Below are 72,089 nucleotides of genomic sequence, written 5' to 3'. Positions count from 1 at the left end.
GGTGACAGTTCTCTCTCACTGTGCATTTCCCACACTTTCCTAGAGCCCTCAGCTCAGTCTCCATCAGCAAGGACCTAGAGGCCCCTGAGTGGCCAACATCCTCAAAGTAGGTGTACACAGCACCAGTCTCTTCAGACTGATGATTTTCAACTTTATGATGGTGTGAGAACAATAGGCATTCTGCAGAAAGGATGGGATTCCACTCTTATGAAACTGGACACACAAGGATGATAAGCAGCAGCTCCCTGAACACTTTTACGGAAGGTAAAACCAGCCACTGCTGCAGGGGCTTCCTGGAGAATCTCGGTTATGAATTAAATCCTAGAGTTTTCCTCTCTCAGAAAACTTACTCTGATGTGTGAGAAACCCCCAGTTAAGTAGGGTTTAAACAAATTTTAAAAGAAGGAAATTTTATTTAAATCTCACCTCCTGCTTGCTTACCCCCCAGTATCTTACATGTCCTAGATAATGCCCTGTAATAACCAACTTGCCCAATGTACCTTTGTAGCCCTGAGGCAGACAGCATCATCATTTCCATTATTGTCAATCATGATTTTATTATCTGCCTCTTGTTCTGCACCAGGGGGGACCAGGCACTAGACTTTCCACCTGGGGTCAGCCATCTGCCCCCCACAGACTAAATCAGTCCACCCACAGACCACCATCTGCTTTGTAGGTAGTTTTATTGAAATGAGCACACACACACACACACACACACACACACACACACGGAGTTGTTTTGTGCCCACAATGATAAATTATTAAGAAAAAATGTTGGGATAAAATTACATAGACACTGTAATTCCAATTCTGTTTGAAATGCTTGATAAAAAGACTAGGAAGATACACTACAATATAAGCTATGATGACAAGAAAGAGGAGGGAGAAGAGAACAAAAAGAAGAGGATGAAGGGAATATATCAAAATGTTAAAATAACTTCTTCCTCATCTAACACAACAATCCTGTTATAACAATTATGCCTTCTATGGATGAAAAGGCAGAGTAATTGCCTCTGGAATGCAGAATTGTAGGTAGCTTGTTCCACTCTGTTACATCATTTTCTGTATCTCCTATAATTCCACCCCCTGTTCTTTAACCAGGAGGTGGGAAGCAAGATCCTAACAGAAAAATCCAAAGAAGTTTCCTGAGGCTTTAAATGAGCCCCTCTGCCCCAGGACACAGCCTGCCATCTGCCATGGCCTCTGGGGAAGGGCAGATGCAGATGGGCCCAAGGCTTCCCTGAGAGATCTGGTCTCTTGAAGGCCTAGAAAGACCATTCTGTGGCTCAGCTGGCTACAAATTTTGATTTAAAATCAGACTGGAATTAAAATTTTAAAACCTGAGCCATCTTGATTTATTAAAATTAATTTCCTTAAAAAAAAAAAAAACAACTGATCCAAGGCCACAGGCTGTGACTGCCTCTCAGAATAATTTGGAAACTTCCTGGTGTTGTCTCAGTCTTGCAGCCTCTATTTCTGCCTTATCTACTTCACTAGCTCAAGATCTCTTCATAAACCTGAGATTCTGACTTCTGTCTGAGTGTTTGCTGAATCTAATACCTCTTTTTTAAAAAAAAAAGAATTATTCCTTTATTTTAAGATTGTTATTTACTTTATTTATTTTACATAGAACAACTGGGTGTAAGCCAGAGGTATGGGAGTGAAAGGATTCACCAGAGACAGGGTGGGGAGCAGGACAGGCAGACCTACTGAAATACACTGCTGGGGGGAGCAGTGGGCAAGACAGGAGAGGTCTGCTGCACCATTGTGTGTCAGCTCCATGGCCAGGGATTGAACTCCTTGATAGCACTGAGACTTAACCCTTAGGTACCAGTAAGGCCCTGATCTAATACCTCTTTATGGCCAGAGCTCCCAAGATCCCATCCAAGCCAGTTAGTGACCCAGTCCTTGATTTCCACCTCACCCTGAAGCCCAGCTCCTCTCCCTGCTAGACCCCCAGCCACCTCTCACCTAGTCAGCTCTGGGCCCTGTCCTCACTGTCCTCAACACACACACACAACATTTTGTGTGAAAGTTGCAACCCAGAGGAGTCAGATTTATTTCTGGGGGTGACATCAGCAAGAGTTTAAGTGTCTCCTGGCTTCAGTGAACAGCACAGAACCAGCGCAGACAATTCAAGTGTTCTCTATTTTTACTCTTCCTATCTCTTTGCTCTTGCCTCTGCCTTTCTATTCACACCAAACTTTTCTGTTATCATAGAAGTCTCTGATTCTGAGCACGGTCAGACCCATCAACCAAACCTGAGCTGCTCCCAATGGGTCTTTAATCAAGTTTGGAGACTTGTGAAATCAGCAGAGGAAAGGTACACAGGAGCACTGCCCAGCTCCCTGTTCCCTGCTTCAAATTTTACCTTCCTCGACTGCAAATTCAGCCTAACCTTAGGTTTTTTAACAAATTTCATCCAGTGCAATTTGAGGCTCCTGGACTAATATAGACATCTGTATTCTAGTCTTGTAGCCAGTTTTACTCTGAATCTGCTAAGGGAATAGGAATGGCTCGTTACCAAGCTGTTGCCTTGAAACTGCAGAAAACCTTGATCCTCAGCCCGAGTTGCCAAGGCCAAGCCAACCTGGCGTCCTAGGGAAGAGAGGGGGGTTGTCCTACTGGAGGGCAGTGTCCTCAGGTACTATCTCAGGGGCAGTTGTGAGGTATGAAAGCATATGTAAAATGCCCTGATCTGGCACATGTTAGAACGGTAGACTTTGGGCGGGTCAGGCAGATCTCAGCAAGAAAGGAGGCTGAGTAGCTGATCTCAAGTCCACTAGCTGCTGGGGCTCTGCTCTGCCCTGCCACCTATCAGGCTCTGAGCTGAATTCTAAATTAGGTTGTGCTTAGTCAGGGGAGGACATCTGTGACTACAGTCGGGAGAGATGGGGTCAGACAAAGCCAGACTTCCTTCTCCTCTATAATAATCTGTATTCCCCAGAGAAACAGAACAAAGTGGATATTATACAGGGGCGCGGAGGGAGATGAGGAAAGGGCAGGAAGAGAGAGAGAGAGAGAGAGAGAGAGAGAGAGAGAGAGAGAGAGAGATAGGAGAGCAATATATTATAAGGAATTAGCTCAGACTACTTACAAGCCCCAAGATCTGCGGTTGGCAGTTTAGAAACCCAGAAAAGCCAAGGGTATAATTTCAGTATGATTCTGAGTCCAAAGGAGGAGAAGATCAATGTCCCAGCTCAAAGCCAATCAAAGAGAGAGAGAATTCTCTTACTACACCTTTTTTCTCTATTCAGACTGTTACAGGGCAGGGAGAGGGGCACCCCAGACCCCGCAAACCTGTCTGCTCTAAATAGGTTCTGTCATCTGCCACCTCAACACAAAAACATATGAGACTTTAATGAAAAGGAACTTTAATACAATTAGGAAACAATACAGGAAAGGCAAAGAATCTAGTTTCTAAGTCAAGCACCCAAAGTTACCCGTCCCCTCGTGGGTAAAAGTCCACCTAAGCAGAATTGGCCCAGAGCAAGGCCCCAAAGCCTTTCACAAGTCTAAAGCATCTTCCAGCAGGGACCCACAGAAAAGGGTCAGAAACAACCAGACAACTTTGAGAGGAAAAGAGAAAAATCAAAATCAAGATAAAAGCTGCCATTGTTAACCTCCCCACCGGTCTTTGACCCACATCTGTTTCAACCAGTCCACGACCAAAAGGCAAGCGCAGATTCTTTACATGTCTCTCTGCTCCAGGTGCCCCCTCCAGGACTCCTTCTGGTTCCCCATCCTACTTCATTCCTTTCCAATCTCTTCTGCAGCTTCCTCTTCTCCCTACTCAGCTCCACCCTCCTCTTGGGTGGTGCAGGAAACCCGGAACCTTCCCCCCTCCCCAGGGACCACCCTGTTACAAGACTGATCAATGAAGCCCATCCACTTTGGGAAGGGCAGTCTGCTTTACTCAGTAAACAGGTTCAAATGTTAATATCATATGGAAACATTTTCACCTACAGGCCCAGAAAAAATGTTTTACCAAATGTCTGGGCAGGTATGGCCCAATCAAGTTGACACATAAAATTAACCCATCATACCTTCATTGTGAAACAGGGTGGCCCCCAGAAAAATGGGAGGTTCCAGTTTCCCTGCCCCATCCAAAGGAGGGTGGAGCTGAGCAGGGAGGAAAAGAAGACTCAGGTAGGAAGGATGTAGGATGGAGAGCAAAAAGGAGACCTGGAGGAGGCACGTGGAACAGAGAAACATGAAGAAGCTACACTGGTTTCTTGGTCCTGGGCTGGTTGAAACAGATGTGGGTGAGAGACCTGTGGGGAGTTTAACAATGGCAGCTTTTATCTTGGTTTTGATTTTGCCCTTTTCCTCTCAGACTTGTCTGACTGTTTCTGACTCTTTTCTATGGGTCCCCACCAAAAGGCTGTGGCAGGCTTTCGGGCCTTGTTCTGGGACAATCCCATTTGAGTGGACTTTTACATATGAGGGGTAATTTTGGGTGCTTGATTTGGAAACTATATTCTTTGCCTTTCCTGTATTGTTTACTAATTGTATTAAAGTTCCTTTTCATTAAAGTCTCATATGTTTTTGTGTTGATGTGGCAGATGGCAGAACCTATTTAGAGCAGGCAGGTTTGTGGGTTCTGGGGTGTCCCTCTCCCTGTCCTGTAACAATTGGACCTCAATTTCCTCATTGTACAATGAGGCACTTGGACTTGGTGATCTTCAATTTTATTTCTGGCTCTGTGAACTCACCAGAGTGTCTAGTCCATTCTGTCATCAGAGTAACATTATCTAAAGGTATGTGTTGTAAGAAGCAAATTGGATAATACATATGAAAGTTCTCTGTAATATACTAAGATTAAATCTTCCTTTTCAAGATCGTTAAGTGTTCTTTATGAGTTTATTGTTGTAATTAACTGTCCTAATTATCATGCCCAGTCCCTGGCTGTTAATACTATACTCTGTCAGCTATATTTGTAACCAGTGTTTCACCCACCATTATCTTGTCAATGTGAAGATAATGTTCCCTGTTTTAAAATGCAGGGTTTTTTTAGACTCTGACAATGGAACTCCAGTAACCACAGTTACTAGAGAGAAAGTGGGGGTGGGGAGCTGGTAGGACAGGTAGAAGGGGGTGATTGGTTGGTGATAATGGTGACTTGACATTTCATGGTGGGTGTGGTGCAATTGTTAAGGTGAGAAACTGTACACCTGAAGCCTAGAGAATGTTGTAACTAATATTACCTCAAAAATTTTTAAATAAAATGTAGATTTCATTATTATTCAAGTATAGAGAGACCAACTCTTGAGATGACTGCCACAGCAAAAATAGTTTGTAGCTCACAGTTCCAAAGAGGAGGGAGGCACACCACGCCACACAGGGCCACAGGGGGAAGCACCATGAGGCAGAAGGAGCAAGGAGAAAATATGAGCAAAAAACTTGATAGTAGCTTTCCCAGACAGACACAAGCATGGCAGGGTAGGTAGGTTCAGGACTGACAAGTTAAAATTGTTTTCAGCAGGTTCTGGGCCATAAGGGGTGTCCTTTGTTGCCAGGTTTCTAGCCCTGGGATAATTAGGGTAGGAGGGCTGTCTCCCAAAGGAGAGAGCCTATTAACACAGATGGTTGGAGTGTGGTCTTGGATTGGTTGGTTTGCCAACAAAAGGCATGCCCCAGGAGAAGTGTTTGCTATCTTTAGGAATTTGCTAACCCCAGGCGATACAGCTCCTTCCATTGTCAGGAAGGTCACCAAAAGCATCAAAATAAAGACTATGCACTCTAATGCTTAAAACATCCTCTTACTAGATGTTATTCTTTATTATCACAGTTAATTCAATTGAAGCTGAGAGTTCACACTTAAGAGAGGTCTTTCTTTCTCTGTCTTTCACTGATTCACCCAATATCCATCTATTAGGTACCTACTGTTTACTGGGTACTATGTTAAGACCTGGGGTACAAAGAAAAAAAGCAGACATTCCTTTTCTTTAAGTGGGGTAACAAAATGAAACAAGTTTAGATGTCTGTGATAAATGTTATGATAGGGCCTCCCTGGTGGCGCAGCGGTTGAGCGCTGGGTTGCGAAGCTGCCCGCAGCCTCTGCAGCGCCAGTTCAATCCCCGGCTGCTCCCCGGCCACCGGAGGAGGGTCCCACATGGCGCGCAGACCTCTCCTGCCGCCCACTGCTCCCCTCAGCAGTGTACTTCGGTCCTTCTGCCTGCTCTGCTCCCTGCTCTGGCTCTGGTGAACTCTCTCACCCTCCCGTGCTTCTGACTGTACCCAGTGCTTGTATAAATAATAAATAAATAAATCTTTAAAAATAAATAAATAAATAAATAAATAAATAAATAAATAAATGTTATGATAGTAGGAAGTCCAAAATGTTCCACCACAGAAGAGACACCAAACACAGCCCCCCAAAATGTCTATTCCCCTCCCTTCCTTGCTCTCCAGCTTCATAGTGTAGGGTTTGGGAATAGAACCTCTGGGGAAAAAGAAAGTTAAAAAAATTCTCCTTGTCTTCTCCCAACAACTCCCCAAAGAAGATACTCTTGCAGCCTCCCCAGTGGTGCAGCGGTTGAGCGCTGGGTTGCGAAGCTGCCCGCAGCCTTTGCAGCGCCCGTTCGATGCCCAGCCACCGGGCGAGGGTCCCACATGGCGCAGCAAATCTCTACTGTCTCACCTGCTGCTCCTCTCAGCAGTGTATTTTGTCAGTCTGCCTGTTCTGTTCCCCGCTCTGGCTCTGGTGAATTCTCTCACCCTCCCGCGCTTCTGACTATACCCAGTGCTTGTATAAATAAATAAATAAATCTTTAAAAATAAAGTAAAAAAAAAAAAAAAGAAGATACCCTTGCATACAAACTTTGCACAAAATAAATTTTTCCTATCCATTCCAAAAACTGACCATAATAAGGAAATAATGCAAGAGAAGCAAAAGTCTATGTACAGAAAAATATCAATTATAGGGAGAAGAAAGCCAGAGGCAACATAAACATCTGAAATCACTGAGATTGAACAAAGAATAGCACATCTACCAAGGCACATTATGAAGCAAAAGGAATTACATAATTGTTCAGAAGGAGCACAGAGCCTGGAGTCAGAATTTCTATGTTCTGGTCTTTGGGCAAACTGATTAATGATTCCCAGTCTGAGTTTTCCTATCTGTAAAATGGGGCTAGTTAATAATAGTTGCTACCTCACTGTATTATTGTGGACATTAAATAAGATAATACAGGTTGGGCCTCCCCTGGTGGCGCAGCGGTTGAGTGCTGGGCTACGAGGCTGCCCGCAGCCTCTGCAGTGTCGGTTCGTTCGACCGTCCGCGAGGGTCCCACCAAAAAAAAAAAAAAAAAGATAATACAGGTAAAGCACTTAATATCTAGGTGTTGGCCATTATTGTTACCATTACTAATGAGAAGTCAATGAAAATAGTAAATTGGGTGAACTTAATAAAACATGGAAAATGTCCTTGTATAGTCTTAAGTGAGTATATATAATATTTAGTCAAATTCTGAACCAATGAGAAATATATATATGAAATATTTAAATAGTTGGCATGAGCACTGTTTTTGTGATTTATTTTATTCATATTGCAAATTTCTCTTGAACAAAAGTGAAAGGGGGGATACGAAAATAAGTTGAAACTGTAAGGGAAGTAATAGTGTGCTAAGAACTGGAAAAACATGAAAAATTATCAGTTCTGGGATTCATGTCTGTAGAGTTGATGAGCTTAAATTTGGGTAAAGACCTCTTTACTTCAGCACGGAAAATACTAACTCATCCCAATATTTAATAATAACTCTAATTCATTCAATACTTAGTACGAAGCAAGTTCCAAGATGCAGGTTAGTGACATTGGGACTACCAAGAAGTGGAAAATCAAGACATATCAGAAAGAAGGAATGGAATGCCACATATTAGATGTCGATACATGGGGTTATATGTAGGTATAGTATGTATGTGCATGTATAGTATTCACTCAAATATGCAAGAGTATGTACAATTATGCATAGATTTACTGTAAATACACATACAAAAAAATAAAGGATTGGAAAGGCTAATAGTTATTTTGGCGTTGGAAGATCCCAGATGATCTCCAGTTTTCTACAGCTCACATACGCATACAATCCTCTTAAATTTGGAGGAAGGAAACTTCAAAAGTGATTTATGTCTTCTTTTTTAAGCAAGGGATTATTAAAGAGAGCTAAGCCAGTAATGTCATAAATTCCCTAGTGCATGTGATTGTTGTGTCAAAAAGTCCTTGAGATGGGAGCTAAAAATAGAAAGAGCTGGGGGCTGAATTTGGGGAAGCATCTCATTCCAGAAGAGGGGGTGAGAGCAGGGAAAACAGGTTAAGCACAGGAATGGGGGAATGGGGTAACTTGGAGGGAGGGAAGGTTGTTCCTTAGGAGTAGGAGCTGCCCGGGGCAGAAGTGCTCATCTGAGACCCAGCTTGGAAATGCATTGTGGAGGCGGAGTGCTTCAGGAGTGGGAAAATGTTTTAAAGTTTCAGCGTAGGACCCGGGTTTAGTTTGATCCCCCATGTCTCTTTAGCCTTTTAAGCCAATGCTGCACTTTCAGAGCTAGGACCTAATTTCTAGTCCTGTGTAGCTTCACATGTCCACCCATTTCCTTCCCAAAGAACTCCATGTGCCCCAGGTATGTCCGGATTTGGATGCTTCTTGAACCAAAGAACTTTTCCATTGAAATTCTTTACAATCAAAAAATATACAGACTTAATCAAATAAAACTTAGCTATTCAAAAAAAGTATGTAGACTTCCTGTACTTCCAAACTGGACCGGCCTTTGGAAATAGCAGACTTTGACTTCATCTCTGGTTTCTTACTGCTCTGTGACCTTTAAGAGACATTGAGTAATTCCAACTTGATCTTCCTCTGCTGTCCCTAGCACAGCTCTCCTTCCAAGTGCCTGCAGTTTCTGAGAGTGTGTTTTGCCATCTGTGGTTCCCCAGGTTGCCTGATGTGGTTCCCTTACTACTTGATAGGCACCCTATCAAGGCTGAAAGGGCTGGACCTGTGTGATGGCGTCTGCTGCAGAACTTTCCTTTTCTTGAGAGATCCCATCCGTTTTTTTTTTTTGTTTTTTTTTTTTTATATATATATATATATAGAGGCACGTTTTCTTTCTTTCTTTCTTTCTTTCTTTGTTTTTGTTTATACATGCACTGGGTACAGTCAGAAGCGCGGGAGGGTGAGAGAATTCACCAGAGCCAGAGCGGGGAGCAGAGCAGGCAGAAGGACCGAAGTACACTGCTGAGGGGAGCAGCGGGCAGCAGGAGAGGTCTGCGCGCCATGTGGGACCCTCCTCTGGTGGCCGGGGAGCAGCCGGGGATCGAACCGGCGCCGCAGAGGCCGCGGGCAGCTTCGCAACCCAGCGCTCAACCGCTGCGCCACCGGGGAGGCCCCCCATCCGGTTTTTTAAGAAATCATCTCTCTTGATGCTAGAGCCTCAATCTCCAGCCAGAGGATTCTCACTTTGGGAAACTCACTGATGCTGTGCTCACTGCATGCACAATGTCTGAAGCATTTGCTTGGAACAGCTACCCCTCCTGATGCAGCTTCAGGGCAGTGTCCACACACTGATATTCAGGGGTCCCCTTAATTTGGGCTAGGTCATTATTCACTCCTCTACATAAGTGCAGCATTTTGATAGTCATGTCTTCTGCCTCCCTATAAAGATTTAGGATCTAAATATTTCGGTGTTGGGGGGGCAGTTGAAGATCTAAGCTCAAAATTCAGTTTTGTTACATCGTAACCATATATCCTTAATTAAATAACTTGATCTTTCTCAGTTTTCTCATCTATAAAATGAGGATAAAAATACCAACTTCATAGAATTATTATGACAATGAAATGAGGAAATATATATGAGATATATATTGTATTTATATATCTAAATATATATATGTGTGCATAGATAGATAGATAGATAGATAGATAGATAGATAGATAGATAGATAGATAGATAGATGTGAATGTGTGTATTTGTGTGTAGTGGCTGGGATGTAGTAAGTACTCAATAACCAAAATTATTGTTGTTGTTGTTAATGTCCCCTATCCCACTAGTTCTGTTTGCTCTATGCCTTGTCCTTTGCTTTAAAATAGGAGGGGGACCTCCCCTGGTGGCGCAGCGGTTGAGCGCTGGGCTGCAAAGCTGCCCGCAGCCTCTGCGGCGCTGGTTCGATCCCTGGCTGCTACCCAGCCACCAGAGAAGGGTCCCACATGGCGTGCAGACCTCTCCTGTCGCCCCGGCTGCTCCCCTCAGCAGTGTATTTCATCAGTCTGCCTGTTCTGTTCCCCGCTCTGGTGAATTCACTCACCCTCCCGCGATTCTGACTGTACCCAGTGCTTGCATAAATAAATAAATAAATCTTTAAAAAGTAAATAAAATAAAATAGGAGGGATAGGCCTTCCTGGTGGCGCGAGGGGTTAGGACGCAGCACTGTGAAACTACCCACAGTCACTGCAGCACAAGTTCGATCCCCGGCCAGGGAGGTGACCCACATAGCGCAGCAGACCTCTCCTGCCTCACCCGCTGCTCCCCTCAGCAGTGTATTTCAGTCATTCTGCCTGTTCTGTTCCCCACTCTGTCTCTGGTGAATCCTCTCACTTCCACCACACACACACCTCTGGCCTGTACCTCAGTTCTTGTGTGCATAAACAAATCTTTAAAAATATATATAAATAAATAAAATAAAATAGGAGGGATAAAGAATGAAAGAAAAGGAGGGTAAAAGAACATAAAATCTCTACTATATAGATTTGAAAAACAAAACTGAAGTAATGAAGTGATTTAAAAAACTGGAAGCCAAAGTCAGCCTTTCTGAACACTCAACCAGGGTCCTGTTCTCTAACCTATTTTCTCTTTCCCAATGGGCATTGATAAGATAACAGAAAGAAAGACTGCCACCAGATGTAGGAAAACAGTTTGCCTCTGCTCTTTAAATATCCGCACTCAAAGGCCATGGAACTGAGCTTAAGCCACGGTTGCCTCTGGGTTGCAGACCAAGGGAGTAGTAGCCAGGAGGGAGGGAGACATGTGCTTTTTTATTAAACTCTCGATCTTTTTTTAAAGTTATATATATATACATATATACACTTTTCAAGTATTTTTAGATGTCTTTAAAAATCCTTGTCTGACTAATGTGATCAAAATAAGTACCTGTGCTCACCGTTTTGCAATCTCCTTTGCTTCCAGCCCCAGATCTCTGTAAATGGCCTAGAAAACAGTGTGGCTTCCCAGGTCACCAGCACACAGGGACAGACACTTTCAACCCTGCTGTGACAGCATTGCAAACACATGCCTGACATACTTTGGAAAGCCTGCTGGTTCTATTAGTGGTACATGAAAGTTTTGCTCAGGCAGCGAATCTCTATATTTAGATGCTTTTCAGGATGAACTCTGCATGATCTTTGTCCTGAAAACTAGTACAGAATTGGAGGGCACCTTGCTTCTTATTTATTAATTCAAATGTCAGAGTTAATGTTTTGTAATGCAGAACTTTTGAAAAGTGCCATATTCAGGGAATATAAAAAACACATGAAGTATCTAAGATTTCTCCTTTAGAGTTCTCATAAGTGCTTGCTTCGGCAGCACATATACTAGAGTTCTCATAAAATTTTTACCTGGGTTCCATTTTCGCACTTATGATTGCAAAGCATTACCATATTATAGAACTACATCATAATAATACTTTGCAAACTAAAGTAAAATAAGAAAAACATGGCAAAAAATCTTACAATTTAGGAATTTAGTTCTCATATAACGTCAAGATGCTTAAGTGCCATCTTAATTAAAAAAAAGATACTTTGGCTAAATAAAGGAGTTTACGGAATGCTGAATTGAATAAACAACCAGCTCCTAATAAGCCCAGCCTCACCAGGAGATACAACATATACACACACACACACACATATATATATATTCAAGGTGTACAATTTGATTTGATATATTTATTATATAATGTGAAATGATTACATAGCTAATTAACATATCTATCATCTTAGTTACATTTTCTTACTTTTTTTTTGATATGGTAACAACATTTAAGATTTACCCTCCTAGCAAATTTCAAGTACATAAGATTGTTAACTATTACCACACTATTGTACATAGATCTTCAATGCGTATTCACCTAGCATACCTGAAACTTTGTACCCTTTAATCAACAACTCCCCATTTTCCCTACCGGCTAAGGACTGCCTTTCTACTCTCAGATTTCATAGGTTCAACTTGTTTTAGACTCCACATATAAATGAGATCATGCAATATATGTCTTTTTGCCTCTGGCTTATTTCACTTACCATAATGTCCACCAGATTCATCCATGTTGGTTTCACTTATATGTAGAATATAGAGAAACCAAACAAAAGGTCAGGAAAAAAAAAACAATAAAAAAAAAAAACGATAAAGCTTGCAAGTTGACCCATAGATCTGACACACACAGCAGGGGAGGAGGAAGAAGAGTTAAGATTGGGAAGGGAAGAGTACAAGGAGCTATGGTGAGTGGGAGAACTATAGGGACTACACCTGAGTAAAGAAATCAAATTCTGTCCAAAAATTAATAACGATGTAAGAAAATAAACATAAAAAATAAATTTAAAAAATTATGATTGTATGAAATTAAAGCTTATAAATACTTAAGTATGGGGTGGGCAGGGAACAGACTTATCCATGTTGTTGCAAGTGGCAGGTTTCCTTCTTTCTTCTGAAGCTCTCTGTGTATCCAGACGTCTGACTCTCCCTGGCTGTGTATTCAGAAGGGAAGGTTTGTGCGGCCCCACTTCCACCCCAACCCAGAGAGTCGCCCTGCAACACCCTGACTGTTCTAGTTGGGACCAATTCTCCAAGGTACACCCATAGCACCTTTTCACAAGACTTGATGCAAAACCCTCTCAGGTATGAACACACATAAAAAGTGTTTTCTTCTGCTCATGGCATCTGGTCACAAGTTTAGGCTGACTTTTAAAATGAGCATATTTCCACTTTTAGCACTGTTCAGCGATCTATCCACAGATGGCTGAGAACCCATCCAGGATTCCTAGGACAGACTTCTGAACAGTCAGGACAGGAATAATTTACAATAAAACTTTAAGACATCGGGTTTCTTCTGAGACTCCAGGGGCCAGTTGAACTGTCACTACCAGGGAAGTAATTAAGGAGGAAGAGAGGGAGGTGGAGTCAGATGTACTTGGGCAGAAGAATGAAGGAGAAAGGCAGGAATCCCAGTGCAGGGAAGATGCAAGTGCATCCTTGGAATTGGAGCCGGGGCTCACGGCGGTGATGACTTATCCCCTTTATCGGCATCTAGCGTGGCAGGTTTGGTCACAAACAGGATCCTGAGGCCACCTCATTGACTTCAATCTGTCTGCAGGACAATTTCAGGAACCAAGCAAATATTGCAACCACCACCACCTTCCCCAGCCCACCTGGCAGGAGATGGAATGCTTGCCTCTAGTTTCAGTTGTGAGGAAGGACACCATGTGGCAGTCTGCAGATCACGGAAAGCTCAGGGAGGAAAAGGGATAGCTCAGCTTCCAGGTGGCAAAGACTCACCTCTTTGCCTAGAGCTCACAATGGAAAAGCTTCCAGTCATGTCTTTCCTTGTTGAGTGCTAATGTGACTATGTTTGACCCCAAGCTTCCACTGGTGGGCGTGGGAGTGGGGCCCCCAAAGGGGATTTCAAGCTTTTCCTATTAACTACGCAGTGAGGGAGGGTTGCACCTCTGCAACCAAAGGCTTCAGAGGCGAGTCACATTTAACTTCACCAGAGAAGGAGGGAGGGTGGACTTCTAGTGGAGAGGCTTGGGTGCCATGAGCAAATAGCGCATTGTGTTTGCCCTTCCCTTCACTCAGCACTCTAAGGGGTTATTGTGTAACAGACTTGCTGAGGTGTCAGTAAGTGTGTGGAGGAAAACTGGGTGTGGGCGGGGTGGCTAGAGAAATTTGTTATTCATGATATTCTCTCTCTCCTAAAGAATGGATCTCTCTTGTTTGAAAGTTGATGAGTGTGAAAATGCAAATTAAAGAACGAGAATGAGGAGGGGTTTGTCTGGAAGGAAAGTGGTTGAGATCACCGGAAGGTAGAAAACCCGAGCTTATGGTTGAAAAGAGAGGGTGTCTGGTGGGAATAAAGGAGTAGCTGGTACCAAGGGAGCAGCTGATCGGAGGGAGCAGAGATGTTTAAAATGTTTATGAAGTGTTGCGGTGTGAGGTGCCATTTGATTCTTTGTGGAACCCTCAGTAAAATCTCCATTTATTAGTGCTTCACCAGTGAGATTTATTTCAAGAGAGGAGCTCAAAGTGCTGGGTCCAGAGCTAATCAAGGGACCCAGCTGCATTCAGGAACTTGGTATAAACTTACAGCAAGTGTCACAGTCTAAAGGATGTAGGAGTTGTGCACTGTTTCACAGCAGGTGAGGGAGAGGGTGAGACTCAGAGAAGGCCTCCACAAAAGGTGGCTCCAAAGACGGGGCATTAAAGGATGAACAACATTTCTACTGCAATGGAGACCAAGAGACTTCAAGTGTGGGAAACCAAGTGGGGGAGGCAGGGAAGTCTAAAAGCGGTATTCAGGAAGTGATGATTTACTACATCCTCACCACTGTCTGCATGGGGGAAGGAAGCAAGCTAGAAATAAAAGAATGACTGGAGGAACTATAGATATGTGGCTATCTTCAAACCTTGAGGGCTCTGGAGAGGAGGACAAGGATGCCATGAGGTATTTGCAAGAAGACAGAATATGGCACTAAATACTATATTCCCCAAAAGGAGAGGAGATAGGTCTCAAAACCCTCTGGCTCCTCCCCTACCACTCCAGGTATCTGCCTCCTCCAAATACCAGGCTCACCTGGATTGGAAACATTCCAAAAAAACAAATCACATTAGTGTTTACTCTTACCTGATTTTGCAACCTCATCACACTGAACCCAACCGTTCTGCTTCTATTCCAGTTCCAGATGAGGAAAAGCCTGCAACCTGACCATGAGCACTGACTTGCGGAATAGATGTAATGCCCAGGGCCCTCCACCAGTATAGAAACCACCCATATCCTGGCTGCCTGAGGTGCTCCCACATCCACCAGTTGGCCTCTGTCTGTATGCCAGGGCTGCCTGTGATGCGGGTCTCCCCACCTCCCTTCCTCTCTCAGAGTTGTGACTGATCATCTTGCATCCAAGAGAGTCTGAAGACCTCATCATGTGGTCAGGTCCAAGTATATCCCAGGAGTTCTTTGGCATTTTCCCCCCTAAGGTTCCCTTAACTTTAAGTGGCAGAGAGGATTCCATCAGTTAGCAGATAGATGTTGAGTACCTACTATCTGTACTATGATACAAAATGAGTAAGATATCAGGGCTCTCAGGGGGGACTTCATTGGAAAAGACCTGCAAATAAACATGGACAATTAGTGTCATAACAGCTAAGGAGGTAAGGCTGGGCTGCTGTGGGAAGACAGAGGGGAGATCCCTAGCCCACAGAGCAATGGAGAAGCAGGGAGGGCTCCCCAGGAGAGAGGATGCATAAGCTAACTCCTGGAAGGAAGAGCAAGAGCTAGCTTAATGAATGGGTTGAAGGGAAAGAGGATCCTTAAAAGGCATAGGGAGAGTATGATACCATGGGAATAATGTGGGCAGGGGGAGAGAGAGAGGGAGGGTAGGGATGGAGAAAATATTGAGAGTCATTTGGGGAAGTGTGGGCAGTTCATTGAGGCCACTTAGTTGTCTGCCTACTGCAGGGGGAGGAAGGAGGTCATACATATTCTATTTGACTCAGCATTTAATAACAAATACATAGTCTTAACAACAAATATTTAATGATTTAACCGAAAGCTATGATGTTGGAAAGTCGGGGGACAGTGACTGACAGCTTCCTTTATAGGAAATAGCCATCCACACATTATATGGAAATGTAGATGAATATACCAGATATCTTAAATAATTAAAAGTGGTTACTTCTGAAGAATCAGGATGGGGAAGGGTGGGAGCTAGGACTGCCGCTTCACTACTAATCTTGTAATATTTAACTTTGAAATAAACCTTTGGAAATTTTATTTGTGTCTATATTAACATAAATTAAAATATTTTTCATTAAATGTGAACCCCAGTTTCCCCACTTAATAACTGAGTGAGTAGGGGTCAACCCTTTGTCCTGTCTGTGGCTTAGTTTCTTAACCTACAAAATGGGGTAATAAAGCCTATCTTGTTGGGTTGTTATGAGAATTAAAAGGTTAAGTAAAATGATTGACACTGAGTCTGGAATTTAACAGGAACTCAATAAATGGCAATATTTTCATTTTTAAATTTAATTTAACAATCTCTCTCTCCAGGCCAGTCCCATCCCTACTGTGCCCCCTGTGCCTATTACGGCCCCGCCTTCCCTTCAGGCCATCCACTAAGCTAACTTTTGCTCTTTCTTCCAGGGGTCCTATTATTTAATAAAGACATGACTGTATTCATAAAGCACAGAAGAGAGAGAAGTTATAATTCTGGTGTCAGAAAGCAAAAACCAGTTAAAAGTTTCACAATCAGGAGATACACATCTCTCTAAAAAAACATTTGCAACAACAAAACGCTTCCTTTGAGGGCTCTCTATCTTGGAAAATAGGGATTTGAGACAACTTTGTTCCATTTGCACATACCTTTGAAACAAAAAAAAAGCTAACCTAGGATTCGGCATAAGATACACGAGAAAGGTGGCTTCTCTGCGCGGTTTAGCGACCACCCCTCAAGCCCTCGATTGCATATCAAAAGATCTCTAAACATCATTCCACGCTGCAAGGTTGTGCGCATTCACGGTAATGTGCTTTTGCCTTGGGACGTGGCAACAAGCGAGTCGGGTTTCTCGTGGGCTCCAAATAAAGAGGGTGCATTTCATCAACCTGTCTCTACCTCAAACTAAGTGTTTCCGAATCAGCAGACCCTGGACCGGCTCTGGTCCTGCTCCGCGCCCGACACCCGTCCGCAGCTGTACTACTCTTGGGGTCCCGGCGGCGCCCCGGGAGTGGGAACTACAGCTCCCAGGGCGCCCCAGGGCGGAGGGCGCCCACTCGGATTGGCCAGTGGTGGGTGACGCTCAGTGTTTTGGCCGGGACGGTCACATGTTTCCTTTGTTGTGAGCTGCGGCAGCGGCTGGAGCCCGGGGAGACGCCGGCGCTGCAGAGTGCGCTGCGCCGCGGGCCGCAGAGGGACCGAGCGGGCCGCCGCTGCTGGCCGCGTCCAGCCCTCGCCGCGAGGTACCCGGGGGTGGCAGCTCGGGCCCAGCCGAAAGGCGAGGAGCCGGCCGGAGCCGAGGGCGGGGGGGCGGCCGAGTTCCTGAGCGCCGGGGTGTCTGCGGGAGGGGGGCCAGCGGCGATCGGCCTCTCGGGACAAAACGAGGGGTCGGCGGAGAGATTGCGCCTGGGGCTGCAGGGCCCCTGTCGGAGGCGGGGGGCCTCCCGGCGCCCCTCGGCGGTCTGCACCCCCGCTGGGTGGCGGCAGCCCTGGAGGGAGGGCGCCCCCGCCTCCTGGCACGACCGCCCCGGAACCCTGGCGCTGCCGGCGCGCCCCGCCCGGGCGGGTTGGGAGGGGGTGGCCGCAGGGTGGGGGGAGCAGGTGCGAGTCCCCCGCCGCCTCGGGGGTGGGAGCCGCTGCGGGCGGGCGGGGTGGGGTGGGGTGGGGTGTGGAGATGGTGCCTGCGCGCTGGCGGCGGGCTCGGAAAGGGCGCTGCTCTCTTCGTACTCGGAAGCGCAGCCTGCGAGCGCCTCGAACCAAAAGCCTTCCCGTTTTGTGGGGGCGAACGTTGGTCCAATCGGGAAGGACGGACGGGGTCAAGGTAGGGTCCCCGGGCTGTGGGCCAGAGGAGCCCCATTAAAGCGATTGCGAAATGTCCCCGGCGCCGTCACCTGACCGCTACCCCGCCCCCACCCCCCGCGAGCCTTTGTTTACCGCGGAGCGCAGCGGGGCGCGCGCCGGGAACCGGGCCCCGGAGCTTGCGTCCCCGGGGAGGGGCGGGCGGGGGCGGGGGCCCGGGCCCGACCTCCCACTTCCTAGCACTCCGGGACTCCATTTCTTAATTTAGGTCCTCCTGCCGCCGCCCCCAAGTTCTGGACACTCGGGGCGAAGACTTAACCCGGCGGCGATTGGGCGCCTGAGGCGGCCGCGGGCGGGACGGCCGGGCGGGTCCCGAGCGCACATTGGCGAGCCTGGTCGTGAGGGGGACCTGCCCGCGGCGCTTCCCCGCCCCGCTGAAGGTGACCTGGAGGACGCGCGGGGGCGCGCGCCTTCGCGCCTGGCCGCGGCGGCCCGAGGGGAGCCGGCGGCGCGCTCCTGCCCCGAAGGGCCCGGGCTGCAGGCCCCGCGCTGCCCGCTGCCCCTCCGGAGGCGCCGCGCTGCGGGGCGGGCCTGGACCCGCCCTCCGGGGACGGGAAAATCAGGCCCCGTCACGGTGTCGCCTTCTCTGCGCGCACGTTGGGAAGGAAATCCTTCGGCGAATTCGCTGCGCCGGCTCTGTAAATAAACAAGGTTTAAATAGCTAAGTATGGGCCTTAACACCACATTTTACGGTGCTTTGCAGTCATCCTTGAGGCGGAGGCTAGTCACTTCCTTGTAGAGAATTTTAATGATTAATCGCTTGCTTTGTTGAGCGGCTTTTTAAAAGTCACACTTAGTATTCGACACTTAAGAGTGCTCACCCCCCGCTGAAACTGATGCGAAATGGATTTAAAATCTGCTTCTTTTCAATGAGGTTAAAGAATGAGAATTATGAGTTCCTAAGTTAAAGGTTTTCTATTTTCCTTGTTTGGGGAATTATAGTTCATTCTTCTATGTATTTATCCCCAGGCTAATTCAAAATCCGTGAGTGGGTTGCAAATGTTGCAAATGTTTTTTTTTTTTTTTTTAAGATTTATTTATTTATGCAAGAACCGGGGTACAGGCCAGAGGCTCGGGAGGGTGAGAGGATTCACCAGAGACAGAGCAGGGAGCAGAACAGGCAGACCAACGAAATACACTGCTGAGGGGAGCAGTGGGCGAGACAGGAGAGGTCTGCCTCGCCATGTGAGTCTCGTCCTGACCAGCCGGGAATCGAACCCGCGCTGCAAAGGCTGCGGACAGCTTCACAGTGCGGCGCTCAACCGCCTACGCCACCAAGGAGGCCCTCAAATGTGTTGTTTTAAACTTCTAAACTGAGAAGGTAGTAATAAAATGTACAAAAATCATTTTGCCTTAGAGCGTTGAAGATGCATTTTTTCTCATTTTAACAGATTTTCTTTTCCTGTAAATCAGTAGTTCACCCAAGACTTAGTGCGTTTCTGTAAGCAGAAAATTGAGCTCCCTGGATGAAGCAGAAATTGAACAAGAACAGTGCCTTTTTGGTTGTGCATTTATTCTTTATTATTGTTATTATTCATTTGCCATTTACATGTCTATATAACTTAGGGGTTAATTTTTACTCCTGATATATACACAAGCTTCGCTCATCCTCCACCAAAGGCATTATCCCAGTCCTTCCCCACTTCCCTCCTTCCCCTTTTCTCTGGTAACCAATGTATTCTTTACAGTTTAAGAATCATTTTTTGCTGTGCTTTGCCAGTGTTAAGTTTTTTGGTTATATTCCACAAATAAGTGAAACCATCCCATATCTGTATTTCACTTTTTCACTTATTTCAGTTAGCATAATCGCCTCAAGGTCCATTCATTCTTTCCCCAAAGGCACTATTTCATTTTTTTTTTATTAGGTGAACAGTACTCTAATATTATTCAGTATTATGAGCTTATATTCCAATACTTTTCCACTCATACTGAGTATATATTACAAGCTATGCACTCTTTTTAAAATTCTAGTGGAGATGACTACACCCAGAAGGAGCAATTTCTGTGATCCTGAACTGCCTCCTCATTTGTGCATTGAGGGCATTTAATATCTCTAAGTACAAAATGCAAACCCCTAACTTTAAAAAAAACAAAAAATGAAATCACTCAAAAGCCTGCTGATTCATGACAAAGCCTGCAACTTAATCTCTGTAAACAAAAGGAAGAAATAATATTCTGAGCTAAGGATGATTATCAGCTTTAATTTAAACTTTCCTGGCTTTTGTCCTAGCTGCTAAAGCCTTAATGCTTTTTCAAATACCTTTGTCTTAACTTCCTTGTTTTTCTACCATTTCATTAAAACCCAAAGCTCAAACCTATGAAAAATAAATACTATTTATTAAATAAGTGGCTGCAGTTATTTTTGTGTATACTTTTATCTACAAATTTGGGACATCTATTTCAATAAATAGGTGTGAACTATGCAGTGATAAATGTAAATAAAATATCCTCATAAGTATACATATGAAAAATACATTTTGTATGCATTTATTTCCCTTGTGACTGTAACATGAGTATGTGGCTTAAAGAGTATGTGGCTACTTGGCAACTGTTCATTATTTACTTATTTATGTCTGTTGTACTTTTATATTAGAAAAAAATTATTACTGAAGTACCATTGTTCTGCATCCTTGTTAATATTTTGACAGTATAGAATTTCTCCCCTTGGGTGTGGTCACCATGCCTCTCCCACCACCAAAGCATCCATAGCTCTCCACCATAGTCTATTGTGCTCTCCCCTGCCCCTTCCTCTGTACTATTGGATGCCTTAAATCTATGGTCTGCTTTCAGGTGTTATTTTTAAAGTTTTTCTTTGTCTGACCCTTTGTTTAATTTCTCTTATTTTGCACACATAGGTGACACCATCTGGTATTTATCTTTTTTCGTTCTGGCTTATTTCACTTAACATAATCCTCCCTCCATGTTAATCACAAAAAATGGCATGATTGCTGAGAAGATTCGTGTGTGTGTGTGTGTGTGTGTGTGTGTACACATACCACATCGTCTTGATCTACTTATCTGCCTTGGGATATTTAGGTTGTTTCCATAATGTAGCTATTATAGGTAGTACTGCATTTAACATAGGAGTGCACACTTCCTTTTGAATTAGTGTTTTTGTATTCTTTGGGAAGATTCCGAAGAGTGGAATTGCTGTATTATATATGGCAGATCTGTTTTTAGTCTTTTGAAAAATTTCCACACTGCTTCCCATAGCGGCTGGACCAGTCTATATTCCCACCAACAGTATTAAGAGGGTTCTTTTTTTTCCACCCTTTCGCTAACACCTATTTCTGGGGGGGGGAGTTTGGGGTTTTTGTTTGTTTGTTTGTTTGTGGGACCCTCGCCAGCGGCCGGGGATCGAACCAGCACTGCAGAGGCTGCTCAACCGCTGAGCCACCAGGGGAGGCCGTTTGTTTCTTTTTAAACTGTGGGCCACTCTTATTGCTGTGAAGTGGTATCTCTTGTGGCTTTGATTTGCATTTCCCTTATAATAAGTAATGATCATTTTTTCATGAACCTCTCGGCCATCTGTCTTCTTTGGAGAAGAGCCTATTTAGCTCTTCTGCCCATTTTTATTGGGTTGTTTATTTCTGCTTGAGTTGTATGAGCTCTCTGTAGGGGTTCTGTGTCGGTCCCTTGTCAAATATATGGTGCGCAAATATTTTCTCCCAGGGAGTAGGGTGTCTCTTCATTTTGGTTAGTGTCTCTTTTGCTGTACAGAAGCTTCTCATTTTTATGTAGCCCCGGGTGTTTATATACTCCTTTGTTTTCCTTGCTAATGAGGATGAATCTATAAAAATATTTGTGAAATTTATATCATGGAGTATTTTGCCTATGTTTTTCTTACATGTATTTTATGGTTTCAGGTCTTATGTCCATGTCTTTTATACATTTCAAGTTGGTTTTTGTGTATGGTGTGAGATAGTGGTCTAGTTTCATTCTTTTGCATGTGGCAACACCATTTATTGAAGAAGCTTTCCTTGTTCCTGTGTATGTTCTTCACTCCTTTGTCATAAATTGGCTATCCATGTATGTGTGGCCTTATTTCTGTGCTCGCTCTCAATTCTATTCCATTGGTCTGTGTGTATGTTTTGTTCCCGTACTATGCTGTTTTAATTTTTATAGCTTTATAGTACAGTTTGAAGCCTGGAAGCATAATACTACCATTTTCTCCCTTAATGAGTAGAGCATTGTCTAATCAGGGTCTTCTGTGTTTTCATATGAATTTCAGTAATATTTGTTCCATTTCTTTGAAGAATGCCATTGAGATTTTTTTATTGAATCTGTAAATTGCTTTGGGTAGGATGACCATTTTGACAGTGGAAAACTGTTGGCATTTTAAAATCCTTATTCTTTCTTTTAAGAATTTTTTTTTTTAATAAAGAGTTTATCACTGCCTAAATTCATCACCCAAACACTGTAGTTTTTTGGCATTTGGTATATTTTAAAGGATACTAAATTGATGTTTAAAAGTAATTAGCCTTTACTTCTTATTGAATGTTTTCTAAGTTATTTCTGAAAATAAGTTGTCACCACTAAGATAAATAAAAATTACTTACTATGAAGTGCTTTTATACATAGAGAAATCATCTAAAATATTGGACAAGTAACTGAGTACCAGATAGTGTCCTTGCAGATATAACTAATTCTTAAGAGAACCAAAACCAGTTTTGCTAACAGAAAAACAACTATTTTATAAACCTATAGGTTTTGCAATTTAAAAATAAAAGAGTATTCAGTATCTAAAAGAAAAATGTTGCCAGCATAAAACCAAATGTTACTAAGTTTGCATGTTAAGTCTGGAGAAAAGCATGAAGTAGATTCAATAGGGCAATTTGATGCCAGGTGTGATGTCTGGTGACTAACAATTCTATTTTCTTCCTTGGGTGTTGGGAACTAATAGTAACAAAAAATTTCAAGAGAGTGGAAACATTGAGTGGATAATTGAGATTTTTTTTGTTGTTCTTGACTTCAGAGAAGATAGTATTCCTTTTAGTTATTGAGCACACTGCTTAAGCACTCCTAAGTTTCTCATCATCAGATATTTCTTATTTCTCTCTCATTATTCAAGGTCATCATGTACTGATCATATGCAGCTCTAGTGAATATGGGATAGTACTATCATTAGTTGCTATAATTCTAGACAAAATAATTAAACTTCTTAGCTAACTTCTAATATCTTATGTTGGGTAAATATTTTCTTGGTGATTCCATTGAAAAATTAGAAATATTGAAAATGCAGTTTAAAGATTAGACTTTACATACTACATTTGTAAAACTACCATCAGAAAACACTACTCCAAGAGTAAAGCTTTAAATTGAAAATTCAGGAGTGCAAATTTATAACATTTGAAATTATAAGTAGAATGGTACCATTAAAACTTTGAAGAATATGCCTAGATGAATTGCCTTGTCTTTCTGATTCTTAAGCTATAATTCTAGACCAGATTAGTTAAGAGTTTGCCGCATTTGTATTCTGCTAGAAACACTGAGAAAATGAATCTATTTTAGTATGAGTTTTGGAGTTTTTGTTCAGTTTTAATCTAAACCAACTTCACAGAATCTAAACTTGAATTTGAATCCATTATTTGCCACTCCAGTGACATACAGTAAGTTCTTTATAAACACTTCTTCAGTGGCCGTGAATCCCTATGTTGGTTGAGGATTTTAGTGCATATTGGGAAGAAACACTTAGCTAGCACTAACAATCCCCTAATTTGGCAATATTGAAATATTCTTTATCCAGGGGTACATGTGAGTTACATTCATATCTGAAAATAAGGAACATGCAAGATAACATTCACCTCACAATCACAATATGGGTGTAGAGATGTTTATTTGTGTCTGTATAAAGAAAAAAAATAGGCCATATCATGGCTTCTGGGATAAACTTTCAAATTTGCCTCAACTTGTTAAGAATTTATGAATTCTGCTTATAGATGTGGGGACCAGAATACAGAACCACTAGTGTGTTTAATTACTGTTGCCATTCTGTACATTGTTTAAATTTCTAGTATTTTCTCTTAAGCATTCCTCTCCTCCCCTTCCACTTAAAAAAAAAGGAATTGTGGTAAATTCATTGGTTGGTTTCTACAGGTGTTCAGTCTGTAAGGTTCAACAAATCAGAATATGCATTTATATTGTAAAACCTAATAAGATATTTGATAAGCTTGGAGATTTTATATGGATAATCTAGATAACTTAAGTATTAAAAATAAATCTTTTCCTGAATTACCCAGAATGCTTGAGATTTTCTCAAATTGATTCCACAGTAATATCTAATGATTAAGCTTTGCATTTGGTAATATTGATAGACCAACTCTTAGAATTATTTAATGGCCCCAAACTCAGATGAAACATCAGTTATCAGATACTCTTCAAATATCTAATGCAGAATAATCACAGGATATATACCTTCTCATCTCAATCCCATTATTATGTTGATGTGAATATTTGTTTACTCATCTTTTCACTCAAGAAACCTTATTGCAGGATAAAGTTATCAAGTAAGGGAGTTAATAAAAAGGGAAACTCACTTGTATGTAAAATAACAGTTATTAATTCGCTTTAAGCAATTATTACTTGGTAATGATTTTCTATCCAAAACTGAACTTTCAGTCAAATTGAAATCTAAAACTAATTATTTAAACAATTAGCAAATGCCAACTCTACAAGAAGTGACTAGTATCTGACTTATATGTTGCTGTTCTCCATTTATTTTAGGTGTGGAAATTAAAACAACACAAATATTTTCACTGGGACTTTGATCAAGCAAATGCTAACAAGGTATTTATAATAATGATTATAAACTCTTAAACATTGTTATTAAAATTACTAAACCATTTTCCTTTCTTGAACAGGAGTCTCTTAAGCCAAACTGAGTAACAGGGAACAATTCTGTTTTCAATATTATAACGGAAGGCAGCATCACAGTCATTTCTGTTACCAGATGAAATATTTACCCACTTCTTTCTGATCTTCTCCATGCCTTTTCTACATTTTTCTCCAGTCTTAGAGATACTAAAATAAGTTATCTACATTCATTTTTCTGGTGGGACATAGGCCAAAACCACGTAATTTAAAAACTGAGGAATCAGAAACCAGGTCTGCAATGTTTGTAAGTTCTGCAAGTTGGAAATAAACCTTCAAGTACCTTAATCAGAAGAATCTCTCTTTTTTAAAGAATCTCTTTAAGAAAAGCCTTCTTTTAAGTGTAGTTCTAGAAATAAAACTTACAGAGAAATGAAGGAAAAAAGAAGGGGACACTAGTTTTTCTAGACAAATCATTTGACGGTGGCAGTCAGCAATTGACATGACAGTCTGATCACCCGTGCATCCAGTAACTTGTCTAGATATAGCTTTCAATCCTTATATGCCTTTAGAACAAATATTTTCTTCTTGTTTTGTCCAGAGGTGCCTACTTAGTTGCTTTTCCTAATGGAAATATTTATGTTTTGATATTTGCTGAATTTTTAGAATTCAATTTATAATTTTGTTTGCTTGATTATGAGTAAGTTCACTTATGGTAAATATTAAACCCATTTTAGATTTAGTACTGAAGATGTGATTGAACTTTTCTGTATATTTTTAACCATTATAAATTAAAACACTTGAATTAGTGTAAATGGAAAAGTCAAGGCTAGTAAATTATATCCAGAAGCCCAAAAACTACATTTTGGAATGCATCTCATTCTTAAGACCTTGTTGTGTTAAATCATTTATCCTGTCACTAATATTTGGTAATGTATAGACACTGGTTAATGGGAGCAGTTTCAGAGAGTGAGCATGTTCTACCAGCCAGGTCAAAGCTGCTTGGAAGGAAACAAGCCAAATTTATGAGATAGTCTCTTTCTATAAAAATAAATAAAGATTTTTGCTGTTGTTGAATACTTTGTAATATGAAGTAATTTTATAGTTGTTCTAATCTAGGATTTTCACTTTTACATGGGGTGAAAACAATGTCAGTCAACAATCAAGGAACCAGCTAGAAAAATAAGAGGCAAAAATTAGCATAAAGAGACAGACCCTTAACTCCTATAAAGTTTTAATCAGCCTTATGTTGATACTTAATACTTAATATAGTATTCCCAAATTTATCTTACAAATAACAGATACAAAAATGAATAATGAAGCATATTAAACTCAGATGCAATTTTATTCATTTTAGAATTAAAATGATCTGCTACTTAAAACCGCCAAAGTATAATTAGCCTACACTTCAAAATCTAACTTGCTTGAGCCAAAACATGTGTAGACAAATGTATCCACAAATTTAAGAGAAATTAATTTTACTGATTGTGATACTTTGCTGACATTAGCTCAAAACAAACAAACAAAAACACAGCTTTTGTAAGCATTCTTTTGGGTTTATTATTACTTTGTATGTTCATTTAAGTCGTCCTTCTACACATGCTTCCACTGCCATGTTTTATTACATTAGATACCTTTGTTATGCATTCAGAAAATAAATTGCATGTTTATTTGTATACTTGGCATCTGTTGTTGTTTTCAATTTAGAAATGAGGGAAAAGTTTATCCCTGTCAGTCTTTCACTTCCTTTAATAGTTCCTGCTTATTTAGAAAAATCTCTTAATCCTGTATATAAAGTCCTAAAGCTATAATTCAACTTTTTCATTAATTGTACCATTAACCTCATGGGGTTATTAGGAGGATTAAGTTAAATAATCCATATGAGCAGTTTGGAAAGTTCCAGGCACATGGTAAGTGGTCAAAAAAAAAAAAAATTAGTGTTGTTGAAATTGTTCTGTTTGTGTTTTAATATAAGAAAAGCTAGCCTCCATGGCTTCATCAAACTAGTTCATACACAGATTTGACTCTTTATAGTTTCTAAAGCCTTACCTGGTAGGGTTTTTTTTTAATTTTTAATTTTTAAACAATATTTGCTCCCCCCCCACCAGGTGTAGTCCCCATAGAATTTCCTTCACCAGTGCACCCGTGCACCATCGCCTCAGTCCCTTGTGCTCCTTCTTCCCTCCCTGTTATTCCTCTCCTTCCTCCGCCCCTTCAGCTTAAGTGGTAGATTTTTAAGAACTTCAACAGTTTTGCCAGGATTTCATCCACAGCAGGCATTTCCATATCAGTTTAGTGCCTCTGAATCCCCATCTAGTGATCCCAGATGAAAATAGAATTTGTTTTACTTAGTCTTTATTCTGTAGGATTGATAAAATTGCCTGAATTTTTTCTGACCATACCTGTAAAACTGGGGGAAAGAGAGGAATTTAAGAGAAAAGATTCTATATGGAATGCAAGCTTTTAGATGTCCTTCAGATGTTGTTATAACCTGGTACTTTTCCCTGGGCAATTCAAATTACCTGCACACATACGTCTAGGGAAAATTTTGTCACCTAGAATCGAGCAAAGTAAAGTACTAATTTATGTGAAGAAGTAAAAGTACAGAAAATTAAATAGGAACTCTGCCATGTATACCAGTGTATTATATTGCCTGTGCTATCTTGTGTTATCTTTTCATGAATATGCTTTGTCTCAACTAAATTTTACAAAATCTGAACAGCAAAACATCTCTATAAAATTAGGGCTAGCACAATATCTGACATAGTAGGTACACAATTTTAGTAAAGTATTTTTAATGATGATAGTGATATAAGTGACAAAATTAAGTGAACTCAGTAAGGGAAGTGATAAAAGTTGGTAGTATCTAGAGAATATAGTCACTGACTGATTAGAACTATTGAGAAAACACAACAAAGATAAGAAAAAGATATGAAAAAATAATATATATAATAAAAGGTGGCTTCTTGATTTTAATGTTTCATAATTGCTTACACATTATGTCATATAAAGACTTAAAATAGGGTACAATTTAATGTGTGATAGGGAATACAAAATCCAATCTTAATTGAGATTGTTAACACTCAAGCCTAGGTTGTGTTTGTGACTTGAATGTGGGATGACTGTCTACATCCTCTGTAGATTATCTGTAATATTCTTAAGCTTTTTCTTTTTGTTGACATAGTTAGGCCTGAATGTCTGACTATTGTAATATTTCAGGAAGAAGTTGAGACATTTAGAAGAAATTGTACATGAGATCCTGAGAGCATGAGAATAGATGAGTTACTCTGAGTGCTCTTAAGCCAATACAAATAAATTTTTGATCACATACTGACATTTGGAGTTTGAATAAAAGATTAGGATCCAAGAAGCCTCTTAAAATCAGAATTTAAGAGCACTGGTAACTGTAGCCAAGTGTCTCAATGTATTACCTATTCATAGTCATTTTTGAAGAAGTTTTTTTAATTAATTAAATTTTTTTCTTCCGTCATTGTAGTACCAATAGTTTTCCTACCACCATATCACCCATATTCCCTTGTATTCATTTCTCCCCTGTTTTGCCCCCTCCTGCCCCCTCCTTTGCTGTATGCTTTAGTTCTACCCATCAGTTTGCTAGCTTTGACTTTTTCTTGACCTTTTGTTTGGTTTCACATATAAGTGAGACAATCCAGTGTTGATCTTTTTCCTTCTAATTTTGGCTAGCATAATCCCAGCTCCATCCATGTTCCTGCAAACGGCATGAGTTTGTCTTTTTTGATTGCTGAGTAATATTCCATTGTATAAATGTACCACAACTTTGTGATCCATTTGTCTATTTTGAGGCTTTTTTTTTTTTTAAAGATTGATTGATTTATTTATTTATTTATTTATTTATTTATTTATTTATTTATACAAGCACTGGGTACAGTCAGAAGGGAGGAGGGTGAGAGAATTCACCAGAGCCAGAGCGGGGAGCAGAGCAGGCAGAAGGACCGAAGTACACTGCTGAGGGGTGCAGTGGGCGGCAGGAGAGGTCTGCGCGCCATGTGGGACCCTCCTCTGGTGGCCTGGGAGCAGCTGGGGATCGAACCAGCACTGCAGAGGCTGCGGGCAGCTTCGCAACCAAGCGCTCAACCGCTGCGCCACCGGGGAGGCCCTATTTTGAGGCATTTGGATTGTTTCCATATCTTGGCTACTGCAAACAATGCTGCAATAAACATAGGAGTGCAGGTTTCCTTTCAAATTAGTGTTTTTGTGCCCTTTGTGTAGATTCCTAGAAGTAGAATCACTGGATCATATGGTAGATCCATTGTTAGTTTCTGAAGAATCTCCACACAGCTTACCATAGTGGCTGGACCAGATTACATTCCCACCAACAGTATAAGAGGATTCCTTTATGGAGATGTTTCTTATTAATGACTCCATAGACTATGTTCCACTATTTAAGATGTACTATGGTCTGACTAATCTATTTAGGGGATTTAGGTTGTCTTAAATATTACCTAGTAATGATACAGCATTGAACATATCTATAGATAAATCTTCCCACGTATTCCTGATAATTTCCTTAGGACAGTTGCTAGAGAACGACTTCCTGGTGAAATAATACACATATTAAAAGACTATTGATAGATATAAATTAATTCCACTCTAGCAATACTATATTAAGATAATAACCATTTATATTAGGATTCTGAATCTATCAAATTTCTTGTCTTACAGCATTCTGACTTCACTTCTCTGTCAATAGATGAAACCTAGCTGTGTAAAAGGGGAGACAGGGTTATTAGTAATTCACAGAGTGAATTACTTTGGGGAGGGGGCTTAAGAGGTACTGTTGCAGCTTACCCCTAATTTCTATTTGTGCAAGTTCAAAATTTTCGTTTGTAAGTTACTAAAATGAGAAAGAGTTCTAGGCCCTATATGAAATATATGTTATATTGTTGTATTTACAACAAAATGAAATGTACTTTGAATACTGAATTTTTTCATATTCAGATATTTTTGTTTCGTTTTTTGCTTTAGCCACATAAAGAAGATAATTTCTCAACAATTATATAGTCAACTGATGTAACAATGGTACTAATATTGGGACGAAGACTAAACAGAGAGGATCTTGGGGTGCGTGATTCCCCAGCAACTAAGCGTAAAGTTTTTGAAATGGACCCTAAATCTCTGACAGCTCATGAGTTTTTAGAGTTCTCTTCAGAATCATCCCATGCTGAAAACATACTCCAGATATTTAATGAATTCCGAGATAGCCGCTTATTCACAGACGTTATCATTTGTGTGGAAGGAAAGGAATTTCCTTGCCATAGAGCTGTTCTCTCAGCCTGCAGTAGCTACTTCAGAGCAATGTTTTGTAATGACCACAGAGAAAGCCGAGAAATGTTAGTGGAGATCAATGGAATTTTAGCTGAAGCTATGGAATGTTTCTTGCAGTATGTTTATACAGGAAAGGTGAAGATCACTACAGAAAATGTGCAGTATCTCTTTGAGACATCAAGCCTCTTTCAGATCAGTGTTCTCCGTGATGTGTGTGCCAAGTTCTTGGAGGAGCAACTTGATCCTTGTAACTGCTTAGGAATCCAGCGCTTTGCTGACACCCATTCACTCAAGACACTATTCACAAAATGCAAGAATTTTGCATTACAGACTTTTGAGGATGTGTCCCAGCATGAAGAATTTCTTGAGCTTGACAAAGATGAACTTATTGATTATATTTGTAGCGATGAACTTGTTATTGGTAAAGAGGAAATGGTTTTTGAAGCCGTCATGCGTTGGGTCTATCATGCTGTCGATCTGAGAAGACCACTGTTGCATGAGCTCTTAACACATGTGAGACTTCCTCTGTTACATCCCAACTACTTTGTTCAAACAGTTGAGGTGGACCAATTGATCCAGAATTCTCCTGAGTGTTACCAGTTGTTACATGAAGCAAGACGGTACCACATACTTGGAAATGAAATGATGTCCCCACGCACTAGGCCACGAAGGTGAGATGACAGCAAATTAACTACAATTAAAATTAGCAAAAACTTTTTCTTTAAAAATACCATTAAACCTCCTGAATGTAATCTCATTGTAGTCATTTATGTATATTGTGTACATGTGTTTTTATATAACTTGATGTTTGTTATGAATTATGCAATTCATTAGGATGTCTTGCCCAGTGAAGATTAGATTCAATAATAGCATTTTTTATTCTTGTTCTGACTTGTCAGAGGGTGTTGGCAAAGGATCTTCACGACTGTGCATATCTTAATGTATTTCTACTCATTTCTCTTAACCTTTGTAGGGTCCCAGAATATTCTACTTTCTTTTCAAAGGGTCTTTGCATATAAAGTAGCCAAAGACCTTGGTAGAACTCTTTGGACTGCCAGTACTTAGGTACTTATATAAAACAACGTGTGCATTACAGACTTGCCTTCTTCCTATCAGACAACTCGAGATATAAAAGTACAGTAATAAATAAGCTGGTAAATACTGAGTGGATTCTCAGATGTAAAATCCAATTCTCAAATCTTTCCTCATTGCCACAGTTACTATATTTAATGTCAATCTAAATTTTAAATTTTTGTTCTGTTTATAAAAATATCATTATTAAAGAGAATTTGGAAAGCATGTTTAGGAGTAGGAATGCAATAAATATAGTACTATATTTATATAACTTCTTAAAATGAGTAACTTCTATAAAACATCTATATACTTTATGATTTATAGAAAAACACTCTCCATGCCTTCAAAATGAAAGGAATAATAGTAAATGTAATTTACCATGAATCATTAAGAAATGGCTAGTGTAAGAAATATTACAGTAACACATCATCTTAATTTTAACAGATACAATCTTTTCTAACAAAGCTTATGTCCTTATTGTGGAAAAAACATAAAATTTACTGTCTTAACCATTTTTTAAGTTCAGTAGTGTTACATTCATTTGTTGTGAAACTAGTGCTTATTTTTATTTTTTCATGCTCTCTAATTTTTCTGTAATTTGCTATAGCATAGTTTTCAAAGCACATTTTTTAATTTTAGTTTTGATTATTGTTTAGGGATGTGATTCAAATACAGCATAGTATGACATTATATGTCTTTTAAGTCAGCACTAGTTTGAATTAGCAAGATGTAATCTGCTCATCTGAATGGAATGATGAAATTGAAATGAAGATGATGATAAATACTACTTACTTCACAGGTTTTACCATTGAACCTATTAAGTGAAACAATTCTTAAGGTACTCATCATGGAAAGTGGTACATGGAAAGTGGTACATAGAAAGTAGTTAAAAATAACTAGCTATTTAGATAGTATAGTATAGGTACTTAAACTCACACACACACACACACACACACACAGTATAGCTATTATTTATAAAGTCTGACCCACTTTAAGAGAACTCCTAGTACTGAACACTCTGAACTTTTTAAAGTAGAATACAATATTGAGTAACTATTATTACAAAATATTAATGTGATTTCTGTGTATTGAAATTGGGGTGTTTTTTTTTTTCTTAAAATCAGTGACTTTAGTTAAATTTGTTTATAAAAAAGAAATATGAAATATTTTATTCCTAGACTTTAATAAAGGGCAAAAAAATACACTTTTGCTCTATAAATATTCTGATAGCTTCTTTTTAAAATTCTTTTTTTAAATTTACTATAAAGAGACTTGAACTAAGGATAAGAATATGAAAATAACACATTTTTTAAAGTATTAATTAGGAAAGCTAAACAACTTTGGGGCTATTGGAGATCTTTTCTGTATACCCAGTATCCTTTCAAGGGAAAAATCATATATTGTTCCTTATAGCAGATAGTTTTGGAGGCAAATAAGGCTAATAATAACTATCCCATATATCTCATAGATTTAGAATAGGGACCAAGGAATTTCCATTGTAAAATAAAAATAAGTCCTTTATAATTAATGTTACTTATAAATATATAACCTGAATGGAATCAGATTGCAGCCTAAGTTAGGTTTAGAGGATAATTTTCCTGATTCATTTACTGATTTAATTTATAGAAATTTATTGTACATTTAATTTTTAAGGGAATTGATCCATTTCATACACTGAAACATCTATGTATAGGACTGCAATATCACCTTTCCTTAGGAAACAAGTAGGGAAAACAAACTTAGTTATACTGAAATTTTAAAATAACAGTTATACTGTTATTTTAATAGCAGATATTTATATAGGGGTTGCATGAGGAATTTAAAGAGGAAACCTTTATTATGTATACAACTCTGCCATTATCTTTATAGTATGTCTTTTGCTTACCTATTACTGCATGTTAGTACCAACAATCACTAAGTATTTCATTATCTGAACTCTGTCTATTATTTGTACAGGTTCTCATCTTTCTGAAACTCCAAACTTCTTTGAAAAAGGAGTGATGTCTCCACTTCTTCAACTGCAGTTCACTCCTCTGACTTCCGCTCCAGTCATTCACTGAAACTCCTCTCCATCAGGTCATCACTGACCAGATTCTATTTGTAACTTGTAGCCTCTTCTCAGTCTTTGTCCAGCTTGATCTCTCTTGAGTATTTGACATTAATCCCTCTTGAAACTCTCTCTCCATTGGCTTCTGTGGTACTATTTCTTCATGATCCTCTTACTTCTCCAGTTGCTCTTTATCAATTTGATGGTTCCGTGTCTGGTCTTTGAAATGTTGATGATCATCTTGGTTCACATCTCTTTGCCTTTCCTTATATATTTTCCTGGATGATCTCATCTGTTCTCATGGTCTTAATTACCATGCATGCTTTTGACTATCAAACCTCTATCCTTAATCCATTCTTTTCTCATTTGTTCATTCAACCAGTGTTTCTGGGTTGTTGTTTTTTAATTTTATGTGTATATATACACGTTTTCGTATATTTTTTTAACTTGAGGGTGCATATTTTAAAAAGTAATATAGATGAAGTGGCATCAGACATAAATTTCTTTCATATTACCTAATTCTAATCCATATTTAGATTTCCCCAATCTTTTCTAAACTGTTCTTTAATGAACCTGAATCCAATCCAGGACCACTCGCAGTGATCTGGTTATTTACATGAATTCTCTTTTATTCTAAAAAGTTTCTTTTCTTGATTCTGACTTATCGATGGACAAGTTGTTCAGAAAAATATTCCACTTTCTATGTTAGTCTGATTGCTTCCTTACGGTGTCATTCCTATATGTTTCCTGGAAATCAAAAAATGGCTCTCCAAGCTTCATTCAAATTAGTGGAGACAAGTTAAATAACTTTGGCTAGAATTTGTCTTAGGCAATGCTTTAGTTTAGGAAAGACCGTATAGCTGGTCGTCCCACTGTTAGTGATAGAAAGAGTAACTCTGGATTAGAATGTTGACAGTCCTTTCCTACCACTGTACAATTGGATTACATGCCTAGCATCAACCAGTTGTTTTTTTTTTTTTATTGTTTATCCTGGCCACTTATCCACCAGAGCTCAACCCATACTGGATAATCTGCTTGTATAAACCCACATGTTTTTTAAATGACAGGGAAAATCCCAAGATGCATTCTATTAATTAAAAACAGTGTGTGGGGCCTCCCTGGTGGTGCAGGGGATTGAGCACAGCTCTGTGAAGCTGTCCGCAGCCTCTGCAGCATGGGTTTGATCCCAGGATGACCAGGGACATACCCACATGGCACGGCAGATCTCTCCTGTCTTGCCTGCTGCTCCCCTCAGTAGTGTTTTCAGTCCCTCTGCCATTCTGCTCCCTACTCTGTCTCTGGTGGATCCTCTCACCCTCCTCACCTCTGGCCTGTACCCCAGTTATTGTATGCATAAATAAATCTTAAAAAAAAATAAAAACACTTTGTGATAGCAGTTTCCTGGAAAGAAGATATATAGAGAGAGAGAGAGGGAGAGAGAGAGGGAGAGAAAGAGAAAAAGAGAGAGAGACCGACCCAATATAAGAGCATAAGAACTGATAATCTGCACCACCAATTATAACCTGTATCAATCCTCTCTTTGCTATATAGCTCTAGCTTTAGATAAATTAATACCTTGAATTTAGTAACTATATCTTACAGAGTAGAAAGCCATTGGTCTTTTTAGGGCTTAAAATCTCATATCTCTATTTTAATTTATTATTTTTGTTTGATGACTTGGCTTTCAGCTATATTTGCATCTCGGAATGGTGGGTAGACTATATATCACTAACATCTCTCTTCTCTCCCTTAAACTTCTCACTGTGTGGAAACACTTTTTCTATATTTGGTTATTCTTCCCATTAGCCAGGATCACTTTCAACCCCTTTTTGGTGACGAAAGTTAGTTTGGCAGTTCAACTGTCTCTGGCATACTTGGAATTCATAATAAGTAAGTCTGTTATTTCAGCCAACAAATCTTGTATTTCACTTTTTGAGATTCTTAACTGAACCTGGTCATTTTTATACATTTTATTGATTTGATTTAGAATATCTTTTGGATTTTTATTTTTCTTTCACATAAGTCAAAGTATCCAATCTTTTAATTTTGTCTTTTCTCAAATTTGTGACAATGTTTTTTTTTTAACTTACTGTTATGAGAAGATAGTTTGGTCGTCCTACTTTTCTAGGACAAATGGGCAGACTTAATACCAAAGCAGCTGATATTTGTTATATTTTGCCACAGCAGAAAATCAGAATGTTTACTTTAAAAGATTAATAAATTAACATTCACTCTCAAAATTGGTTGTGTGGGTATTCTAAATTTTGTTCATCCCATACTATCACCTTGACTACTACTACCTTTTTGTTCTAGTTTCCATGTCAGCTAGAATTACTTATTTCCTTTAAGGCATTCAGCTCTCTGGCTGAGATGAATATTTTTCCAGATAAATTCCAAATTATTTTTCAAGAAATAAGAATTATGTTTATTGGGCTAACTGTATGGAAACACCAGAACTTTAAAAAGTCATTTGGTCGTCAACCCTTAGTGCAAGCAAAACTACTACAGTAGACTGCCCCCCCACCCCCGCCCCATCCCCACTTTATTATAGGTCCATTCACTTTACCAGATTCCATCCTATTAAAATATAAGTCACTTTACAATTTAACATTCAGGGCCTCCCTGGTGGTGCAACATTCAGGGCCTCCCTGGTGGTGCAGGCGGTTGAGATGCAACCTATGAAGCTATCCGCAGCCGTTGCAGCACGAGGCAGGGAGCTGCCCACAAGGCGCAGCAGACCTCTCCTGTCTCATCCGGTGCTCCCTTCAGCAGTGTATTTCAGTCAGTCTGCCTGTTCTGTTCCCCACGCTGTCTCTGGTGAATCCTCTCAACCCCCACACCTGTGACCTGTACCCCAGCTCTTATATGCATAAATAAATGAATCTTTTTAAAAAAACAATTTAATATTCATATTACCATTGCCACCAATTAGGCCATGTGGGTGGGATATTTGAATAATTTAGTATGTGAGCTAATTATTGTGTTTATCAGTGTGATGATTTGTCACACATGGTCAATAAAAATCATCACAGTAATAAACAAATGTTTTGGTTTTTAATCTATGTATCCTTTTATACAAGTGGTTATTAAATTGTGTAAATATTGTGCTGAATTGTAAATTGGTATAAAGCACATTAAAAAAATTTCAGTTAAAATAAGTATTAAAAAATAAGTATTGAAAGCACAATTGGAACAAGAATTTGGTTTTTCCTACCCTCTCCATTAGCAAACTAAGTGATTTTGAGATTACTTTTCCAAATTAAGTTACTTGTTTGTTTTTTAAGATTTATTTTTAAGAACTGGGGTGTATGCCAGAGGTGTGGGGGCGTGAGAGGACCCACCAGAGACAGAGTGGGGAGCAGAACAGGAATATCCACTGAAATACACTGCTGAAGGGAGCAGCAGGCGAAATAAGAGAGGTCATTTCTGCATGCAGTGACTGCATGCAGTGATACCCTGCATGCAGTGACTGGCAATAGCTTGATAGTGCTTAGACCTTCCCTGTGCCACTAGGGAGGCCTAAGTTACTTGGTTTTTTTTTTTTTTTAATTATGGAAGAAGTACTTTTTTTTTTTTTTTTTAAGATTTATTTATTTAATTATACAAGCACTGGGTACAGTCAGAAGCGTGGGAGGGTGAGAGAATTCACCAGAGCCAGAGCAGGGAGCAGAACAGGCAGATGGACGAAGTACACTGCTGAGGGGAGCAGCGGGCAGCAGGAGAGGTCTGCGCGCCATGTGGGGACCCTCCTCCGGTGGCGGTGGCCGGGGAGCAGCTGGGGATCGAACCGGCGCTGCAGAGGCTGCGGGCAGCTTCATAACGCAGCACTCAACCGCTGCGCCACCGGGGAGGCCCAAATTACTTGTTTTTAATGTCATCTTTTTTAATGTCAATAGAATGAAATTCTCAGTATTTTTGTTGTTTTATTATCTAAATCACAATGAATTTATTTGTTATAAAATTTTCTAAGTATGCCATCTTAGAACGAATTATGCAATGTCAGTGTATTATTGGGTTCACGTTTTGACATTTTCTTTTTTAATTGAGTCTGTGGAACAGATTAATATGGTAAATCAGGGTTCTGTAGTAGTTTGCTGATCCTTTCAGGTAAATACACATTCCAGCAAACATTGAAATGATCCTTTATTCTGTTGTTTTCCCACTAATTTTTTGTGCCATTTTCTCTTCTTGTTTCAAGATACCAAAACAAATAATATATTCACTGGACTTGAAAAAGGCAAGCAAGTTAAAGCAAAAGAAAAGTATAAAATAATTAAATGTTGGTGTATAAAGCAAAATTCTCTTATATTTAATAATTGCCTTGATTATCACATGGATTTGTCTTACAGTATTTTAAGTATGATTTTAGGAAGTGGTACTTATATGGAAAGTAGGATGATTTAGACTACTAAGTATATGGTGCTATTTACTTTTAATATTTTCATTTTGAAATATTTACAAAGTAGAATATACTATTGATATTTGAGTCCTCTCGAAGATAGTATGTCCTACATATACTAGTTAGGCTTATATAATTTGCTGGATTCCTAAAAGTAATTTCATGAACAAAATTATTTTCTACAATTTGTTTTTCTGATTTATAATGGAACGGTATGGCTGGCATAGAATGGTGGTGAGTAATTCAGTTGTAATAGCTGTGAGTAAATGTAGCTAGACTATAGCAGCTCTGTTAAAGGGACATCCCACTTTAATTTTTTTCCCAACTGTAATTGTGAAACATCACACTGTCTAAAACTAAAATCAGTGTTCTGATCTGGTTTTTTTCTCCTCCACATTTAAGTAAGAGAAAATGGATTGTTCTTATTTTTGCTTGTGATACTTAAAATTATAACAACCAGTGCTCACTTCAGCAACACATGTACTGAAATTGGAAAATTATAGCAACCACAAAATGCAATTTTAAGACTTTTTCATTTAGATTATATTCATGAAAAAATAAAGGCCAAATGAACTTTAAAATTCCAAAACTATCTACTGAGCCTTTTGAACAACAGCAAAGGGTTGATAAGCTTTTAGTTTTTCTGCCTCTATCTTAGATTTAAACTACAAATTAAAAGAAGCCAGTGATTATAACATAAATCTCAATATTCTCTCAGTTCTCATAAAAGTTGATTTTCCACTCTAAAAATTGCCCAGTCTCACTATCATTTTCAAATTTTGTGTTGCTAGGAAGTGGGAAGTCATAGAATCCAGAGGCAAACATCGTTAGTATTTTGATATATTCTTTCCGACCAGTTTTTTACATGTTCATTGTACTTTAGGTACAGTTTTTCATCTTGCTTTTTTTCCTTTGACACTCTTTGTTACAAATTTTGTTGACATATTTAGTGACTATGCAATAGTTTGTGTTGGATTACCTTCATTTACTTAACTTTTTAAAATTTATTTTAAAAAATAATTTCTGAACAAATGCATACACTCCTTTAAAGGGTACTCAGATTACACTATGACTCAGCTTTTTTAGAATTGACAATCTCAGGAAAACACCATTTTCCTACATTTAGAAAAAGTGTATTATCTTACCTTGTATGGATATGCGCATTTGAACTACTGCAAAACTGCATTTGAAAGTCATCCTAAATATTTCCAGGTTTACAATTGAGTTAAGTAGGATTTTTGGACTGCTTTGCAATTTATAAGGCAAATATATAAGGCAAAACTCATAGGAAAAAATACAAAGTTTTTGTGGTAAAAAAATGATGTCATTAAATCCCTTATATATGTCTCAAAGTAAGTGATTAGCGTCCTGTATTATTTGGCACATACACAGAGAATAAACTTAACTGTTTATAATAATGGTATGTTTTTAGGATTTTAAACAGTCTTGAGTATATTTTATTATTCATGCATTCTTTTATAATAAATATTTTAGGTCAACTGGCTATTCTGAGGTGATAGTTGTCGTTGGAGGCTGTGAACGCGTTGGAGGGTTTAATCTTCCATACACTGAGTGCTATGATCCTGTGACAGGAGAATGGAAGTCTTTGGCTAAGCTTCCAGAATTTACCAAATCAGAATATGCAGTCTGTGCTCTAAGGAATGACATTCTTGTTTCAGGTAAATAAAGAATTATCATAGTAGCTTCTTTAAATTGAACACAGCTTAGCTGTTTTAAGTGGTAAATTTAAATGTCTTAAAACAGTGAAAGTAGAGGTGCCCCCCCTTTTTTAAATCAAGGTAATATTAGTTGGCAGTGGTCTGTAGGTCCCAAGACTGTATTTTCCCACTATGTTACCAAATGTACATTCACGATCCCTGACAAACCAGTTGGCCTTCTACCCATTATTGCCTCCCTTCTTCCCCTGTGGTAACCACCATTCTGTTTTCAGAGTCTAAAATTTTGTTTTGTTTTCTTTATAGTCCACAAATGAGTGAAATCATATACAGTTTTTTTGTTTGTTTGTTTTTTAATGGTAAATAGTTTTATTTTTTATTTTTTCCTTATGTGCCAATCTAAAACATACACAGTTTTTGTCTTTCCCCTCCTGACTTTTTTCTGAATGTGCCTATTAGGCAGATTAGTTTATACAACAAATAAAATGGACAGTGACTTTTTTGCTCTTAAAAACAGGCAGAAGATGGTGCAGAACAATTTACAAAAAAAATCTACTAGAAAGTGCCTTTAATCATATCATATTTCAAATGCTCTCAAATGCAAAGAAAATATGGTATAAATTTTAGAACTTTCACCTATTTATTTTAAAAAGATTTTAAAAAGTCTATTTTAAGGAACACAGTTAAGTGTGCAACATCAAAAGTACTCAAAGAATTAAGCACCTCTAATCTGCCCATATTTTCTGAAAATTTCCCCAAAGTTTATTATATAGGTTTTTCTTGAAAATTCTTTAATTTTTTATATAATATGTGATATCAAAAATCAAACATACTAAAATGACAATCATACCAAATGTAACATACAAATATAACCAAATATGTTCTACAGTCAGTTAATTGTTTAATTTTACCAATCTTACAAAATTATTACCACACATCAAACAATATATAACAATACATACTTTATTTTGTACAAATGGTATGCTTCTAGAAAGATGACTTTTTAAAATCTTTTTAGAAGATTTTCTGTTGTTTAGGTGCTTCTGATACCCACTCCTAAATCAGCAACCTACACATTTATAAAATTCATGTCCTGCATCTTATTATTTTGAGGCATATAATCATTATTTTTCTGGATAACAATTGTCCAGGTTTAAGTATGATCTATAGAGCTATTTCTAGTAAGTTTTCAGAGGGTCCTTGTTTTGAACTGAATTCTCAAGTTCTTATATACTGGGTAAATAAATTCCATGTTTTCATTATTCTATACCTTGGTGGCATATATCCCTTGATGGCATATATCCCTTGATGAGATACATACACATATATATATATAATTGTATGTACTTTATTTTGCATTTAAAGGTGGACGAATCAATGGCCGTGATGTCTGGATTTATAATTCACAATTAAATATTTGGATCAGAGTTGCTTCTCTAAATAAAGGCAGGTGGCGTCACAAAATGGCTGTCCTTCTTGGTAAAGTAAGAGAAACCACTTTTTATTACTATTGGTACATTTCCAAAATAAATACCACATTAAATCCTTCATTTTACTCTCCCCGTGGGTATTTTGAATTCAAATTGTGTATTCCTTCTACATCTAACCTCAATAGATAAGCTGAAAATATAAACAATTTGACACTGTACTCTTGAATGGATATTTTGTTCTCCCAATTTGGAATTTGTGGCAATGTAGCACATTTCTCTTCTCATGCTCCGCTAGGTTTTAAATACCTAAGAACATTAGGAAATAAGGTTGTTACACCAAGTACAAAAGCAGGCCAGTGTCTAATCCAAGCAATCTTTTACCTTTTGCTGACTTTGGCAGCCAGACAGAGATATGTTTATCTAAGTAATGCTATTTTATCTGTTTTATTTGTACAAGTAAAGACAAAATAAATTTTAAAAAAATTAAGATAAACTCACCCGTATGTTTTAAAGAAAACTTACTAATGACTGCAGCTAATAAACATTATAAAATATATATGTAAAATTTGGATTTGAACCCTTCATTGCCATTAGGAATTTTAGAATCTAAAATTTAGAGCAAGAACTATCTAAATTTAGAATAAGAACTATCTCATCTTTTTAAATGTTAAATCTATTATAATACTGCATTACACAGAAACAAATAAAACTATAGCAGCTTTACCAAAGGCTAACTTGGTCTAATAGTTTTTCTTGCCTCCATCTCTTATCACTTCCTCTAAAGCCACCTCATTAATGAACAATTTAAGTAAGAGTTGGATGCATTGCTTGCACATATATTTTTGACTGGTTCCCTAGTACCCCTCTCTAAAAATATTGCTACCTTTTAGGTCCTCTAATGGAGATATTTTAGAACCACCAATGAGAAAACAAATCTGCTAATTGAAACAAAGATGGCACTAGGAACCTTCCCAGCCCCCTATTAGTCGTCTTCCCCTTTCCCCATCTCCCCACAAAGGCTTCTTGAAATCTCTATGCTGTAGAATACTAAAGCTTCCCAAAAAGTAGAAAGCTGCTGTTATTATACCCGAGGATATTCATCTAGTATGCTGCTGTAAACAAGGCCAATGAAGTAAGGAGGACCTTGTGACATATGCAGTGGACATAAAATATTAATAGAATATTTCCCAATAGTTTGTTAGTCCCTGGTTTGTTATATATAGTTTTTGTTCTTTTTGGTTATGTATAGTCTTTTCAATGGTTTGTTATATAGTTTTTGTAGCTATGGCAAAACATTACTGGAAAGGGACAGCTACATTAAGAGACAGGAAGAGATAAGGCCTAATTCAAAATATATAATTATTGTGGACATAGAAAAGCAAATTAAAATGCTATCTCTAATACCATGTATGAGTTAGTGGACACAAATTTATTTGACAAATGTTAGTATACTTGATTTGAAAGTATCCAAAAGGGAGATTTTGTCTAGTTTATGCAAATACTCAATTGACATGGAAGTCACTATCCTAAAAATGATAACATAGAGTGAATTCGAACTTAGACTATTATTTAAATTTATACTCTGTTAAAAATATCTAGGATAGTTTGGAAAATAGAACTTTAGAACAAAGAGGAATCTTAGAGAATATTTAATGTAGATTTTTCAGCTTATTAAGAAATTAAATCCAAAGATATCAAGTTACTTGCCCAAGCTTATAAAGAAAAATTGATAAGGTGCTTAGAAAGATAATATAATCTGTGCTTTAGAGAACACAAGAGGGAAGACCAGGAGATTAATTGTGAAGTATGAAGTGATAAGGACCCTGAGGTAGGATACTGGCAGTAGGAAACAAAAGGAAGGGACAGATATGAGAGATACTGTTAAAGGAGACACATGAGAATTAATAATTAAGATGTGGAGGGAAGGATTAATCCATTAAAGGAATTGTAAATGTTGAACTGGAGAATTTCTTTAAGTTCAAGATTACTTATATAGCTCATGATGCTTAATGGATTACTCTGCACATAAGTCATGTAATAAGTAGCTTGTTAATTCACCTGTCATGTAAAGATGTTAATTTGCCTCACATTTGCGAAAAGAAAATGTACGTGAAAACCCTTTGAAATATATAGTTCATTATGTGTCGGTATTTTGCTAGGTATTTGTAGGGAATAAAATGAGTAAGAAGGTAAGCCCTGACTCCAAAGATCTCACAGTCTGGTAATCTTTACCTAATATTTAAGTTCATAGCTTTATTACTTTGTAATAATCAAATATTTTCATCATCCACGAGTGTGAACATTTAACTTAAATCATGTACAGATCTTCCTTGACTTATGATGAGATTCTATCCCAATAAATCCTTTAGAAGTTAAAAATATCATGAATTCAAACTCTATTAGTACACCTAACCTATCAAACATCAACATCATAGCTTAAGTCTATCTTAAATATGCTCAAAACATTTCTGTTATCCTACAATTGAACAGAATCATCTAACATCAAGCCTATTTTATAATAAAGTGTCAAGTATCTCAAGTACTTTATTGAATACTGCAATGAAAGTGAAAAATGAAATGGTAGTTTGCCCTCATGACTAACTAGGAGCTTTGGCATCCTCCAGCTGCCCAGCGTCAGAGTATTGTACTGCATATGATTGGCTGGGAAAAGATCAGAATCAAATGTATATCAAAGTGATGCATGTCACTTTGGCACCATCATAAAATCAAAAACTGTTAGACCATCATAAGTCAGGGACCATCTATAATTCTCAATTTGAGATGTGTCATCATTGAAGAGATGGAAGTTGGTTCTTAGGGGGGTGGAAAAAATTGTACTGTTTCATGTAAAAAGCACATATATATGCATATATTATCTAAATAGATATACAATATCTGTTGTATATATGGCATTACATTTTCTTTGGAGGGGGCTATTATGAAAAAAATGTAGAGAAAGACTCCTTTGTGGTGGTAAGGGCATGATTAAAAAATATTTTCAGAAACTGAGCTAAGTCTATTGCAGTTGTAGTTATCAAGAGCTTTTCAAAGGGGAGAGATCCCTTAATTTTTTAGCTAATGTTCAAAAATCCAGACTTTTGATAAAATTAAGATTTTTTCCCCCATATATTTTATGTATAGGTGTATGTTGTCGGAGGCTATGATGGGCAAAACAGACTTAGCAGCGTAGAATGTTATGACTCCTTTTCAAATCGATGGACTGAAGTTGCTCCCCTTAAGGAAGCAGTGAGTTCTCCTGCTGTGACTAGCTGTGTAGGCAAATTGTTTGTGATTGGTGGAGGACCTGATGATAATACTTGTTCTGATAAGGTAAGCCCTGTTCTGTTTTAGAAATTACCACTGATTTATACAGGTACAGAAATACAGAAAGCTTATCCATTAAGGAGCTAAGTTCCTTAATGTTGGGGACTTTTTAAAAATGGTCTGGTACTTTGTATGTCGAGGAAACAGTGAATTTCAAGTTACTAAAGTTCCTAATATATCTGACAATTTGCTATAAAAAACATGATTCAATCTTTTTTGAAACCATTAATAGACTAGTCTCAAAATGTTGAGATCTGGTACTAAATTGTTTTTATCCTTTTATGTTGTAGTCTACAGAGTCAAAAAATTACCCACACAAATCATGGTGGGAATTAAATTTGCAAAGGATAGGACACAGTAACTGATTTTACTGCTTCCAACGAGGTCATTTTCTGCATACTTTAAAAGTATTTTTCAGAACAAAGAAGAGGAAAGAAAATCTCTGTAATGTAAATAGAGTGTTGTTCCTACTTGATGTAGTTCATTGAACTCCTGGGACAAAAGGACATGTGCCATTTTCAGGAAATACCATGTTTATTCTGGAAACAAGTGTCTAATACTTAATTAGTTAAGCTGAATTTTACCCAAATAGTTACCTGCATTTTGTTAATAAATTATTTTTCTAAACTAAATTTTAACATGTTGTCAGATGTAAGATATTTAGAATTCATTTATTCAACATGTGTGATATTTCAAAGTTTGCTAAATTAAAATTTACATGTGTTCCTTTGGAAAAAGAACTTCCTAAAAATGTAAAAAGAAGTTATATTCAGATTGAGGCATAGTTCTATATGACACAGCTTTAACTGTTAATTTTAATGGAAATAAGTAAAGCAAACCTGGTCATCCTTTTTCCTGGAAGCTATCTTTATTTGGTACTCTACTCTGTTTGATAGAAATAAATTTGTCTGTCTTTTGAGGATTTAGTAATCAAAACATTTCACTACCAAACTAACCTCCCTTAATTCTGTGAATTAATGGGATTTGGTTTTTAATGATGATACTATATATCAGCAGAGTTTAAGTAAATTTGCGTTTTTATTAGAAATTTTAATTAAATATTTCTATACATTATTAGGTTCAATCTTACGATCCAGAAACCAATTCTTGGCTACTTCGTGCAGCTATCCCAATTGCCAAGAGATGTATTACAGCTGTATCCTTAAACAACCTGATATATGTTGCTGGTGGACTGACCAAGGCAATATACTGTTATGACCCAGTTGAAGATTACTGGATGCATGTACAGAATACATTCAGTCGACAGGTAATAACAAAAAATCAGTCCAAAAGAAATTTATCTAGGAGGGGCTAAGAATATGACTATTATGAATATATTGTAATTTCACTATTAAAATATTTCATATATGCTAGAATTATTTCATAATTTTTAAAAACTCCACATAAAGGATATGGTATACCTATTTTGAACTCTTTCCAAAGAATTGTTTTCTTGAAATACCTTACTTTTACCATCCCATGGTGAAGTAGCTGTTACATGTGGACTGTTGGTTTTTTTCGTTGATCTTTTCCAGGATCTTGCAGTCCTTTCCCCTTTTCTTGCCTATTTCAAGAGAAAAAAAGTTGCGTTGGTTTTTGTTATAACAGAAATAACTGTGTTCAGGTATCCTTCATTCACACTTTACACCTGACACTCCGCCCTTCCTAGATTTCTTGACCTCCTTTAAAAGGTCTCCCTGCAGGCTTTTGATTTATAACCTGACTTTCCTCTCTACCATCATTGAATGTTTGGTGGTTCTCATGCTGGAAATCTGACTCTACCTATCGCACTCTGGAGATGCTGTACTCCCCTGGGCGTTATTACTAATTATCTCCTTGATGTCATTCATATTATCTTATTTTCTCCACCCAGCATTTGAACATGGATATTTCTTGGGTGTCTTTCCCCTACTCTCTTCCCTGCGTAAAAGCTTGCTGACTGATATCATCTACTACTCCGTAGTGATGACTTCAAGTCTTCATATCCATTGAAGCCTCTAGAGTCCTGTGCTCCAGAATCAAATTTCCAACTATCTATGAATGGAATTTGACATTTTCCATGGATGTTCCATGACTTCAAACTTAGAATTTACCTCTTTCCAAACCTGCATTTGCTGTTTCTAAACAACCTAATCAATGAAAAAACTCTGTTTCTCCCTTACACTCAACATTTCTGACACCACATATGTGGGTACCTTAGAATTCAATTTGATTCTTACACTATCTATTAAATAGTTATTCAAGTTAAGAATTGTGGTAACATATACACAATGGAATATTCAGCAATCAAAAAGGATAAACTCATGAAATTTGCAGCAACATGGATGGAGCTAGAAGGAATCATGCTCAGTGAAATAAGCCAGAAAGAAAAAGAAAAATACCGGATAGTCTCACTCGTAGCAGGAATTTAGAAAACCTAAATAAAGGACCAGGAAAAAGACTAATTATAATAAAGTAAAAATCAAAATCAACAAGCAACTATAAGCCAGAGACACACTGAGGGGGGTGGGGGAAGGAGGGAATAGGATCAAAACAAGGGGGGTGGGAATTGTATGGGGACTATAACAAAGAAGAAAATGCATACGTTGTGCAAAAATGAAAAATGATGTAAAAAATATATAAAATAAAATAAAAAGTGAAAAAATGCTAAAAAAAAGAATTATTCAAGTTAAGAATTCAGTTTCACTATAAACCAGAGACACACTGGGGTGGGGGGAAGGGGAGAGGAAAGACTAGGGTCAAAATAAGGGGGGGTACAATTGTATGGGGAATATAACCAAAATGATAATGCATACATTGTGCAAAAATGAAAAATGATGTAAGAATTATATAAAATATTAATTTAAAAAAAAAGAATTCAGTTTCACAAGACTGCTGCTGCTTCCAACGCCAGTTACATGTCCCAGGTTGTGTCCCCAATGCTTCTAACCAACAGGCTGTAAATCAGCCTCCCCACAACTCTTTCTTGGGTTAGATAATTTGCTAGAGCAGTTCACAGAAGTCAGGGAAACTGCATATGTTTCCATTTATAATACATAAAGCATACAGATGAACAGCCAGATGAAAAGGTACATAGGATGAGGTCCAGAAGGCTCACAAGCACAGGAGCTTCACTACAGAAGGTTTCCACATCCCATACTTCTGTGAATTTTATGGAGGTTTGCATTTAATTTATAGATCATCTATGTCCTTGCCTTGACCAGTGCTGTCCTCATAGTGTCTAATGCCTTTTCTGCCTTTTCTTCTTGTAATTCTCTTCTCTTTCAAGGACTAATTCATATTTGTAACAAACTGAGGTTATCCTGTTCAGAATTGATTTCTTTTTTCCTTATCTTTCACTACATTTACATATCTATTTATACCTTGTAGGTATAAATGTTTATTTCTGTACTAGAGTGCAATCTTCTTGAAGACAGGGTGTTTTCTCTAATTCATCTCTTATGTAACTTACATTTTTTGATCTGTACATTTTTATTGAACAATTAAAAAATTAGAAACTGAAGTAAAAGGAGTTCTAATTTTAAAGTATTCTTATGCAAGATATAAAATGTAAAGGTAATGAATAGAGTTGAATATAATGCCATTTTTCTAAAATTGTTGACATTGAGATATAGTGTCCAATTCATTTTAGAATAACATTGCTTCAGCTGATGAAAGGGGAATGATAGGACCTTCAGCTTCATGGTACAGAGGATATACTGTTCATAGCACATTTAAGTAAACTGAACCACATTTCTCTAGCTCACTGGCCTCTTCTGGAAAGGACAGATTCCAAACCTGTATTGGTGAGAATATGCCCTACCACGTAAGATGCACATTATAGTCCAGTGTAGCAAGCATTTACACTTCTAAATGTTTTAGTCTAAGCTAGTCTTTATTATAGTGACTAAATAATTTAAAAAATTTCAATTTTAATGAATTAATCTTCATTAGAACTTGTCTCTACTTTATGAAATGGTAACAGCTTAGGAAAGTAATTGCCAACATCTAGTATAATGCAGGGCATACAATGAATATGTTTTTAACTAAATGATGAAGTAAAGCTAAGAAGAAAACAACAAGTTGCACATGACACATTTAATGCAGTCAAACAATGAGTAACTGACTTTTAAAATTTCATAGAAAAACATTTATAGCATATCAAATCTATTATAACAAAGACAAATAATTTACATTCAAATCTATATTAAATGTTTTAAAGCAAAAGTACTGAAATTTTTAGAATTACCATACTCCCTTGCTCTGTTCTTATATAGTATCTCTGAGTGTATCTATGTATGCATTATTAATGACAGTTTTTGAACTGTCTGCACTTGCCCTTTTAATGCTGATCAATGATAAATCAAATATTTAGTTATTTGAATCCAAAGCTGTCTTTTAAATGCTTAGACTATTGATAATTCTGTGGTTTTTTAAAAAGTCAGTGATGAAGCATTTTTATTAATTCAGCACCAGACAAGGTATTTAAAATGTCATTAAAGTTAAGAATAATAAATGTAAAGAAACTTGATTCTTTTTATTTATTGGTGGCATTTTAATATGTAAACCTAAAGCATTATAAAAGTAAGAGTTAAGGGAAGTGTTATTTTTTGTGATATTTTAGTGCTTCATTTCAGTCTTGAAAAAAAAAATTAAAGCTTCATGTATTGATCAATTATTTTTCTTACTAGTGCCATCACTCTTGAGAGTCATAGAGTACAGTAAACTATATCTAGCACAAGTCACTTCCTAGTGAATAAATAACCGTTTTCAAGATTGCTTGCTTCATTTAATTCTGAGCATTATTACCAGCATCAATGTGACTGACTTTAAGGTTTAACAGTGTGAGCTAGCTTGTGCCTAAAAGCTAAGGGTACTTTTTTGTATTCAGAACTTTTGGAATTTATTTTAAAAATTTATTGTGCTTTAGATGAAAAATGTTATTGTTTGGCCCATAATTGGTACTATTCATGGGTGGTATTACGGAGAAAAGTTTGTCAGAGCCAGGTCATTCTGGATATATACAGACTCTTAATATATACAGGCATCTTAAGTGCTCACTAATTCTTGTAAACCTCTGAAGATACCAAATTCCATTACATCAATTCACCAAGATTTCATTTCTTCTAAAAAAGCAAAAATTATATATAGCAAATCTAATCAAGTAAAAATGCTTATTGTACTTATTGGTAAACCCATCTCATTATTGGCTATAAGGATCCAGGATAATAATATGCAGTAAATTTCTGAATTAAAGTAAACTGTAAATAAAAGAATATTTGACCTGCAGAATAACTAACCAGATGCATTTAATAGTGAGACAATTTTAGTATCCTTTTTTTCTTTAAAGAATCACTTTATCCTTGCAAGAATATTTGTCTTGTATAGTATTATAATTATATTATTGACAGAGAAGAATCCCACCATGTGGAAAAGTAACTGTAAAATGTTATTTATGGTGTTTCTATGACCCAGCCTAAGTCCCTAATAACAGTGCTTTGTTAATTTGATTATAGTTCTTCCATTCATTCCATATGGGTATTTCAATAAAATGAATACGGGTAATTCCATATAATGAATCATGTCCTGCTTTGTGGTCATGTAATAGCCATTCTCTATAATAAAGGACCTTCCTTAATGGGAGAAGCAAGTCAAGCTCTCAAAAATGTTTTTGTGTAACAATCATTATTAAAACCTTTCTCTCAGTCCACCAAAGGGGAGCTTATTTCACATCTCTCTTTTTTTTTTTTTTTTTGACTATTATAGTATGTCTCATTTTACTTTTCAGTTTGCTACCAAATCCCTTACCTTCAACAGTTAATTATTTTTTTTATCTATTTGGTTAAACAGGAAAACTGTGGTATGTCTGTGTGTAATGGTAAAATATACATCCTGGGTGGAAGACGGGAAAATGGAGATGCAACAGACACTATTCTCTGTTATGATCCCTCGACGAGTATCATCACGGGGGTAGCTGCAATGCCCAGGCCAGTGTCCTATCATGGCTGTGTGACTATTCATAGATATAATGAGAAATTCTTTAAGCTCTAAAACCAGGATACCTCACCCAAGAAGCCGCACCAATCCAAGATGGAGAGGTTTTTGAAACTCCAGAGTGGGAACTTGACTTATCTCCTTTGTGCTATAGGCACAAAAAAATAAAATAAAATAAAAATAATAATTGTGGTGCCTTTCTCCCCAAAATATCAATCTTTTAAATGGTAATAAAGCCTTTATTGTATTTGAAAAAATAGTTTGTTCATTGAAGGTGATAGTGGTTGTTGCTTGGGCTTTGAGAGTGTACCTTTGTAAGTATTTGTAAAAAAAACCTATGTGGCATCGGAAGTAATGTCTCCCTGCATACCTTTTAGGAATATGTGAATGGTCTCTTTATATATGTATGTGTATCTCTGCAAGGCTGTATATTCCTTATTTTCTCATATGTATATAGAAAATTACATGATTTAAGGCTTCATTTAGGTTGAATCTTAAAAAGCTTAGTATGCATCCTAAAATGAAAAATCAGTTTAAAAAATATTTCTCATTAAAAATATGTACAAATTGATTAATTTTATTAAAGGTTATTTCTATAATTGATAAAATTATAATGATAACAATTTGAGTATCATAAAACACTGGATTTTTATGACTTCTTTGAATTGCTGTCTTACATTAAACATTTTTTGGGGAGGAGATTGGGTAGGAGCTATAAATAGCAAGTGCCCTTGAAATGAGGATTAAAATTTTAGATTAGTTCTTAAGAAATAACTATCTAACACCATTGAAGGAAAAATAACCTGTTGTGGCTCTCAAAGTATTTACGTATCATCTCTAAATTATATAGGAAAGCTCCTTGTCTTGAACCTAGCTAAGGAGTTAAATCCATTTTGTAATATTATCTTATGAAAAACAGGGACAGATTTTCTCCCTAGCCCAATAGGATTTGACCTCATAAATGTGGTGCTTTGGGTGAGGATCTTTTTCCTGGTTATCCTCCTTTCTTGTGAACAGCTGAAAATTCTGGGAGTCTTTACTGTTAGGTTGCCTTTAAAGGATAAAGCAGGGACCACATATCTCAGTGGGTCCATTTTTCTTTTTAAAAGATATAGCTATCTAAAAAAAAAAAAACTCAACAGCAGTAGTTATAATAGTCTTCTAAGATAAATCTTTCATTTGATATCCATTATGTAAACTATTGATCATTATTCTCAAGCTTCTATCAGCAAATTACCTTTGTCTAGATTTTTCAGTTCCAGTTTATAAAGTTTACTAGTTTTCAGAGAGTAATGTAAAAATTCTTTTTAAGGCAAATGAGATGGCAGTAACTACAGCATACGTGGTTATTGTTATTCCTGGGTGGACAGAGAGAGTTCACATTTTAAGGATGTTCTAGGTAGCCTACATTTCTATTTCCCAGGCACTGTTGTTGTCTCACATTATAATTGTATACTTCTTGTCATAATAGAGATGATGCAGATATTTGATTATCATGTAACCAGGTTTCTGTTTAAACCAAAGTGATTGAACAGAAGACCTAACATTGGTGAATTACTTTTTTTCCTCATCTTAGAGTGATGCAGAGATTTTAAGAAAAACATACAGAATCAACTTTAATGCTTATCTGGAATCTGAATGCTGAGGAAAACTTTGGAAATCTTACAAAGTTTTGGGGAGGTTTTTTTTTGAAATCATGATTTAAAAGGGTACGGATACATTTTTGTGACAGTTACCAGAACACTTCAGGAAACAATCTTTTCTCATTTTCGTTGAAAGGTATATTGGGATACTTGTACTTTAAAGTAAACATCTACTTCTGCATTATACTTTTTGTAGATAATGGAACATATTTAGTTCAGAAATTCTTTGCAGTAAATGAGATTATGTATAAGTATAGTGTTTTGTAATGCTGAGAATTATGCAAATGATACTTGTTATTTTCATGTGTATCTGTAAGATCATGCTCATCCATAAATACAGACATCACACAAAAAAAAAAACTTTGTTAAGATAACTTGTATTCTTGTATTTTGTTGTTGTAAACTATTAACTATCTACTTGTATTTTAGTATACATTTATCTATGTGTTTATTGTAGTAAATTTGAGTTGAAATTCTATAAAAGAGTTTTGTTTAAACATAGACCTTGTACCAATATTGCTTAATTCTTTTTCCTCTACCTAATTTAAAACTGCATAAATTAAGCAGGCCACCATGAACTTACCTTGAATCCTAGGAAACTAAAGTAACTTTTTAAAGTTACCCAACTGGTATTTTAATTTCATTATCTTCCTTTACTGATTTTTGATAAATAAATTTTAGCCTTGATAAAATAATTTTAGAATATAACTAGTATATCAAAAGAGATATATCAATGAAATTGGTGTTAGAGTATATCCATACTGTCACCATACAGTTGACAGATTTTCTTTTGATAGGTCATGTTCATATAAGCCTTTTGTGTCATGTACATATAGATATATGTAGATACATAGTATGGTCATGTACACATACATACAAACACCAAGAATTTTATCAGTTTGTGATGATCAGAGAGAAGCACATTAAGTAAACATTCATAGACCTTATTAAATTCAGTTCCAGAAGGTGTTTTTATTTGGGCATTTCTAGAATTTTTTTTTATGCTTGAAAGTACATGATGAGTATTATTAGTATGATGACTTGTATACAGTCAGACTCTATATAGTACATACAGTTTTATAAGATCAGAAAACAAATTGGAAGTAGACAATAAACCCAACTGTGATACCTCAGTGGAAGGAAAGTCAAGAGCATATTTTGTGGATCAACAGAAAAGTACCTTTTTTCCTGTGAACTTAAATCCTTCAGGTTTTCCTATATGTGAGTGATCTATAAATTGATTTTTACAACAGAAGACCTTCGTTTCCTACTCTAATCTTCAACTCACTTTACTGCACAGGTATGAATATGGTAGCCTATTGGATCTTCAGTAACCTTTTTTCCTAAATGACTGAAATATAGCTCTTTACTCCATTTAAACCAGGTGTTAAAGAAAAATGATGTAAGTACTCAGGGAGGGTATTAACATTTTGCCTATTGGGGGTGTTTAAAGTGCCATAACTAAAACTTCAGTTATGATTCTAGAGTAAATTTAATTTGATAAAGGGGCTTCACACATGAAGGTGTTTGAACATTCATTCTTCTATATTTAGAAAGATGAAAATGTTTTATGGACTGAAACATTTTTCTCTTAGTGAATATGAACTCTTTATGTATCTCTACTGTCAAATACCCTTTTGAAACTCAGGAAAGACAAAGGTTCAAATATACAACTTTTGTCACTATGCAAACCAGGTATTTTTTTTTTCCTGTTGTCTGGACATGACAATAGATTTTTTTTTTTTTTTTTAAAGAACTGCTGTGAGAACCCATCATGAAAAGAGCAGGGTTGAATTGTTTGTGTGTGCATTTTGTGTCTTGAGACTTAATGTGTGGAAAAGACATCTTTCTACTCTAGACTGATTTTCAAAGAAGAGAGATTGCTACATGGTGTGAAGTGATCAGATAATGTCTCTTGAAGGCTTCCTATGGATTGCCTTATTTTACTAAACTCAAGACACCAGTAAACCTCAATGTAATTTTGGCCTTATTAGGATTTGTTGTGCATTATATTGAAAGCCAGGTTTACATCACCTCAGCCCATTATTCTTTAGTTAAACAATTTCACCATACCGAGTAACCAGAATGGGGCAATTTGGTTGACCTTTGAAGCAGTAGGTTTGACTAGCGAACTATACATATTGTCACATCCAGTCTCAGGCACCAGAAACCACTTGAGCCAGGAGTGTGAACTGATAATTCCAGAGACACTTGCAACAAACTTCAAACATTTTTAAATGTTTTATATGAATGTTTTACATTTGTGTGATTGCCTTAGATATTAAATTTACTTAGTGCTAAAGATGATCATCATAATTTTTTAAAATAGCAATTGTCATAACTTATTTTATATATTGTTCCAAAGAATTTGTTTCAATGTTTTCAAAAAGACATCATCTGAATTTATGTGCCTTAAGTTCTCTAGTGCTATTTCAACTTTTTTTCTGATCTAAATACTCTATTTAGAGTAAATAAAATTCTCTTCTTAAACTTTTTAATGAGCACCAACCATGTGGTTGCTTGGCAGAATGAGAATGCTAAGAGAGGTTGTTGGGTGTTTGGAGTTTTATTACAATGTTTGGTTTGTTTTTGATACCAAGGTGCTTTTTAAGATACTGAGAAAAACACCTATCTTACATTGTAACCATCGTTTGCCATATCTACATCTGATATCAAAAAAGTAAATGTACTTACTTTGTTCTATTTGTATGTACTATTTTTTTAATTTAACTTTCTTGAAAAAGTTCTTACTCTTTCCCAACACCCTTCCTTGCAGCTTCTTTATTTAAATTTTTGTTGAGTTTCTGGAGCTAAAATAACAGTTACAGAGTTAAACAAAAGTATACTGTTTTACAACTTACATAGACCCTTGGCTGCCAAATGTCATTGGCTTTCAATTAGTCTCCAGAGTTTTCACAGTTAAAAAGAAAATGCTTTGTACTTGTTCCCAATTCAATTTGTAACACATTAACTTAAATGTTTTGTTTAAATATACTCTGTGCATAGTTATCTTTACTTTTTTAAAACTTGTGTCTAATAAAATGTCTTTTAACCGTTATTACTTGACTATATGGTTGTATTAAATTTTGTTTACCAAAAATTTGATGATCTGTTTTATTTTAAATATATTCACTTGATTGTATGAAAAAGGAATGGGGGCAATATATATTAATACATTTGTGATTATAGGTACGTCAGTAAAGTAACTGGAAGAATAAACAAGAAACCAAAGGCATTGGTGTGTATGAGGAGAGGAATGGGAGACGTGAAAAGGAAACCTCACTGCATAATAATTTATAATTATATATGTGTATATATATGTAGTTATATACAAATATATATAATCAATTTTATAGTGTAAGCTAAACATGGAAATGTTACCTATTTAAAAAATAATAATAACTAGGACATGATCTATAACACTTGCACTCTAGTGTTCTTTTGATTTGGTTCTCAAAATACCCCTATAATAAAATAATACTGAGGTTAAATCAATTAGGAAATTCTATTTCAGGTGTCAAAGAGAAGGCAGTTGTCTAATAAAATTTTGAAAACATAAAAGGATTATAGAAGCACAGGCAATGCATAGATTTTTTATACTCGGCTTTTCTATTATACAACCAAAATTAAATGTGAAGTTAGAGTTCTTAAATAATAAATGTTAAAGCTGTTTGCATTTGGGGCCTCCCCAGTGGCGCGGCGGTTGAACGCTGGGTTGCGAAGCTGCCTGTGGCCTCTGCGGCGCCGGTTCGATCCCCGGCTGCTCCCTGGCCACCGGAGGAGGGTCCCACATGGCACGCAGACCTCTCCTGCCGCCCACTGCTCCCCTCAGCAGTGTACCTCGGTCCTTCTGCCTGCTCTGCTCCCCGCTCTGGCTCTGGTGAATTCTCTCACCCTCCCGTGCTTCTGACTGTACCCAGTGCATGTATAAACAAAACAAACAAACAAATAAAAACATGCCTCTGTATATTAAAAAAAAACAAACTTTAAAAAAAAAAAAAGCTGTTTGCATTTGACCTAATTCTTCTGCAGCCACACCTGGAAAGTGCATGGGCTTCATCAGACCTGACTCCATTCATCGCTCAGCTGAAAAGCCATTTAACACTGAGTCATGCTTTTCTTCCTTTAGGGAATGCAGTCATAATACTCACCTTACAGGCTTGTTGTAAGGAGGTGAGGTCATGTGATGTATGTTGAAGGTCAACACTATTCTGGCACAGAAAAAAAATCCGTAAATGTTGATTCCTTCTCATGCAGCTGGTTCAAGACAAAATTGCAAGGAAGGACATGAAAGAATTAAACATTTGTTAACATTTGGAAAACAGAGGGCAATGGGGGAAGAATAGGACCCTCTTGTATTTTAAATTTTCTCCCAAAAAAAGCACCTGCACTCTTAATGGAATGTGGGGAGGAATGGGCTATACCTGTCTTGTGTTCCTCTACTCTTTATTAGCTGTTAATGGAGACGGGAAATGAAACGGAATGGTTTCCTCCTAATTATGTTGGGGTCTTTATTTTCTATATTTTATGATTTTTTGTCATCTTTGGGGAACCTTGCTGGCTGAAGAGAGACTGTCCCTTCCAGAATTATTTATTTCTTAGAACAGTAGACAACTTGCCAGTGAACCCACCTTTTGAGGTAAACCCTTGTCCATACTCCCAACCACCTCGTTTTAAGTCTCACATACCATGCCAGTATTTTCCCTGCCCTATAGTACTTTGAAACCAGGTACCAGATAACTAAGAGCAGCCTCTGTACCCCATGGAATTATTCCCACTAGCCAGTCCTATGCTTTTTACCTTACCCTACCTTGAGTTTCCCACGGAAAAGTAGAGGCTGTGGCCTATGTTCTCCAGTTATTCCTGTCTGCCTCCTCACTGACACTGGCTCTTCCCCTGCAGCCCTGCACGGCCATGCTGTGTCTCTTGTTTCTAGGAGAATGATAAGTAACAAACTCTTTCAATGGCATTGACCTCTTCATATTCTCAGTAACCTTTTAAAACTCAGACTCCGTTCACTTGACCACTCTCATGTTTTAGTACTGCATTCAGTACAGAGGTGTTTAATGTTTCACTGATGAAAGCACCACTTCTGGTTCTTATGACTACAAGAATCTGTTCAAAATAGACCTTAAAACAGGACTTTTGAGTCCTGATTTGATAACTAAAAATCCATACATATGTACTAAGACCAAAATGCTAAAGAAGGAAGCCTCCCTGGTGGCCCAGGGGTTAAAGACACAGTGCGAACAAGCTATCGCCAGCCACTGTGACATGAGTTCGATCCCCAGCCAGGGAGCTACCGACATGGCGCAACAGACCTCTCCTGACTCACCTGCTTCTCCCCTCAGCAGTGTATTCAGTAGATCTGCCTGCTCTGCTCCCCACTGTCTCTGGTGAATCCTCTCGCCCTCCCACACCTTTGGCCTACACCCCTGTTCTTATATGCATAAAGAAAACCTTTAAAAATAAAAGGCTATGATAGGAGAAGCAGGCTTTCTAAACAGATAAATTCCACATAGTGCAAAAGAGGAAGTCGTAGGCATTCTAGGTACTGAGAACTGTGTAAATGGGAATAAAGCATTACTAGAGATTTTATGGTCTTTTATTTCCAGTTGTTGCCAAGCACTGGGCCAGGTACTGTGGGATGAATACATCAAATGAGACAGGCCCAGATGTCCAAAAGCTTTCTGTCAAGTCAGAAAGTACATAGCAATCAGAGAGGGCTATTTGCTGGAAATACGGAAATAACATTTCACTAATGTCCTAATGCTGCATTTTCTGCTTCTCAACTTGTGGTTTCTTTATACCTACAGTTCACAATGTTGTTTATCAGCAAATTTCACAATCTGACTCATCACCAATTCTTTAATTTTTATTTCTGCCATCATGCCTGGGTCATGTCAGTATACAGGACCCATCCTTTTGCTCTAGTGTCACATTATTTTCAACTCTAGATTACAGACCTCCACCCCTCACTCACTCTAGTAACACATAAAGTCATGCCTTCAATTGTCTCATCACCCAAAATTAGTCTTCCTATAAAACCTTAGCTCTAAACCCTTCTGTCTTTTGCCAACACCTTCCTTTCCTTGCATCTTTCTTTCTTATTCCATGACTTATTCTTGACTTTCCTTGTGACCTTATCCAGGTCTCCTCTCTAACACCTCTTCATGCAGGCCCCTGACTCTCATTATCCCTTCCCAACCTGCATTCCATCATTATAATGTCATTCAGCCACTCTCACCAACACTCAGACTTTGCTCCTCCTTTGATCTCCCATTCCAGTTATTCTGCTGTCCAGGCAGGTAGCAAACAGATTGTTGACCTTCTCTAAAATTACTGCCAAGCTCTTAAAGAGCAGTAGAGAAAAGAAATTAGCTGCAAATTGACACCTCTAAAAGTTTGTGATCTCCATCCTCAACTAAGCGAGGTGTTCAGTGTGCTCCTGCTCCTGCCTTTTCCCTTTCTCTGTGACAACTTACTCACTGCTCTCCAGAAGTGCTCCACTGCCTTCTCTTGTTTTCAGCAGTTTATCTTTTCTTCTCCTTCAAAGGCTTAAAGTAAAAGACTTGAGTAGAATGTCTCTGCACATCTTGCCCTCTCATACTTATGTCTTCTCTCCTCCCTTCTTGGAGATGGAGGTCTCCTTCCTCCATCCAAACTCTAAAACCTGCTCATCCAGCATCTTAGGGACTCTCTTCTCTCTCTGGCTCTGATTTTCAACCTCTCTCTGTCCCATGGCATTTAAACATGCTCCCACCTTTCCATTCTTTAAAATTCATTCTGCAACCTTAAGTTCCCATCTAACTCCACCTTTTTTTAATTATTTGAAATTTTTTCTCCTCTCTCTCCCCCTTGCCCCTGCAAACTTAAGATTATTCTGACATATCATGTCTGCTCAGTCAGGAAACACCAAACTTGGAGGAGTTTACTCTGACCATATATGAATAAGATGATTTAAAAGCGTAGATGGAAAAGCATAACGGTCATACAAAGGGGGAGAGTTTGGAGATGTTAGAAATAAAAGTGATTACACACATGGTATGTCTCACTGCCAAAGTCGGCTTATAGAAGCCAACTCTTCCCAGCTAAAATGCCCTTGTTTGCTTGCATTAGAGGAAAGAGATCTGATTACAGGGACAACATCCCATAATCAGCCATTGGATGTCCCATTGTAAGGGCAGAATAAGAAGCCTTCTAACATCAGGTGAACAGGATATACTCTGAGCAGTAGTTAATTCTTGAAACCTGATAGAGGCAACCTTATTTGCTTTGGCTCAGTCCGGGCCACCAGAGAACTCTTCTTATATTTGAGAATAAGTTATATTTACAGTTAGGACTATACATCTGCACTAAGGACATTTGGAGGCCTTTCTAGAGTAGATGGCCCATAAAATAGGATGCCAGGAAGCCATCATGATAAAAGCTGGCAGAAGAAAATAAAGTAAATGCCATAAGGATATTAAAGATTATTTAAAATTCAGTCAGCAAAGAAAGAAACTCAGCATTAATGCCATTATTTATCTTTCACAATAGCTATACTGCAGAGACTCAATTTAAAAACAATAAATAAATGAAAAATCTCAGTGTTGCATTAACTGGACACTTAAAATTTAATTAAGGATATAAGGAAATGTAACCAAATTAAAGTCAGAAGTCTTCAGTCTTTCAAAATTTGGCTGGGAAGTTTAAGTAGAACTATTTTTTTACATTCCTCTTTACATTGTCTAGATTCCTCAATTCATGTTATAGCTAAAGTTTTATATCTAAGTTACTTAACCTTTACAAGTAATTCACAGACATGTTTAGCTTATGCTCAGAAGTTGTTTTTCTTAAACAAGTTTATTTAGACATACGTTTTTGCTGCAAACCTCCATGCACAAATTTTGTGTAAACACGCACATTCATTTCTCCTGAATATTTTTTTAGGAGTGTAACTGCTGGGTAGTATGGGTTGACATGTTGAAGAACTGCCGAGCTATTTGCCAAAGAGACTACATCATTTACATTCTCATCGGCAATGTATGAGAGTTCCAATTTCTCCACATCTAGCGTCTTCCTTTTTATAAAAAACAAAATTCAGAACCCAGTCACACCAGGGACAAAAAGAACAAATATCTATGTTTGCATGTCTTGCATCATTTCTCCCATTCCCAAAGTTTGTAGTCTGTGGTTATTGAATAATCCAAGGGGAAGCATAATGCACCAGTTATTTAGGGTTATAACCGGGACCAATAAGAGCTGCAAGGCTGGGATATGATTTTACCAAAACCTAAACATTCATTTTCTTGTTTGGACTTTGCTGTGAGGTTGAGCAGAAATTTAGCAGAGGCTGCAACGTACCATGCCCTGCCCATCCAACAAGTCTGAAAAAAAAGTTTGCACATTCCAGAGCAAAGCTACCCAAACCCTTTTAGTTTATACCCTTTATCTCGCACTGGGTTCCAGTGATTGTAAAACCTCTTCTATCTTACTTAACAGGGAGGGAGGGCTGTTATGGCCCAGGGGTCTTGTTAAACAATACAGGTCAAAACCAGTTCAGGGGCCTCCCCGGTGGCGCAGCGGTTGAGCGATGGGTTGAGAAGCTGCCCACAGCCTCTGCAGCGCCGGTTCGATCCCTGGCTGCTCCCCGGCCACTGCAGGAGGGTCCCACATGGCGCGCAGACCTCTCCTGCCACCGCTGCTCCCCTCAGCAGTGTACTTCGGTCTTTCTGCGTGCTCTGCTCCCTGCTCTGGCTTTGGTGAATTCTCTTACCCTCCCGTGCTTCTGACTGTACCCAGTGCTGTATAAAGAAATAAATAAATCTTTAAAATAAATAAATAAATAAAGTCTCAGCACTATCAAGGAAAATAAAAAGAAAAAAAAACCAAAACCACTTCAAGACCCCATCTGTAAACCCCCACCCACTCTTGCTAAACACACTAATCAGAACCCATCCAGTACTCCAACTCTGAGTCCTTCCCTTTACCCACTCAAAGTAAGCAAGTATTTATGTCAGCAGCCTTAAGACATATGGTGCAATTCTCCTTTGAATCTGCCTGCACACACTCTGAGCATGTACTCTCACCTGCAGTAAAGCTGCACTTTTAAGTCACCTACTCTGACTCCTGCATGAATTCTTTCCTGGGCCTAAGTTAAGAACTCCCCCAGATTCCATCAGTTGGGGACAATTATTCATTTTTAATTGCCTGAGTATAGTTCTAGGCACTAACTAAGAGTTTGTTTGGGACTGTAACATGAGCTTCTCATTTTATAAGTCTAATCAGTATCTGCATCCTGGCGGAGAAAGTCCATCGCCCTAAGGACTCCTTTAATCCTAAGAAGGGTGGCTGGTTTTCCCAGGAGAAAGCCAGACACTTGGGACCTGGGTATCTCTGCACCTGAGATTAGCCACAATTTTCCACCCCCACCCCAGACCAAAAAGATCCAAGACACCAAGAACTGCAAATCCCACAATGTCATCACCACAGAAGGGAGGGTTGCTGGGACGTGAGGGTGGACCTAAGCAGCCAGGTTTGGTATATAACCAGACATGTGGGCCTTGGAGGTCCTTGGTTTTTCACCAGCTTTCGGGGTGCTATTGGACTCCCAGCTCAGCATAACTGGTAGGACACATTCACCCATGTATCTCTCTTTCTCCCTGAGTTTTTCTTTTCTCATTTTCCCTTTTTGTAAATAAACCCTTTATTTTTTTTATTTTTTTTTTTAATAGAGGCATGCTTTATTTATTTATTTGTTTTGTTTATACAAGCACTGGGTACAGTCAGAAGCGCGGGAGGGTGAGAGAATTCACCAGAGCCAGAGCGGGGAGCAGAGCAGGCAGAAGGACCGAGGTACACTGCTGAGGGGAGCAGCGGGCGGCAGGAGAGGTCTGGCGCCATGTGGGACCCTCCTCCTGTGGCCAGGGAGCAGCTGGGGATCGAACCGGCGTCGCAGAGGCCGCAGGCAGCTTCGCAACCCAGCGCTCAACCGCTGCGCCACCGGAGAGGCCCAATAAACCCTTTATTAACCTTTTTGTGTGTGTCTACAGTTGAGTCTCATTATAAGTCCCATTTTAAATGTGCAGGTGATGACCCACAGTCAGGCAACCCATTTCACAAAGGGGTTGCCCTGTAACAATTCTTAATAGGAGAAAGCAGCAGTGTGAGTTAAACAATAAACAGCAACTGAAGCTCAGACTGGGATGAGGGAGATGGGGGAAACAACAGAGAGCAGGGAGGGTCCCCTGAAGGCAATGGGACTGCCTTGAGTAGGATGACAGCTTCCTAGCAGCATCCCCAGCCTCCTGGTGCAGATCTAAACTTTTAGATCCTGGAGTCAGAATACTTCCATCTGTCACTTCACTCTATCACTTAGCTGTTACTCTACCTTTTTATTGTACTGTACCTTTTTGTAATCAAAGTAATCTTTGTGAAGTGCTTGGAATGCTAGACTGGTACATAGTAAGTGGTAGCTAATATCCAATATTAGCAATTGGGTCCAGATTAACACAGCTCCTGATTTTTCATAGAAAGAAAAGCTGATTATTATGCAAAATTTCTCATTATTTGAAACGTTGGCTTGTTTTTTTTAAAGATGTATTTATTATTATTTATTAAGTAAATAAATTTATGCATACAAGAATTGGGGTGTAGGCCAGAGGTGTGGGGGGTGAGAGGATTCACTAGAGACAAAGTGGGGAGGAGCAGAACAGACAGATCCACTGAAATGTACTGCTGAGGGGAGCAGGGGGTAAAACAGGAGAGATCTGCTGTGCTATGTGGGTCAGCTCCCTGGCAGGCATCAAACACATCAAACACATGTGGCAGTGGCTGGTGATGGCTTGATAGTGCTGAGACTTTAACCCCTGTGCCACCAGGGATGGCCACGTTGGGTCATGCTTAAAGCAAGGTGGGACTTTGGCGCTTGTGGCCGTACCATCACTCTGATCTGCAGTGTCTTCCACTGTACCCTCACAGCCCTGTTGACCATGGAATGTTGGCCTCACCACCTATCCCTTCTCCTCCGAGCCCCAGAGCCCTGTATACAACGGCTGTATAATCTTTACAGACAAATGTACCAGAGCAACTGCTCGATTTACCCACCCCTCAACTTACAAAATATTCTTCCTTCTGACTCCCTTCTCTCAGGAAATGGCACCACCATGCACCATCTTACACCATCTGCTAAGGCCAGAGACCTGGCAGTCACCCTCAGTTCTTCTCAACCCTCGTCTCCTTCTTCCAGGGACACCTCCAGTGGTTGTGTAGGTGGTTAATGCCCAAGCAGACCTGGTCAAGGAGGGTACTAAGACCCAACTTCTAGTCACCGTGTGCCCCAGTGCAGGGCTGTGTCTGCTTGAAGGATCGGTTGGCTTTTTCTCACTGCCACTTGACTTGCCAGGGCTCCGTCCCTTTCCCTCCCCTCCCCAGTCTACTCCCAGTTCATTACTAAGTCTCTGGGTATCTTCTCTACGATTCTTGCATCTAGCCACATCCTTCCACCTCCACTGTCCTGGCAAGGCCACCCCCATTTTTCATCTGGGTCACTCAAGTTGCTTTCCCAGCTGTCTTGCCGTTTCTTTGTTCACACATATGTCCAGTCATTCCCCACCTTTTTGGCCAGGGTAAGTAACCCTTTTAAAAGGGCAAATCAAACACATTATTCCCCTGCTTAAAAACCTTCCATGACTTCCTGTTGTTCTTAGGGTAAAGATAAAAATCTTAACTCATCCCCATGTGCTCTTGCTCCACCTAACTCCTAGCCGCACCCCCCAGTCACTCTACTCTTGCTAGGGTGACTATGGGCTTCCCTTGCCTGTCTTAGACTTTACTGTGCCTCAACAGCACCTGCTGCATTCTAATTTCATTCAATATATTTTCAGGGGAGATTTTTCTACCTCCAATTTAAATATGGTCTCCCTGTATTGTGCTTTCTTAGCACCATACCTATTTCCTTCATAGAGTTTGTATCTTTGTTACAGAAATTTACACACTGTGTACATATGTATAAAAATCTGTAGCTATGCTAGTTCTCTTTACGTAATCCAAACTGGGCTCAGTGGTGCTGCCATGGGCACACGATCGTTGAAGGAGACCACTGGCCTTATGGGACTGGACGTATGTGACTCTCCATGGGCTAGGCTATGAATATTGTATGCAAAGATTCTTGATGTTGTTGAGCAAATTCCTTAAGAATGCAGCATAGAGGGGGCCTCCCTGGTGGTGTAAGGAGTTAAGATGCAACCTACGAAGCTATCTGCAGCCACTGCACACAAGTTCGATCCCCAGCCAGGGAGCTACCCACATGGTGCAGCAGACCTCTCCTGACTCGCCCACTACTCCCCTCAGCAGTGTATTTCAGTCAATCTGCCTGTTCTGTTTCCCAACTCTGTCTCTGATGAATCCTCTCACTCCCCACGCCTCTGGCCTGTACCCCAGTTCTTGTATGCATAAGTAATCTTTAAAAAAAAGGAAAGAATGCAGCATATAGGAAGTATATAGAACAGATTACAAATGAAAAGTTGGGCATGGTTAAAGAGGAAACAGATGTTAAAAAGTAAGAATATCTTGGGGTAGTGAAATAAAAGCAGTAACTCTTCAGCCTGAAAATGAGCTAAGTCTGGTGAGAAAAATTATACAATGGAAACAATGGGAGCCTTTAGTGGCAAGCCCCTGCCAGCCAATGGAAATAGCCAATATGATGGCTTGTGTGCTGATGGGAAACAGATGCAAGTAATGTTCTGTTAAATTTAAAATGTTTCCATGTTATTGACTTTTTATAATAAAAAAATTCAAACAGAAAACATTCAGGAGACGTGTTAATGTTGGATATTATGGTAATAGGGACATGAAAATCAATTTTTGATTTGTAAAGTATACATTCAAATTACTTCAAAGATGATATTTCTTTAAGGAGTTTATGGGAAGCTCTGAAAGTTAACTGGAAAAATTCCTATAGATTTTCAATGCAGAGGCCATATTCAAAAGAGGAAGTAACTTTCAGTGGCATCTTCAACACACTTCATTTTTTAATTCTGAATAAAACAGAAAAGGTATTTTATTATTTAAACAAATTTATAGGTCACCGTTTCAAGTTCAAATAGTAAGTAGTAAGAATAAAAGTCATCAAGTTAGAATTCATTGTAACACTTAAGGAACTTGATTTGGTATTTAAAAGAAAGATTTCTTGTTTATAGTGGTAGTTGGGAAAACATTTTGACTCATTTAAGGAAGTTAGCTTCGGGATCCCTAACCCCAATTTTCTTGATTGGTAAAACCGCATCAGGATAGAAGTAGAATTTCTGTAAATAAAAAAAAGTCACATTAAGATTCCTAAAATTTATCAGGTAGACTATATAGAAACATATTATTTGTATAGTTATAACTTCAAAGTAGAATCACTAAGTGGTTTTCACTAAGTCTCCAATATCAGTGCAACTGTGTGTGAAAAAGAAGGTAAATGTTCAAGCAAAGATGCAGTTGGCATGCTCAAGGTTAAGCAAAAAATAAAATTACTTTTCATATGTTCTCAATAAAATAAAATATATTAAAATAAAATCAAATAAATGATCCATACTTTCTCATGGGCTCTCATTCTCACTAGGGACAGGGTTAAACAAACTTGCCAATCAAAGTTACCCGGTTTTAAGCAGTCTCAGTTTGGGTAAATATTTAGTCAATTTCAGTTTACAGTCCCATCAGAACTTTCTTCTCCCCCAGTCTGGATTTCCCAAGATGGCCAATGGGATCAAAGAGAAGTTTTGAGATAGCGGCTGGAGAAGTCACAGACTGTGTGCAGAGCTGTGAGCTGGAGTATGGGTCCTCAGTGCCTTCAGCTGCCATGTCCCTAGTCATCCTAGGTCATCTCGGCCCTGCTGGCATTGTAACCAAACTCAATGGGTCTTTTCTCATGATGGGCATCTGGACTGAATGAAAGATACCACCAAAATGGAGTGCACAAAGGACAAGTATTTACATCCTTGTGACAAGAAAAGGAGACAGCCAGACCAGTGTTTCCAAAGAAACTGTCTCATAGATGAGAAAATGAGGTGGTTATATGGTATAGTTCAGTGTGGGAGGGGGTCTTCAGCAATGTCTTTGTTCCCTATGCTGGATGGTAGCATCATCTGGACCTTATCTTTAGTCAGGGAGATCTGCAAAAATATACTTTCATGCAAACATGAAAGCTTGTCACATATGATTCTTATCTCAATTAGGTTTTATTTATGATCAAGGAGCTAGTGTACAAGGTGACCTATGCCTGGTGACTTGGGCGAACAGGGAAAGTTCCCTAATTCTTACTACTGTGTGCTCACAGCATCTGCTGCTGAGGTTGTTGGCTAGCGTGCTTCAGTACCTTCAGAGTCTGATGATCATTGCTTCAGTACCTTCAGAGTCTGATGTCTCAATTTCGCACTCCCTCCACATCATCCCTGATCCCAGCTGACGTGGGAGCATTTTAACTTTTGCTGGGGTCTTCAGTTCTCCACACCCTTATGTTCTTAGCCACATTCTCCAGCCATTCTCTGAAAATCAATCCAGTACAAAGTCTCTGGTTTAGGATAATCTGTGTCCTGGCATTGTGCCCAATGGCCTAGCTATGGCTTCCTAGCTTGCTACTTTCTGGTTGCCTGGCAGACAGCATACAGAGAAACCCAAGTTTCTGGTATACTAGCTGCAAATTGTGGCTACCCAACAGCATTACCTCAAACTCCTCTTCCTTCCCAATGCCACCACCTCTTCCTGAGCCCTGCTTGATGAGAGAGTCTACCAGACTGGGTCTTTCAAGCTAAGTCAGAGGAAGTGGGCTTCCCACAAGCTTAGCTGGATATTTCTCAGGGTTAGAACCCCAAAGTGATAACATTGAGTCACTCATCATGATCTTTTACTCTCCCTCTTTCTCCATGAAATGTACTCCTATCTTTCCAGTGCTTATTCTCTGTTGGCTTGTAGATTTAAGGTTCATGGAAGCTTTTCCTGGTCTTTCAGATTAGATTGACAACAAATTGCACAAGGGAAGGAACTGTTTTATTTCTACACCCTCACTTCCTACCACAGCATTTGGCACACAGTGTCAGAACACAGACTAGAAATGCAATAAAAATTTGTGCAGTAAATATTGTTAATATCTTTACCTCTAGTAGACCTTAAGGTCAGGAGGCCATGGGTGACATATTATAAATCCCTTGATTCCCTCATCATGCAGGATTTTGGAGTCAGCTCCTGGACCTACTATTTAGTCATTCTTCGTTCAACAAATACTTTTTGAGTGCAAATACTGTGTACAGTGTAAGGCACTTGCTACTGGAGATATAAATAAATCATTTAAAACATTTTTATTAAATACATCAAAAAATTGATGACATATATATAAAACATAAGCAATTATAAAGTAAGCCTCTTCTAAACCTACCACCAAGCTCCCATGGTAAATCTTCACATAGTGAGAAGAAATGATTAAAGAAGGAGACAAATATATCCTGGGAGACCAGCTGGAGCCTGCAACGATATTATACATATGGATGATGGGGTCTGGGGCAAAGTGTTATAGGAAGAAGAGGGAAGACTAGGCTCAAGAGGTGTTTGGGGGCCTTCCCTGGTGGCACAGCGGTTGAGCGCTGGGCTGTGAGGCTGCCTGAAGCCTCTGCAGCGCCGGTTCGATCCCTGGCCACCGGCGAGGGTCCCACACACAAAAAAAAAAAAAAAAAAAAAAAAAGAGGTGTTTGGGGGGAATGCTGGACTTGCTGGCTTGTCACTAAGTAGTTGTGACCTAGGTAAGTCTCAACCTTTCCATGCCTCTGTTTCTGCATCTGCAACATAGATTAGGAGCAGTTATTTCTATTCTGAACACCAAGCTTGGTACAAGTTTTCTCTCCCTTTCCCTCCACCCGCCCATCACACACACACACACACACACACACACACACACAGAGTAACTATTGTTATTACGAGGTTGCTTCAGAAATCCAGGAGGAATGAATACTCTGCCACACTTGGGCCAGGACCTCCCCATTTTCTTCCAGGGGGTAACCGACACATGAAGCACTCGCCTGGAGACGCCACCGTCCCCCGCAGCCGCACCAGGTTCGCAACCGCGGCGGCCCGGCCCGGCCCCGCCCACCCTGCGAGCCCCGCCCCCGGCGAGCCCCGCCCCCGGCCGCGCGCGCCGCCTCCGCCGCTGCGCGCGCCCGCCCCGCCCCCGCTGCTGACGTGAGGGGCCGAGCGGGCCGGGCGGGCTCCGCCGAGCCGTGTGCTTCCGCGGGCTGCGGGGTCGCTGGGGCCTCGTGGCGGGGCGGCTCGGCCGGGCTTCGCCCGTTCCGCCGCCTCCCCCGTGCGCTCCCGCGGCGCCAGGCGGGGCCCGCGCCTCGGCGGGAGATCCGGAGAGCGGGTGAGAGCCGGCGGGAGCGGGATGGGACCGGCAGGGCGCGCGCGCCGCTCTCCGGGGCATTGTCTGGGCGGGGGCGGCGCGGGCACGTGCGCGCCCCTCCCCCACCCCGCGGCGCCCCGACACCCCCCCCCCCCGGGCCGGCGAGGTGGGGACGGGGCCTGCAGGGGGGAGACGATCGGGAGAGGAGGCTGGGTCGCGGGTGGATGTGTCTGTCGGGGAGTCTCGGAAGCGGGAACCCGGAATTTGGGGGTGTGTGTGTACTGGGGGGCCTTTTCTAAGCGCTCTCTGAGCGGGGTGCGAGTCCCTTGGGCCTCAGAGCTCAGCTTTCTGCATGTTAGTGAAGCTTGGGGGCCTGTGATGGGATTGGAGGCGAGATTTGGCCCCAGCACCAGCAAGTTGTGGGTTTACCACCAAGAATCCTGGAATCTCCCTCCAACCTGTCGCCATCCCTACCGCCCCTCCCCGGTGGAGGGTGAGTCGGATCCAGCAGGTTGGAGGATATTCCAGGAGCAGTGTCCTACCTAATTAAAACACCAGAGGTGTGAGACAGTGCGGGGTTGGAGTGGAAGCTTGGGAAAGTGAGTACTTGGAAGAAAGGCTGGCTGGGTGGATTGTGGCCAGATTGCAGAAGACAATGAGGTTTAAATCATAACCTTGTTATTTCTATCCTGAAAGTAATTATGTTCAAAAATAGAAAGTAGAGGAGGAAAATATCACCAATAACCCTGCAGCCCCGACACATCATTGTTTTAGTGTTTTGCTAGATTTAATTCTAATATTTTTAGGTAAACTTTTAAGATTCTCTGCAGTTTTCCATCCCCTTTCCCCCTCAACATGTAACAGTGCGATGTAATTTGATACAGTATTCAGCAATGTCGTTTCCTCTTAATAAACAAGGAGAAAGTATTCATTAGAGAAAAATGTAAAGAATAGAGGCACGATTAAAAATACCCTTAGTTTTGCTGTCTAGAGATATTATGGAGCGTATATTTTGGTTGTGTACATTCTTTGAAAGATAGGAGCAGCTGATGCCCTGATTAGGAATTTGGAATTTAGTTTTTAAGAGGACCCTTTGAAAGTTTTAAGTAAGGCATGAAGCCTTAAATCGACTGCTGTGTGAAGGAAGGGGGCTGGAGTGGAAGCTGGGCGATCATTAGGATGCTTTTTGCAGGACCTTGGACTAGGACCATGGCCATAGAGATGGAGAAGACTACAAAAGTTAAAATATTTTGGCTATAGCATGAAAAACACTTGGCAGTGAACTGGTGAGGGAAGAACTTTTGATAGTTTGATGCCACTCACTGAGAAGAAGAATGGGAGAGAAATTTGAGGGGGGAATAATCATGAATTCTCTTTTGTATGTTTACATTTGAGATGCACATTAGATGTGAAATGGGTATGTTGAGGAAGTAGTTGGATGTTGTGGATGAGATTTTAGAAACGGAGATTAAAAAAAATTGAGAGATTCAGTTTATAGATGATATTTAACAGTATGGGGCTATATGAGATAATTTAGAGAAAGTGTAAATAGAGAAGTGAAAATCAAGGCTCAAGCTCTGGAAGGCAAAGGAAGTGTCAACATAGGAGGGAAGAAACAGCCCGTGAGATGGGAGAAAAAGCAGGAGACTGGGTGTCATGGAAGCCAAGAGAGATACATTTCTGGAAAATGGAGAATTGGATTTGGCAAAGTGGAGGTTACTGTCCAAAGTTCTAGTAGAAGTGGAAGGTGGAAACTACATTGAAATAGTTGAATGGCACTAAATCTAAATGACCAAGTCAATATGAAGTGAGTATGGATTAGGGAAAAGTAACAGAGTTTCAAGACATCTTATTTCCATCTGCCCCCAAACTAAGTTTGACAGCTGAAAAGTGGTGTCTAGTTTATTTTTCCATTTGTTACTGGCATGTTTGAACCTATTTTATGTTTATTGGCCATTTGTGAATTTATATTCTTGTCCTTTGTGCTTCTTTTTATTTGTGTTTATCATTTTCTGATTGTCAAAAATTCTTTAGATATTAAAAATATGTAGCTTGATATAGAGCTTGCAGAGTTTCCCCCTTTGATTCCTACCCATCTGCTGAGATATGAATGAGTTTATTACAAATACTTTGTCAGAAAGGACATGGTTAATAATGGAAAAACCATGCTTATTTAACTCCTATGTATATTTTGTTTTTCAATTGTGGTAAGATACATGTAACAAAATTTACCACCTTAAGTACTTTTAAGTGTAAATTTTAGTGGTATTAAATACATTCATAACATCGTGCAACCATCTCCACTGTCCATAACTTTTTTCATCTTGTAAAACTGAAACCTTAAAATTCTCAGTTCCTCTTCTCTCTCCACATCCCCCCCCCCCCAAGCCCCTGGCAGTCTCCATTCTACTATCTCTGATTTTGACTACCTCATATAATTGGCATCATATGATATTTGTCTTTTTGTGGCTGATGTATTTCATTTAGCATGAAGTCTTCAAGGTTCATCCATGTTGTGGCATGTGTCAAAATTTCCTTCCTTTTAAAGGCTGAATAGTTGTTGCACATAGGTATATGTCACATTTTGTTTATTCATTCATCTGTCAATGAACACTTGGGTTGCATTCATCTTCTGACATGAATAAAGCTAATTCAAATATCTTTTTGAATCCTTGCATTTCTTTGGGGTATGTACCCAGAAATAGAATTGCTGGGCCATATAGTAATTCCATTTATAATTTTTTGAGAAACTGATACACTTTTCCCTAACAACTGCACCATTTTACATCCCCACCAACAGTACACACTGGTTTCAGTTTCTCTGCTGCAGCAGCACTTGTTTTCTGTTTGGGGAATAGTAGACTTCCTAATGGGTGTAAAATTGATAACTCGTAGCAGTTTTGATTTGTCCTTTCCTAATATTGGTGATGTTGAGTATTTTTTCATGTGCTTATATCATCTTTGTATATCATCTTTGAAGAAATGTCTATTCAGATCCTTTGCCCATTTAATTGAGTTGTTTGGCTTTTGTTGAATTTAGGAGTTCTCTCTATTCTAGATATTATCCTTCAGCAGATACATGATTTGCAAATATTTTCTCCATTCTGAGTATGCCTTTTTACTCTGTGGAGCATGTCTTTTGATGCACAAAATTTAAAAGTTTTCATCAGGTCCGTTTTGTCTATTTTTTTGATCATCTGTGCCTTTGGTATCATATTTAATAGATCATTGCCAAATCCAATGTTGTGACTCTTTTTGTTATAAGTTTTCTTTTAAGAGTTTTATTATTTTAGGTCTTACATTTAGGTCTTTGATTCATTTTTAGTTAATTTTTGTTCGTGGTTGTTAGTAAGAGTCCAACTTTAATCTTTTGCGTGTCAGCATCTAATTTTTTTAGCACCATTTGGTGAACACTCTCCTTTCATTATTGAATGGTCTTGGCATCCTTGTCAAAAATCATTTAACTCTATGCTGTGATTTATTTCTGGACTCTATTCTAGCTTTTTGGTGAATACATTGTCTTTATGACAGTTCCATATTGTTTTGATTACTGTAGCTCTGAAGTAAGTTTTGAAATCAGGAAGTATGAGTCCTCCAGTTTAGTTGTTCTTTTTCAGGGTTGTTTTGGTTATTTAGGGTTCCTTGAGATTTTATATGATTTATAGTAGGGGTTTTTTCCTAAATGTTTTTTTCTAAAAGTTTCATTGGGTTTTGACAGGAACTGCATTGAATGTTTCGATGGCTTTGTGATATATTGACCTTTTAATAATACTAGCTTTTACAGTCCATAAACATAGATGCGTTTTATTTATGTATTTAATTTCTTTCACCAATATTTTGTAGTTTTCATTGTGTAGAACATTCACTTCTCTTGGTCTAAGTTAATCCCTATGTATTTTATTCTTTCTGATGCTATTATAAGTGGAATTGTTTTTGCCATTTCCTTTTCAGATTGTTTATTGTTTGTATGGAAATGGTAGCGATTTTTGTCTATTTACTTTCTATACTGTTAGTTTGCTGAATTCATTCATTCTAGCATTTGTTTAGCGGACTCTAGGATTTTCTACATATATCACCTCATATTAAAATGCCTTCATTCATTGGATGAATGCATCCATTTGGGTGATTATATAATTTGCTATAGACTACTTCACATTTATAAAGCATATAGGAAGCATAGAATTAATATTTATACTGTAGTTCAGCCCACATGTGATGTCATCATCCAGTCTT

General features: G+C 38.8%; 1 protein-coding gene and 1 pseudogene across 3 annotated transcripts; both read left to right on the top strand.

The window, feature by feature from the left end:
* Positions 1 to 29,690: 29,690 nt before the first annotated feature.
* On the top strand, positions 29,691 to 49,963 carry KLHL24 (kelch like family member 24; the record flags this gene model as incomplete). 2 transcript variants are annotated; one of them, XM_084231497.1, is made up of 6 exons in its annotated part: positions 29,691 to 30,610; positions 38,954 to 39,138; positions 40,501 to 40,619; positions 43,707 to 43,895; positions 44,968 to 45,156; positions 49,719 to 49,963. In XM_084231497.1, 6 exons carry the CDS (start codon positions 29,691 to 29,693, stop codon positions 49,917 to 49,919), a joined length of 1,803 nt encoding a protein of 600 aa, XP_084087623.1. In that variant the 3' UTR covers positions 49,920 to 49,963. The 2 variants fall into 2 exon arrangements, with proteins under 2 accessions (XP_084087623.1, XP_084087622.1); XM_084231496.1 differs by having other exon boundaries at positions 40,501 to 40,700.
* Positions 49,964 to 63,559: 13,596 nt separating this feature from the next.
* On the top strand, positions 63,560 to 64,182 carry LOC311170339 (NADH dehydrogenase [ubiquinone] 1 alpha subcomplex subunit 5-like; annotated as a pseudogene). The gene is made up of 2 exons: positions 63,560 to 63,677; positions 63,962 to 64,182. The product of its transcript is annotated as an NADH dehydrogenase [ubiquinone] 1 alpha subcomplex subunit 5-like (transcript).
* Positions 64,183 to 72,089: the final 7,907 nt, after the last annotated feature.

The sequence above is a fragment of the Talpa europaea genome, assembly GCF_964194135.1.
Source record: "Talpa europaea genome assembly, chromosome: 4".
In the NCBI taxonomy this organism is placed as follows: Eukaryota; Metazoa; Chordata; class Mammalia; order Eulipotyphla; family Talpidae; genus Talpa; species Talpa europaea.
The sequence above is the reverse complement of the archived record's forward strand: the minus strand, read 5'-3'. Positions and strand labels throughout refer to the sequence as shown.